The sequence below is a fragment of the Panthera pardus genome, unplaced genomic scaffold (genome assembly GCF_024362965.1).
Source record: "Panthera pardus isolate Hobbes unplaced genomic scaffold, ASM2436296v1 HiC_scaffold_13, whole genome shotgun sequence".
NCBI lineage: Eukaryota > Metazoa > Chordata > Mammalia > Carnivora > Felidae > Panthera > Panthera pardus.
The window spans coordinates 112,429,328-112,500,582 of record NW_026526688.1 but is presented as its reverse complement, the minus strand read 5'-3'; the positions used below and the strand labels follow the sequence as shown (position 1 = coordinate 112,500,582).

Genomic DNA, 71,255 nt, shown 5'->3' with positions numbered 1-71,255 from the left:
CTTTACTGTTATCATTGAATTCTGTATTTTAATAATATCAAAGATGCTATATTCTTAAAATGTAGTTTTATTTTATTTTTGAAATATTTCATTCAATACTATTTAGTGAATTTCTACCTGGTACTGAATACTGTTAGGATTGGGGACACAAACGTAAATAAGAATAAGATCCAAGTTAGTTCACAAATACTGATCCTTTTAAAACAAAATTTTCCACAATAATTTAATTATATTTATGTTTCAAATGAAAACTATGTATTTAAAAAGCTAAAGTCTTTTACTGAAAGGAGTGGCATGTCTTCCTTTTTTTTTTTTTTTTTTTTCTTTTTTCTTTTTAAATCTCTGCAAAACCATCATAGGAGCTCAAAGTTTAAAGAAAAGTTTTAGTCTTCCAACATGTAAGGCATGTTTAGAATATAAATTGTCAACTCTGGCAGCTCCAAGTCAAGTATTTACTACTATTTATTTGTATGCAGATGGGCCAGATGTTCCAAACTGCATTCCCCGAACTCTTTTCCTTAAAACACTTCTCCCCAAAAATGCCACCCTAATACTCGTGCTGTTGAGTTGATGATTTTGATCTTGTTTCTACTTAAGAATGAAGAAAAAGGATAGGTGATGAATGAATTCCTGGTAATGATCAGTGTTTTCCACACTGAATCTCTCTTTCCCACTGCACCATCTAAAATAGTGTGTTTCTACACTGTTATAATGTACTGGGTTAACCATAGGCTTTTATGAACTATAATAATGTGTCAAAGTATGTATGAAATTATATTCTAAAATATGAAGGTGTACTGATGGCATCATTTCAAATATTATCATGCAATAAATGAAAGTGTAAATATCAGAGTCACTAAGGAAGAATGATAATTGAAATAGATTATGGCTAAGGATGACACAAGTTGAGAATGGATTAATTTTTTTTGAAGTCAAACACTGTGAAAAATTCACTTTAAGCTATGACTTAAAGAACAGGAATATTGAACTTTCATAAATATTCTATATCCAATAACAATGAGATATTTTGTTTTTGGCATATAATTTATAGAGAGCTGAGAAAATAGGAATCCATTCATTCTACATTTTAGGATTAACTTCATCAAAAAATAAGTGAAATTAATTTTCTTTTTAAAGTTATATGAGGTTAGCTCCCATTATAGAAAATAAGTAAATAGCAATAAAAAATTATACTCCATATTCTGAGACATTCTGACCAAGCCATAATGTCCTTAAAACTAAACCTGCAACATAGTTTAACAGTGGCTTTAGAAATAAAAAGCCATCAGCCTTTCTGAGAGTGAAACCAAATACATTAAACTTTCAGAATTTTAAATATTTAATATTGACACATATAAATAGCCATCCAATATTAAAAGTGGATACTCCTATCATTACCGGAAATATACTTTCTTATAACTTTTCCAGATTCTAAACCCAGACCAATTCAGTTTTTCAGGAAACTGAATTTAATTGCAGCATGTGTTGAAAATGAGTGTTCTCCCTTCTCCTTAATAATAATTAAGATTACTTCATTTTACTAATGCAAGGAACACAAATTTAGACCTATTTGGAAAGAGTTGGCCCTTTGCTTTTTTATATTTTCAGTTGATAAATGTTAATCCCAGAGAATCCCCGGGACTGGTGAAGACTCATAGACTGGGGACATATTTTGTAAGAAGTGAAAAAAGCAGTCATTCCCCCTCAGTTATAAAGTGAAGAACTTAAGAACTTTAAACTACAATCTAAAAATCTTGGCATATTAACTAACATTTTGAAAGGTAAGTATTCATGTGTGAATGTTGATGTATTTATGACTACTTTGCCTTATATATTTTTCTGTTTAATCTAACTGGTAACATAATATGAAAATAATGATGGTAGAAAAATAACTTAGGAGGCTTAGCCTGGGAGAGCAATGATAAGAAAAGACCTTGAACATAAGATTTTTCTAAGACAGCAACTTACAAATGGGCTTTTACATTCTTGGGAAAGAGCTCAGAACACTGAGTCTGTGTAACATAAAAAAAAAAAAAGTTTATTTCAGACTTAAGGTTGGCATTTTAATATACATTATTCTAGTAGAAATGTGATTACTGTGTTAATACATTTGAGAAATGAAACTGTTCTTTAAGAATATTTCACCATTATGAGAATCTTCATCTTCAAAGCACAATAGATAAATCAATGTTTGTATAACATTCTTTCATGTTGTTCATAAGTATCAATCCCAATTTGTAGATGGTAAAACTGAGAAAGACTTCTTTCATAACTTCAGAGATAATTGGTAAAATATTATGGTTTTGTTTTCCACATTTCTATTCAAAAATATTGTTACATTAGACACAATTATCTAGTTAGTAAAGTATTACCGACATATTGTTTTTATAATTGTAGATATTATCATAGCAATAATTCCTAAGATATTTTTAAGGATGAGGACACTAGCTCATCTTCTGTGTAATTGTATTTTTATTTTTCAAGAAAAAATAATAATATAGCTCTGAGAGTATTAGATTAAGAATTAAGAAACCTCGGGCATTGAGGAGGGCACTCTTTGGGATGAGCACTGGGTGTTGTATGTAAGCAATGAACCACGCGAATCTACCCCAAAAACCAAGAGCACACTTTACACACTGTACGTTAGCCAATTTGACAATAAATTATGGTAAAAAAAAAAGAATTAAGAAATCTCCATTTTTCCCCCCCAACTCTGTCATCAGCAATTATAAGACTTTGTTTAGATGATTAAAAGCTTAACCCTTACATGTATGGCATGTAATGGACCCTCTAGGTGAATCTCAAACAACACACAATGAAATGACTCCCAGTGGAGAAAATGATTTATGCTTATCTAATTCTTTTTATTTTATGATATGCAAGTTGACTTTAAATCTTATAAATCATTCTAATCTCATTTAAAATGAGGCCAAAGCTGGATCTGAACTTTTTTTTTAAGTTTATTCATTTTGAGAGAGACAGAGACAGTGTGAGCAGGCGAGAGGCAGAGAGAGAGAGAGATAGAGAGAGAATCCCAAGCAGGCCCCACATGATCAGCACAGAGCCCGATTAGGGGTCCGAACTAATGAAACCATGAGATCATGACCTGAGCCCAAACCAAAAGTCACTTAACCAACCAAGCCACCTAGGTGCCCCTGGATCTGAACCTTAGTTTCAGATAATAAATCTATCCCAGGGAAGTCTTTTTTTTTTTTTTTAATCTTCACACAAAATAAGGAGAACAAGAGGTATCTTTACTCTTACATTGTCTTTCTGCTTTGTTTCTAGATGGTCATGTAATTGGGAAAACACTAATTACTTTTCACGGATCTGCAACATGCCCACTGTGTCATCTATGACAAAACTTCTGTAAGACTTTGGAGGTTCATTGAAGGGAATTACTAAAAATCTGTTATTTATTGCAGGTAACTGAACAAATGTATTTTAGATAAGGTAGGAAAGCAGGCTTCGAACCATTTTGCAAAGTTTATCCAACATTTTAGCCCAGGATTTTTCTGTACTGCATTTTTCTATAGGTGATAATCTAGCCTGTGTTTCACCTCTTCCAATGAGGAAATCATTATTTGATAATCTAGCCTGTGTTTCACCTCTTCCAATGAGGAAATCATTATTTTTTTTAGAGAATTAGAAGCACCAAAAAAAATGCTTTCATATGCTATTTAAAATCTACTGTTCTAGGGGAGCCTGGGTAGCTCAGTCGGTTAAGCATCCGACTCTGGATTTCAGCTCAGGCCGTGATCTCATCGTTCATGAGATTGAGCCCTGAGTCGGACTCCATGCTGTCAGAGTGAAGCATGCTTGGGATTCTCTCTGCCTCTCCTATGCTCATGCGCTGTCTCTAAATAGATAAATGAACATTTATAAATAAATAAATAAATAAATAAATAAATAAATAAATAAATAAAATCTACCATTTTATAATTATTAGCCTTTTGTTCCCTTTCTCCCCTTTGAAGAAACACAGTCTATGCAAGGTATATCTATTACATGTTTCCCATGCTACTGCTTTAAACACATGTACAGATGCTGTGTCATGTCTAAGTCTATTCAAGGTATCACCAGTTGTTCTCAGATCCTCTTTATGTTGTATTTTGTTCTTTGCACTATTCTGATAGTCCGTTAGTACTCTCAGGGACTTTGGAAATGTCTTTCAAGGTATGTGACTCAGACTATATACAGTATTATAAATGAATACAAGTCTAGAAATGGACTATTACCATGGTTGGTATGGAAACTTTGTTTCATTGATGAGGTCAAAAAACACGTAACATTTTTAAGCAGTCATTTCATATTACTGTCTCAAAACAAGGTTGTAGTTCACTGCATTAGTTATCTGTTGCCACATAAAAATTACCTCAAAACTTAGTGGCTGAATGGGGCCCCTGGCTGGCTCAGTTGGTGGAGCATACAACTCTCGATCTCAGGGTTGAAAGTTTAAGCCCCATTTTGAGTGTTGTAAGATTATTTAAAAATAAAACCTTAAAAAAAAAAAACAACTTAGTGGCTGAAGATAACAACATTTATTATCTTAATTTCTGTGGCTCAGGAGTTTGAGAGTAGCTTAACTGGTAGTTTTGGTGCAATGTCTCTCATGAGATTACAGTTAAAAATCTCAGGTAGGACTAAAATCCTCTGAAAATTTGGCTGGGGCTGGAGGATCTACTTGTGAGATGGCTCGCTTATATGGCAGTGAAGTTCACGAGGGCTCAGTTCCTTACCCCATGGAGCTATCTGTCCTTAGGGTCAGATGCTTGAGGGTCCTCATGACATGATGTGACATGATATCTGACTTCCCCAGAGTGAGTGATCCAAGAGAGAGCAAGGCAGAAGTTACAGTATCTTTTATGTTCTAGTCTTGAAAGCTACCTTGTCATTTTCATAATATACTAATGATTACACAGGTTAGCCCTACCCAGTATGGGAGGGGACTACACAGAGGCATGAATATCAGGAAGCAAGGATTATTTGGAGGTTATATCAGAGGCTGACTCTAGAGTCCATCTTCTATCCCCCAAAGACTAAACTCCCTCTCACAGGTAAATTATACTGTCACCTTCTCAAGTCCACCAAAAGTCTCATCCCATCATAGCATCATCTCAAAGTCTAGAATCTTGTCAACCAGGCCCAGATGTGGATGAGGCTTTCTGGGTGTGGTTCCTTGAGCATAGCTCTTTGCAAACAGTTCCTTGATCTAAAGAGCTGTGTACTAAAGAAATAAGATATCTGCCTTCCCCAGCCCCCGCCACTCCCTGCGGACACACACTCAACATACAGTAGTGAGGAAGGAATAGGATAACCACTCTAGATGTTCCTGTTCAAAGCGGGGGGAAATGAGGAATACAGGAATCACTGGTCCATAGTAATTCTGTAGTCCAGCTAGGCAAATATTAGAAGTTCCTTCACTAGAACTTATTCCTATTGCTTCCTGGGAATGATTTTCCATGACTCTTGAATCTGACCTTTAGGCTTTTGGTTCTGCCTTCTGGGTCAATTAATTTTTTTATGAAAGGTAGCCTAGGTTTGTAGCTGTGTAATTTTCTGAGTCTGGCTTCTGTCCATAGTTTTCAGGTCCAAAATCTTTTTTTTTTTTTTCCTTTTATTCTATCTGTCTTCTTTTCAGTCCAAGGTGCTGATGTTTCTAACAATTAAATACTTTTAAAATTTTTGTGAGTCTCCTATGAATCTTCCTGAGGTTTACTCCATTATCAAAAGCCACACCTGCAGATGTATTTGAGATAGCCCTTCTCTACTTAGGGTTTCTGCTGAGATTGCTGAAGGACTGACATCACTGAGATTTCTAGGGACTTAATCTAGAAGCCCTCATGTCTGACTGGATGGCTGTCTTGAGGCATAACCTTAGATCTTTCTAAGATCTTAGCAAAGAATTTTACAACCTTACCCTCAATTTTTCCACAATTGCCTGGAAGTGCCTGGACTTGATCTTTGCTCAGAAACCATTTCTTTGGGGGTGTCTGGATGGCTCAGTTGGAATAACAGTCAACCCTTGATCCCCAAGTCATGAGTTCAAGTCCCATTTTGGGTGTAGCAATTACTTAAGTAAATTAAAACAAACAAAGAAGAAGGAGAAGGAGAAGGAGAAGGAGAGGGAGAAGAAGAAGGAGAAGAAGAAGAAGAAGAAGAAGAAGAAGAAGAAGAAGAAGAAATAATTTCTTTGTTTTAGCAGTTTCCCATCTTGAGAAGCTGGCAATTTCCAAGACTAACAAGTCTTGGCTATTTTTATTATTATTATTATTATTATTATTATTATTGTTATTATTATTATTATTTTGCTTAACAGCCCTGCCTTTAGCTTTTCCCCCTCATTCCTCATATTTGACTATAAACAGCAAGAAGAAATCAAGCAGCACCTTGAACACTGTGACTGAAAATTCCTTCACTAGGTCATCCAATGTGTTAGATATATTTTCTAGTTCCCACATCACTTCAGGTGACAGTGTTACTTAACTTTCTGCCACTATATTAAAACTATCCTTGTTTTCTAGCCTTGGAAGACACATATCATCATTTCCACAAATATCCTGTTAGCTATGTAGGTTAATTTTATTCATTGTGGGAGGGGACTGCAAGAAGATGGCAATTATAGGAGCCTAGAATCATTGGGTTCATCATGAAGGCTGGCTACTGCATCCACTAAAATCTTTGATAATTTAATTTTTAGGAGTTTCTATTAAGCCAGCTTCATCCATTTGGGCATTTATTGATTAAAAAAATTTTTAACATTTATTTATTATTGAGAGATAGAGAGACACAGAGTGTGAGCGGGGGAGGGGCAGAGAGAGAGGGAGACACAGAATCCGAAGCAGGCTCCAGGCTCAGAGCTGTCAGCACAGAGCCCGGCGTGGGGCTCAAACTCACAAACTGCGAGATCATGACTTGAGCTGAAGTCGGTCGCTTAACTAACTGAGCCATCCAGGCGCCCCTACATTTATTGATTTTTTTAATCCAAAAATTACCTATATCTATCATTAAACTCCAATTGTGGTTTCAATTCTGTATTCCAACCTTTTCAGATCTTTTTTGAATTTTAATTCTGCCATATCAACAACACTCCACAGCTTTGAATTCTTGATAAGTATGATAGATTATGGAATTTTAAAGATGTAATTCACTGATAAAAATGTTACTAAGCGTGTCTCTAGGCCTATTTATATGTTCAGTTGATAAAATAAGTACACATATCTTCACCTGCACCGTTATAGAAATGACACATACATTTAATTCCTTTTCTGTCAAATATAAATAGGGGTCCATTTTTTCTTGTGCAGTATGCTAAACAGTGGGCAGCTCCAACTTCATCAGGAGTTCTAATATATTTTTTTTAAATTTTTTTTAACGTTTATTTATTTTTGAGACAGAGAGAGACAGAGCATGAATGGGGGAGGGTCAGAGAGAGGGAGACACAGAATCTGAAACAGGCTCCAGGCTCTGAGCTGTCAGCACAGAGCCCGATGCAGGGCTAGAACTCACGGACCGCGAGATCATGACCTGAGCCGAAGTCGGCCACTTAATCGACTGAGCCACCCAGGCGCCCCAGGAGTTCTAATATATTTTGAAAGATTGACCAATTAGGCAAAATCCTCAAGAAGTGAGAACTGAGGAGTACAATATTTTAAATTCTCTAGTTTGAAAACCTGAAAAATATAAGTGATTTGATAGCTTACTGTGCACAAATTATCAACCTTTGGCAAAATTATGAGGTATGATAAATTCATTATCCTTTCCTCACTAAACTCCTTAAGAACAGAAACAATGTATTTGTAATTTTTTTCTCTCACTGGACTTAGCAAAATGCTCCAAGCTCATAGATCCTTAACAAATACTTTTTAACTGGTGAATTAGTTAATAAATGATTAACAGATCATGAATTCCCCTCTCCAAAATTTCTTGGTACGCAGTTCCTCTTGCCTGTACCAACTACCCTACTGAAGTCCTCCCTCAATGTTCCAAGATGAGAATCTTTTTCAATCTCCCTCTATTCAATCAAAATTTAACTATTTTTGGTAAGGAAGAAGTTGAACTATCTAAAACATTTACGGACCTTTTGTTGTCAATGTCCGAATCCATATTAGGGCATCTAATAATGTGGATTTTCTGATACAGTTGATAAATAAATAAAAAATTTTGAGCAAGCTTTTGACTGCCTTACAACCATGATAGATGGCTATCAATTCACCTTTTCAGTAAGATCAATCTTGGTTGAATATGTCAACTGTTGAATTCTCTACCAGGAAAATCTGTTCTTCCTAATTTTGAGATTCCAAAACTGTATTTCTCACTATGTGCCTTACCATGATTCCTTTTCTTGTTCTCCTAACTTAGGAAACTGTTCTTTAAATGAATAGCATTTCCCTATTTCTGCTAATGGACTCATCATTCAGTCAATCACATAAACTCAAAAACTTTAAGTTTGTTGAATTTGTCCTTTCCCTTATCCCTCTCATCCAAAGTAGTCTTTTGGCTAGCTTTCTCAACTCTACCTTTTCCTTTATCTCTACCATACCCCAGTTTAAACCTTTTAGTTCTTCTTGCAGTGTGGGTACATATTAACTTACTAAAGCACAGCATCTATCCATTCGTTACTCTGCTCAAAAACCTCACTCCCATCTACTCAGTGCCTACACAATTAACTCCAAACTTCTGAGTCTAATTTTCAATGTCCTACACATTCTAGCTAAAATTTCGCTTTCCATGCGACAGGGATGTCCACTCTCACCATTGTTTTTTAACATAGTGTTGGAAGTGCTAGCATCAGCAATCAGACAACAAAAGGAAATCATAGGCATCAAAATTGGCAAAGATGAAGTCAAGCTTTCACTTTTTGCAGATGACATGATATTATACATGGAAAATCCGGTAGACTCCACCAAAAGTCTGGTAGAACTGATACATGAATTCAGCAAAGTTGCAGGATACAAAATGTACAGAAATCAGTTGCATTCTTATACACTAATAATGAAGCAACAGAAAGACAAATAAAGAAACTGATCCCATTCACAACTGCACCAAGAAGCATAAAATACCTAGGAATAAATCTAACCAAAGATGTAAAAGATCTGTATGCTGAAAACTATAGAAAGATTATGAAGGAAATTGAAGAAGATATAAAGAAATGGAAAAACATTCCGTGCTCAAGGATTGGAAGAATAAATATTGTCAAAATGTCAATACTACCCAAAGCTATCTACACATTCAATGCAATCCCAATCACAATTGCACCAGCATTCTTCTCGAAACTAGAACAAGCAATCCTAAAATTCATATGGAACCAAAAAGACCAAAGCAGGAGGCATCACAATCCCAGACTTTAGCATCTACTACAAAGCTGTAATCATCAAGACAGCATGGTATTGGCACAAAAACAGACACATAGACCAATGGAATAGAATAGAAACCCCAGAACTAGACCCACAAACGTATGGCCAACTCATCTTTGACAAAGCCGGAGAGAACATCCAATGGAAAAAAGACAGTCTCTTTAACAAATGGTGCTGGGAGAACTGGACAGCAACATGCAGAAGGTTGAAACTAGACCACTTTCTCACACCATTCACAAAAATAAACTCAAAATGGATAAAGGACCTGAATGTGTGACAGGAGACCATCAAAACCTTAGAGGAGAAAGCAGGAAAAGACCTCTCTGACCTCAGCCATAGCAATTTCTTACTTGACACATCCCCAAAGGCAAGGGAATTAAAATCAAAAATGAACTACTGGGACCTTATGAAGATAAAAAGCTTCTGCACAGCAAAGGAAACAACCAGCAAAACTAAAAGGCAACCAACGGAATGGGAAAAGATATTTGCAAATGACATATCGGACAAAGGGCTAGTATCCAAAATCTATGAAGAGCTCACCAAACTCCACACCTGAAAAACAAATAACCCAGTGAAGAAATGGGCAGAAAACATGAATAGACACTTCTCTAAAGAAGACATCCGGATGGCCAACAGGCACATGAAAAGGTGCTCAACGTCGCTCCTCATCAGGGAAATACCAATCAAAACCACACTCAGATATCACCTCACGCCAGTCAGGCTGGCCAAAATGAACAAATCAGGAGACTATAGATGCTGGAGAGGATGTGGAGAAACGGGAACCCTCTTGCACTGTTGGTGGGAATGCAAACTGGTGCAGCCGCTCTGGAAAACAGTGTGGAGGTTCCTCAGAAAATTAAAAATAGACCTACCCTATGACCCAGCAATAGCACTGCTAGGAATTTACCCAAGAGATACAGGAGTACTGATGCATAGGGGCACTTGTACCCCAATGTTTATAGCAGCACTCTCAACAATAGCCAAATTATGGAAAGAGTCTAAATGTCCATCAACTGATGAATGGATAAAGAAATTGTGGTTTATATACACAATGGAGTGCTACATGGCAATGAGAAAGAATGAAATATGGCCCTTTGTAGCAACATGGATGGAACTGGAGAGTGTTATGCTAAGTGAAATAAGCCATACAGAGAAAGACGGATACCATATGTTTTCACTCTTATGTGGATCCTGAGAAACTTAACAGAAACCCATGGGGGAGGGGAAGAAAAAAAAAGAGGTTAGAGTGGGAGAGAGCCAAAGAATAAGAGACTCTTAAAAACTGAGAACAGGGGTGCCTGGGCGGCTCAGTCGGTTGAGCGTCCGACTTCAGCTCCGGTCACGATCTCGCAGTCTGTGAGTTCGAGCCCCGTGTCGGGCTCTGGGCTGATGGTTCAGAGCCTGGAGCCTGCTTCCGATTCTGTGTCTCCCTCTCTCTCTGCCCCTCCCCCGTTCATGCTCTGTCTCTCTCTGTCTCAGAAACAAATAAACGTTAAAAAAAAATTAAAAAAAAAAAAAACAACTGAGAACAAACTGAGGGTTGATGGGGGGTGGGAGGGAGGAGAGGGTGGGTGATGGGTATTGAGGAGGGCACCTTTTGGGATGAGCACTGGGTGTTGTATGGAAACCAATTTGACAATAAATTTCATATATTGAAAAAAAAATTGTGGTTTATATACACAATGGAGTACTATGTGGCAATGAGAAAGAATGAAATATGGCCCTTTGTAGCAACGTGGATGGAACTGGAGAGTGTGATGCTAAGTGAAATAAGCCATACAGAGAAAGACAGATACCATATGTTTTCATTCTTATGTGGATCCTGAGAAACTTAACAGAAACCCATGGGGGAGGGGAAGGAAAAAAAAAAAGAGGTTAGAGTGGGAGAGAGCCAAAGCATAAGAGACTCTTAAAAACTGAGAACAAACTGAGGGTTAATGGGGGTGGGAGGGAGGGGAGGGTAGGTGATGGGTATTGAAGGGGGCATCTTTTGGGATGAGCACTGGGTGTTGTATGGAAACCAATTTGACAATAAATTTCATATATTAAAAAAATAAATAAAACAAAATTTAGCTTTCCAGTCTTACTTCCTTTACTTTGACACAGTAGATTATTCTGTCCACTAAACTCATCACAGATCTACCATTAAATCTCTACTGCACTTTTTCCTGTACCTGAAATGCTCTCCTTTCACTTCTGTTAAAGCTTTGCCCATCTTTCAAAACAAAAATCAAAAGATATCTCAGACATGATGCTTCAATCCTCCCAGCCAGAAGTATTCTCACTCTTTTCTGAAAGTCTCAGTTACTTTGTACCACTCCTAAGGTACCTACTGAATTCTAAGTTAGGTTTCAGTTATATGCTTACATGATTTATCTCTTCTTACATGTTTTCAGCTCCCTGAGAGCATAGGTTATATCATTCCATGTGTAGTATTTAGCAAATCTACTTTTGTTAGACGTGGTTGTTCCTGAGTTGGAACCATCATGGAATGAGCTGGTAAGTAGTATACATTGATTTGGGGTGGTGAATAGGAAAACAGTATAGTATGGTCAAGAGAAAAACCTTTAGAAATCAAATGATACCAGATTTAAACTTGGTTTTACCAGTTTCTAGGTACATGATTTGCAGCAAATCAACTAATCTCTTGGCATCTCAGTTTCTTTATCTGTAAGGTGGAAATGAATGCCGATCTCACAGATTTGTCATCATTCCCAAGGTGTTGAGTATAATGCACTTATCTTAATAAATAATTATTACCTTCCTATCTTCTATTGTGTTTGAAGAAGTGTTTGATAACTTTTTATTAAATAAATGAACTATTTAGAACACAAGAACATTATGAATTGTAATTTAAATATGCATATATATTTAATAATTAAGAAAAACATTAGAAGGGTATAGAAGACAGGATAAAAAATGGAAGAACAAAGGAAGAAATCAAGATAGTACTTTTTTTAAATGAGCAAGAAAAAGATTAATTTTTGATACAGACTTACAGTCTTAACTCTACAGAATACACTGAGAATTTCTTACAATTTTCTAATGGGAAAAACCTAATTATTTATTTTTAATTATAGTAGTTCACATCTTAAATTACATATAAAAATGTTTAATACTGTAGCTTATGGGAGGCCCAGCCAGGCTCCAGATTCTCAGCCACTGGGGAGTTTCTGTGCCAGACCACCCACTATGAAAGTGAAAAGTTGGTACCTTTGCCAGTGTGGAAATTTCTTCAGAAAAGAGCTCTAAACTGTTGTAACCATTTTCCCCCAGGAAGAACAAGGTGGGGTGAAAACACATGAGAAATTACTGGACAAGCACTAATTGTCCAAGTTTCAAAGTAATAATCAAATGTGGAATTAATGCCTTTAGCATCACAGCTCTCCCAAACTTAAGTCTGTTTATATAGATTTGGACTGACTTGTTTCAGACAGTTTCTTTGGAGAAAACAAACGTATAGGAATAAAGCTAGAGTTTCAAGGCAAGTCACACTATTTAGTTATAGTTGATTTGGGTTTTTGTTCATTTTTTATAATCTTTTTCAAAATGTCTTTAGAAACAAATCAAATAGTAGTACTGTGATACCACTTACATTTGAAATCTTGTTTTAAGTTTCTTGGGATAGCCTTTCACTATGAGAGCGAAAGAGACATCCAAATAATGGTTAAACCTGGCGGAGGTTTAGAAAGGTGAACAGAATGAGAGTCTTTGCTCATAGCTTTTTCTTTCTGGAAAAAGTAATATTTGACATCTTTTACCTTTAAAGGTATTATCTCATCTATAATTAGGAACAGTATGAAAAATCTAGTTTCTTGGACTAATGCAGAACAGATGTTTGTAAAAGTGCCTGAAATATAATAGACTTTCAATAAATATTATCGTGTTGGCAAAAAAACTTAACGTGTGTGTGTGTGTGTGTGTGTGTGTATGTGTGTGTGTGTACCCAATTCTCCTTCACCACTTCAATACTCTACAGGCAGTGTTAGCAGAGGGCACTAGAAGATGAGAGTTTTCTTCTTACACTGATGCCTCTGAGGATCCCCCAAAACCATCTTAAATCATGGTTCCTAAAGCACTTTCTTCTGCTCTCCTCAAGGAAGAAGACATTTATGGGGGTGGTAAAAGGGACACTCTACTGAAGCAAGAATTCTTTTGGCTGCAAGTAACAGAAACCCAATTTTAGACAGGCAAAACAGGAAGTAAATACTGACCTGAGTACCAAAATCTCAGGAAGGGCACGGACCTCAAGGAACAAGCAACAGGGACTCTAGACAGGCTAGACTCTCTCTCCATCCAGCTGTCATCCGTGCTTCTCTCTGAGTCAGCTTTCTGTCTTACCAGAGACAGCAACATTCTGCCCTTGAGAACCTCGCTTTTGATATCTCTTTATGAAAGGACTACTTCTTTCTAAATCCCACTTGAAAACTCCCAGAGAGGGACCAAAGGGCTGGCCTAGGTCGTATGCCTCCTCTTGTGAAGAGAGAGACCATTTCTATAATTGGCAGCCTCCACTAGAACAATACAGTTTAAGTAAAGAAAAGAGCATTTCCTCCAAAAAGAAGACACTTCTGTCTCCAGAAGGAGAGCAGTGCTGGGCAGACAAAAGAAATATTCTTAAATTATACTTTTAAAACTCAGAATCTTATTTATTAAATATGAAGTAAAATATCATTTTCAGTTGCTTCTTATTTTCTGTAAGTTTATTTTTTTGTCTCAGAGTGTCTATCTCATATTTCTTCTAACTCAAATGTTTTTCTTTTTTTTTTCTTTAAAAATTTTTTTTTAACGTTTATTTATTTTTGAGACAGAGAGAGACAGAGAATGAATGGGGGAGGGTCAGAGAGAGGGAGACACAGAATCTGAAACAGGCTCCGGGCTCTGAGCTGTCAGCACAGGGCCCCGATGCGGGGCTCGAACACACGGACCTCGAGACCGTGACCTGAGCCGAAGTCGGCGCTCAACCGACTGAGCCACCCAGGCGCCCCTCAAATGTTTTTCTTAAACAGCATCACTGAGTCCTATCCTTTCCCTCCTTCAAAGCTGTGCTTAAGATTCCCCTCCTTGGACTTCTGGTAAAATTTCGTCACATCAAGTGGTGTCTGGGTAGCTCAGTTGGTTAAGTGTCCCACTCTTGGTTTAGGCTGGGGTCATAACCTCACAGTTTGTGGGTTTGAGCCCTGCATCGGGCTCTATGCTGGCAGCATGGAGCCAACTTGAGATTCTGTCTCCCTCTTTCGCTGCCCCTCCCCCACTTGTGCTGCCTCTGTTTCTCTCAAAATAAATAAATAAACAAAAAAAATGGCAGATCAAATAGATGTATCTCTATTTTTCCCCCCAAATGCTATTAAAATGGTAGGGTGGGGGGAGAGAGAGAACCCTTAAGTGCAAAGAAGTGGGAGGACTATAAAAGATAAAAAGTGACAGAAACTTTTGGAAGATAGGAAGTCTGTATGTAGTGGATTAGTTACATATTGCAATGTAACAAATTACTCAAAATTTAACTTGTTGACACAATAAATATTTATTTCACTCAGTTTCGAGGGTCAGGGATCTCGGAGCAGCTCAGGCTTGGGGTGAAGTTAGTGACCAGGGCTGCAGTCATCTAGAGAGTTGGAGAATCCACTTCCAAGCTCACATACATGGCTGTTGGCAGGAGGCTTCAGTTTCTCACTGTAAAGAAACACTTCATGCTTGTGAAATACTAACTACAAAGAGAGGAGATGTAATAATACAATAGAGAAGCTAGCTGATGTCACCTAAACCAAATAAGCAATGTAACATCATGAAATTTTAAGCAGGCATTGTGTGCCTAAGAACACAGCATCACTTCTGTGATATTTCTGAATATCATAGAAGATATGTAATTGGAATCTAATCACAGGAAAATATCACACACACACACACACACACCCTAAACTGAAAAACATTCTACAAAGTAACTGACCTATAATCTTCAAAAGTGTTAAGTTCATGGAAGTGTGTTATATGCTTTTTTACAGGTATGTGAGCATACAGGAGGGGCACCTTGACCTAATCCAATGCTAAGATGTCAGGGAAGCCTTTTCCAGGGATATCTAAGCTGATACCTAGAGTTAGCACTGAAAGGGACAATGGAGGGTGAGGAGAGGCAAGAAAGGAGAAAGCAGGTCATAACGTATAAGACCAAGGAAAAATCATTTCATCATATGCCAACTGGTGTGTGTGTGTGTGTGTGTGTGTGTGTGTGTGTGTAAATTCTTTCTTTAATATTAGCAACAGTTTGCTCCGTTTCCTATCATATCTAAAATGTCATAGTTCAAGGGAACCTGGCTGACTCAGTCAGTAGAACATGCAACTCTTGATGTTGGGATATGAGTTCAATCCCCATATTGGAGGTAGAGATTACTTTAAAAATAATAATAATAGGGGCACCTGGGTGGCTCAGTCAGTTGAGCATCCGACTTCGTCTCAGGTCATGATCTCACGATTTGCGAATTCGAGCCCCGTGTTGGGCTCTTTGCTGACAGCTCAGAGTCTGGAGCCTATTTCACATTCTGTGTCTCCCTCTCTCTCTTTCCTTCCCCTGCTCACACTCTGTGTCAATCTCAAATATAAATAAAGAATTTTAAAAAAATTAAAAATAATAAAATGTCACACTTCAAAATAGCTTAAGAGGTTATACCTATTACTTTAGTCTGAGAAACGTGCTTTGAGACACACACAGAAGAGTAGAATAACGTTACCATTAATGGTCTCAGTTACTATAATCATCATTTTTTTTCAAACACTAATCATTTCATAAACTAGGCAACATTATTTTCATAGCACTCTTAATATATTTCCTTAATCTGTATGTCTTTTATGAATGACATTTTCTAATGACATCAACAGAAAGTGGTACAGAAGACTGAATTCTTTTACAGTGGTCATTTGTTTAGATTGGCCTGATTTGTCAGACTGTGCCTGGTTTGAGTCCTATTCTAGGCCTGGTCCTGGCCACTCACTGGCCAGGCATCCTGAATCAAGTCACTTCTGAGCATCAGTTTCCTCATCTGACAAATAAAAACATAACAGTATCTATTTTATAGGATTGTTATGAGAACTGATTGAGATAATATGTGAAAAACGCTTAGCGCAGTATGTAGCTCCTATAAATATTCAATAACTCAGATGATCTTTTGCATCACCTTATAGTTACATTTAGAAAAGATTATATATAAAATCAGGTCAAAATATAATGGAAAAAATATATTTAAAGTACTGTGAGAATAATATTGGCCCATTGTTTCTTGAGTGTATAGATCATTTTTTTAATTGATGATTAGAGTGCCTGAACCAATCAAAGGTAATTTGCCTATCACATCGTATAGTTTCCCAGTCATCTTCCCCCTTGATTTTTTGAATCTTCAGCCATCTAGTCTAGAGCGTTCTTCTAAAGAACAGCAGGGCAGGGACGTAGAGATGGTGGTTTCGAAAGCCATATAGGCACCGTAAAACTCACCTTATTGTAACTCTCTGTCATTTCAGCCTCCCCATTTATATATTTGTTTGTTCATATGTATGTTTGTTTGCTTTTTTTTAGCATAATAAGGTAAAACATTTTTTTCTTGTATGTAACAAGAATTATTAAATGCTTCATACTTGTCTCATCAAAGGTAATGACAATCTTCCTACTGTTCTGGCGAAATGTATTTATTGTTTACGATAGCAGTTGGCAAGTGGGAGTGGATAGGGTAAGTGATCTAGGGAATATTTTGCCACCAATAAATTAATCAAAAATATTGGAGATTTGTGGGGGCAACAATTAGCAGAAATAAAAATAACTGTGGTTTGTTTGGTCTATGACGTTAGTGAGAGTCTGATCGGGTTAATACTTTTTTGTTGTTCTGGGGTTGACTAACAGTTTAACTTAATTTCTCAAGTTCCTTATCATTAACTATAAAAATGAAAAAAAGAAATTTGTCTATTGTATATTGTGAAGCACTATGTTTTACTATTTATTATAAAGAGTGAAATTGTTAAGTGCGTTAAGTAATTGTGAAGATTGGAGATCATAATACCTTAACTAGTAACATGATTCTACTTCCTGACATTATAAGCTGGATACATCCGTCATCTATGTGCCCCCCTCCTCCAACCACCACATACACATCTCCTTAGTGTCTCCCTCACCACACACATTCTCCATGCTATTTATTAAGAAACATTAAAATTTTTCCAGTATCTTACAAGCCCTGACTATCATCCTAAAAATGATGAATGATTTGGTTCATTATCCTAAAAATGCTCTGATGTAATAAAAATGATAGTAGTGATGATAAAAAAAAAAAAGATCACGATGAAATTTCTACTATGGAATTCTTTCACATATCTGATTTGTTGAGAGAAAATTAGAAATGAATTAGAGTTGGGGTGCCTTGGTGGCTCGGTTGGCTAAGCGCTGACTTCAGCTCAGGTCATGATCTCATGGTTCATGAGTTCAAGCCCCACGTTGGGCTCTGTGCTGACAGCTCAGAGCCTGGAGCCTGCTTCAGATTCTGTGTCTCCCTCTCTCTCTGACCCTCTGCAGCTCACGCTCTCTCTCTCTCTCAAAAATGAACATTAAAAAAGAAAGAAATGAATTAGAAATAATCTGAGATTTAATTCATGCTATTTCTATAGATTTTAATCTTTGAACTTTAATTTTTGTGGACAAAAGTTTTAATTCTACCAATTGATCAGTAGGCATTTATTGAACATCTACTACTTAGCAAGTATTGTTCCAGGCTCCCACAAAAAGCTTAAAAGAAAATAAGTCCCAAATCTCAACTCATAGTAATACATCCCACATGGTAATTGACAAAGGAGTAATCTAGAGGTTTAAGGTATGGGAACACTAAGTGCCCAGAAATGAAATTTAAAAAGTAAAAAGGAAGAGAATTGTGAGATTTAGAATTATCCCTAAAAGAGATGTTGGAAGAAGTTACAAAGGAAAAGGAATCAAAGAAGGATGGTAATGGGACAAATCTTCTATGGAGAAAGACAACGTTCTATTAAGTTCTAATCTGAAAATGGAGGATGACAATGAAAGTGCTTTCCAACCATAAAAGTCAGGAAAATCACCAAAAAAATACTGCTGAGCCAATAACAATAGGATATAGTACAAGAAAAACAAGTACCTTTATACGGAAAGATGCAGAAAGAAACTCATGTTAGCACATAAACTCCACACCCAACTGTATCTTTGCTCTTTTAGAACACATAATTTTGAGAACGTGTCCAAGCCTACAGGTGGTGGTTTCAGGCAGAAGAGGAGCTTCCAAGTTGAGAGTAGTAAACTGAACTGAGATTTACCACCTTGCTGGTCATAATGCCAAGGGTGATGCTTCCTGGGATTAAAGGAGTGTGTTCACTGACCCTTCCAGGATATCCAGTCTTCAATGGGGCTTTGTAAAAGAATGTTCGCAGTCCCTCTGTTGCTATGAAAAGACATATTCCAATGTTGCATGTTTTACTTATTGGCCCTGACACCTTTATTGTTCATACAAGCACCCTATATTTATGAATACACATAGTTTACAAGCAGGTTATTGATTGGATAAAACAACTTTTCATATCTGGAGTTGTAAACACTACAAACAATCTAAAGCCTTGATTCAAAAGAGGAGCCAGGTAGAGGATAACCCCAAGAGCAGCCAGAATTCTGGAGAGAGCCAACTGAGGTGGAAAAGAGCAAAAGGAGAAGGAGGAAATGAGGGTGACAGGAAATAAAGAGAAGGTAAAGACAAGGGCTGTGAAGAGAGAGACATAAGCTTCTGTCCGTAAAGTTGTGTGGATAGCTCTTCCTCTCTGGTCTCTGATGAGGCATTGCATGTGAATGCAGAGTCCAGCAGAGACTTGGGGCTCCCAGGCTGCTGCAGCCACGGTGGCCTCATCTTTCCACCTCCACGGTGGCACCCCACCCAGATTCCTTTCTTGTCAAACTTGTTTCCAATCACCCAAGCCCTCTCGTCTATGACCTCTTGGTCAAACTGTCTGTTACCCAGGACACAAATAGATTGAGAGTGTCAGATAACATGGTAATTTGATGGGGGAGAAGACAGTTTGAGTGAACACTGCAATACTCTCTATCTTATCCCTTTCCCCAGCTACCTGCACCTTTAAAAGTAAATGTCCTTTTTCCACCTATGTTTCTCTGTGTCTGTAAGTCACTGTGGGCCAACTGAGTGTGACTCATCTCTCTTTTTATTTCTTTGCCTTGATGTGTTCATTCCCTCTGGGGAGCTAACTGGTAGAACAGTTGAGTCCATTCTATTTTTCTTGGAGAAGTGGGATAGCACACAGTTGGGTGATGACAATCTTGGGTTGTGTTGCTCTTTGGGAATCACATAGAATACTGTGTGCTCCGAAGGCAGAGCATTGACATTACATGAAGTGAGGAACATTCTGTAATTACATCTTACACTCAAAGTCATTTCTCCTGGAACTAATATCCCACTAATACAAATATATGGTATTCATCACATGCTTGATGCCTGCTGAGTCTCTGAAATCTTGTCCCCTGAATGTCACTGTTGTCGGTCTCTACCTCCTGCCAGAAATTCTCACAATTGCTGTACAGGCTATAAACACACTAGAGAAGAAGTAGTTTTTTAAGAAGCTAAAGCATGACCATGAGAGTAATGGCATGATGCACAGCTCACACCAAATATGCACACCACCACAGCCACTTCCTCACACCCCTAAGTACAAAGATTTGGGTGAATGCTCTCAGTAAAAATTACGCTGCTTCAATGAACAGGTTAGAGATAGACTCCAAGGTGTGGGTAAGAAGTAGGGGGTGTTACCTGTTAAAGAAATCTTTACTCAGAGGTTATTATGGGCCAGGCACCACATTTTGAGTAAAGCAGCCACTATGGATAGAAATAAACCAATCATCTTAAGAAGTACAATTACTCTGCAGGTTGATTGGCAACTCCTGAAAGCTTTCTATAACATTACAGCTTTCTCTTGCTAGCACCTAACTTTATCTCTTTTCTTGAATGGGAGAGAGGGGAATGGAGAGGTTAGACAGAGGGAGCGAGAGATACACAAACGGAATCACCTTTCTATTCAGGGATTTACCAAGCACCACGGTTGCTAATGATTCCAGGTGAGGGCATAAGAACTGAGGACGTGCGCTCTCTTGAACTCTTTCCCCGCTGTTATCTTTTCATAAATTCTGTGTATTTGACTGGGCAAGTGGGTTTAGTCAGTACTTATGTTTAAAAAAAAAAAATCAGAATCGGAAACAGGCAGGGCCCAGGCGAGGGGGGATGGGAGTGCGACCTGAGCCTGGGATTTCAGCAGGACAGCTGGCCGGGGCAAGCGCACCGGCTCAGCCTCCCGGCCAGACCCCCCCACCCCCCACCCCCGCCCCTTGCGCCGCCCACCGTGCGCCGCCCCTCGGGCTCCAACCTGGGCTTGCAGAGCTCCCGCTCCACTCTCTACCCGCCCAGCCTGCCTTTCAGGGTCCATCGGGAGCGCCAGGGCTGGCGGCCGATTCCCAGAGTCGACCGACCAGCCTGGGTTCTCGACCCTGTGGGCAGCGTCCCCTCCTAGAACCTCAGGTACTCCCACTAACTTTGCTAAGATAGGAAAGGCTGCTCCAGACCTGTATACCTCAAGTGTAAAAGGAAAGGAAATTCGCTTGCGTTAGAAAGCTTAAACATCAGGCCACTCAAGGAGAACGGCAGGTTCGATAACCCCCATTCTCCCCGCCTCCACCCACCCTCAGCCGCGGGCGGCTCAATGGTCCCTAGGAAGTGGATGCCAGAAGGGTCTGTGCATTGGGCCGGGGACGTAGCCGGGCAGCTCCAGGCGCGGAGCTCTCTATAGGTCCTCGCTCCCAGGATCGGATAGATGATTCATTTTTATATGTAACGTTTTACCCCACTCTATAGCTCCGGCTGGTTAATGTTCAACCCTAGGGCTTCGAAAGGCAGCTCTAGGGAGGCAGGCAGGAATGACCCACTCAAGGTATATGGCCGCTCGGGAATGAAGGCACAGAAGCCCAAGAGAGGGTGAGGAGAGAAGTGGTGGGGGTGCGGGAGGGGTCGCTGCTCCGGCCTGGGCCTCCTTAGGCCGCCTCTGAGACTTCAGAGCAACCAGCGGGTCCGCTGCCGAGGCGCAGCAGGCGTCCCTGAGGCGCAGCCAGGAGGCTGCGCTCTGGCTGGGCCCCGACCGCCCACGACGCCGCTGCTGGGGCCGGGAGCGGCGCGTGCGGGGGCGACGAGTGCGCGGAAGCCAGGGCGGGCACTTTGCCCCAGAAGGACCCCGGGGGCGAGTCTGTGCTGCCCCAGCGTCCGGGCTTCGACGCTCGCCAGCCTGCCGCTGCCGGTTGGGGACGCCGGAGGGAGGTGGGTGCGCGGCGGCAGTTGAGGATTAGATTCCGTTTTGTTGTCCCAGGGGACGTGCAAACACTAGTGCGGCGACACGAAAGGGATCCCCGGAGGTGCGTAGGTTGCCTTCTGGGCCGCCACTTCTCAGGGTGCCTCTGAAAATATCGTCAGGGTAATGCGAGGCAGCACGACTTGCCATCGCCCTTTTCCCCTTGTTGCAGGGCCAAAAAAAATTTAAAAAAATAAAAAAGAACATTAAGATAAAGCAGCTGTTCTGGTCAATAGAAGGCGGTAGGACACGGCTGTCCCCGATCCACAGTTCAGGCGCTTCAGTGAGGCCCAAGGCGAAGCTACCCTTGGGGGCAAGTTCAGGTAGAGCGGCGGCACCTAGGGTCCTTCTGAGAGTTGGGCCACGTGGCTCCCGCGGAATCCATGGGTCCAGAAAGTCCTGGTCAGATGTCCAGACTGCCATCCCTTGGAGCTCAGAGGTGGACCGGGCAGAGGTGGGGGGGGAGGGGTGCTGCACGGGAAAAGGAGGTTCCGAGCTGGGGAGGGGAGCTTCATGCCGTGGAGCAGCAGCCTAGAATTCCGCAGGCGGGATTTTTTTTTTTTTTTTTCTGTCAAAGAAACAAACAAGACCCTGCCTCATCAGATAAGAGTGGCTCCTAAGATTTCACGGATTTTAAGCGAGGGGTGGAGGCGCTAAGGTTAGTAGAACACTGCGAATGAACATCGCCCGAGGCCCGCAGAAGAAGGGTTTTAATTTCCTTTTTTTTTATTGGTTTGTTTGATATTATATTATTTTCTAACAAAGTGATCTGTTGTCTGTAGCCTTGGGCTCTGGCCGGCAAAGCCCCTTCCTCGGCACTGGGGATGGCCTGCAGGGTCTCTACCTCTGTCCACATCAGCGTCCCCTACCCTCCCACTACCCGGTGCCCGCACACTTCCTGGTGAAATCAGCCAGATATACTCGTCCGTAACCAAACGCAAGCAGCCGCGTTAAGTGACGACAGAGAAGGCCCCGCTAGTCCATCCCGGAGGACAGAGAAAGATACCATCAAACTTCAACTGGGTTCAGCAGCCCCACCCCGAAACCCAGAGAAGCGGAGTTGAGGGGGTTGTTGACACAAGCCGAACGGGGAAAGAGTCCAAGAAGTGGGTTGCCACTAGTCTGGGATCCACGTCACATTGCATGTGCTGCCCCACTGCCTTCTCAGCTGAGACAGTTCTAGGTCCCATCTCCCCAGAGGGACGAGGATAAAGGTTCCTGCCCAGGACCGCGTGCCAGGGGGTCCCGCGCTGCCCTGCCGCAAACTGTCGCAGAAGACAGAAAGGCCTTGCTACTTCTGGACAGAGGAAGCATTGGTCGAGAGTCCTGGGGCTCTAAGGAAACCACCCCAACTTAGCCTTGCTTAGTATATGAGGTCCCAGCATCAGCGGACCATTTTCTAAGTTGATAGAACAGGAAAAAAGCAAGGACAAAAAACTTTAGAATGGGTAAAGAAAGGAGAGAGAGAAGATGGGGGGGGGGGGAGGAGAAAGAGACAGGGCAAGGTTGGGGTGGGGGACACTTTAAACATTTTTGCAGGAAGAACAGGAGAACTAGGTCTGGAAAGATCCATCAAAGTCAGAGGGTGCAGACACACACCCGGCTCAGGGAGGACCAAATCAATGAGTCTCAACTTCTCTTAGCCCTTCAGAGAGAGGAAAAAAAAAAATGCAACCCCCCACACAACCTTCCAAAACCAAACAACTTTACCATACATCCATTAAATGGTTTTTTTTTAAATGTTTTTATAAAGAGGAATTTAGATAGTTCTTTTAGTCACTTTTTTTGGCTAGGTAACTTAAGCCTCAACTATCTCCTGTTTTCCACAATTGCCACTGAACTGTTCATACGTTGTTACAACAGAAGTAGCAATGATTTTTTAAAGGCAATTAAGTAGAATTAAATACATCTTTAATGGTATATTTTATGTTTTCCAGGCCTTCTCTAATCTTCAAACAAAATCTAATATCAACATTTACATAAAATGCATAAAATACTCAGAAGTGAATGGAGTTATGCATCCCAAACACAGTAAATTCTGGATTCTATCTTTCCAAATAGAAAGTTAACAATGAGAAGGCCTCCCTTCGTGGGGGGTGGGGGTGGGGGGATTGGGAAGCAGGATGATAAACTTTTAAGATGAGAGTAAAATGTCCCTGCTTTAGTCTGCTAAAACCTGAAAAGGAAAATTAGTTATGTATCTAAAATCAGATTTCTACTTAACCCATTATTATTTTTTAAAAATCTCTTCCTCAATTATCACTTTCTCAAGTTCAGTTAAAATGCAATTGTCAGATTAGGGACACTGGGGAAGGAAGGATAGTTTTTAAAAATTCCTTCTGAAAATCTGCTACAAGAAATTTCTCCCGTTTACTTCAAGACCTCTCCTCTCTCAATCAGCCACGTCTCTTGCTTTCCCCCTGTGCTTAGATTAACTGCTGCTTGCCGGGGGGTTTATAAATCAATCAATAGGGACTCTATATTCATAAAGGCCTCTGATCTGATTACACCCTCTCCCTTTTTTCTCCCCCTCTCTAAAAAATTTACATCGGCTAGCCTGGGACTCCCAAAGTTGCCTGCGTCGACGGAGAGCGGCGGGCGGGAGGCTGGCCAGCCCCGGCGACGGCGGCGAAGGCGCCCGTGGATTAGGATGTGGATTGCAGGACAGACCTTTGTTTGGTCACATTCGCGACGCGGGGTGGGGGTGAGGGTGGGGGGATGGGGTGGGGGTGGGGGTGAGGTTATCCTCCTTGGAGAACGCGCCAGGTTTTTATAGACTCTCCTTAAAAGAGTTCGCTGCTTTTCACAGGGTTAATTTATGGGGCTTTCGAGGAATACTGGGACTTTTAAGATGCTCTTCATTTTTTTCTCATTATTTTTTGTTGTTGTTACACTCCTAAAGGCACTCCCGGGTTTCAGCACCTCGCGGGACAGGGGTGGGGGGTGGAAGAAAGAGCAGGGCCGGGAGGCGAAGGGAGGATTTACCTACAAATCAAGACGCCTACACGGCTCAGGTTGCCCAACATTGTTTTTAAAATTAGATTTCTAACCAAGTTGCGGGCAGTAAAACTCAGATTGAGGACCTGGAAGGAAGTTGAGACAAACGTGGGGCACATACACCTTTTCCTAGGTCTCCGCCAGTCTGAATTCGCTACTAGGGGAATGAAGAGTTTGAGGCCTCAGGAATTTTAAAAGTTTAAAAACCGAGGGCAGGCGGGAGAAAGGGTTAGAGTAACAGGTGAGGGGTGGTTGTTTGGGGGAGGGGGGAGGGGAAAGCCCCGAGACCGCGAACTATCAGTGTGGGGTTCCTGCCCCAAGCACCCCCCGCCCCAGCCTCTGGGCGCGCAGAGGGCTTAGGCCTGCGAGGCCTGGGCTCCTGGGGGCCAGACCTCCGGCTCGCCATCTTTGGTCCCTAGCGGAGGCTGGTGGTGTTCATGCTATAGATTACCTTAAAGGTTCCTTTAAGCGCTTTAATACACAACTAGCTCAGAAATCATTAAGAGACCTAGAGAAGGAGAAAAAAGACCCTCACACTCACCGGTAATAAGTGTTGACATGCAGCAAAAATCGATTGAGTGGAACCGAGGTGGTGGCAGTAGCGGTGGCTGAAGGGGGGACCCGCGTGGGAGCGGGAGGGGCGAGAGGACCGACTCCACTGGCTCAGGAACTAGGCTTTTCTCACTTGAAGGGAAAAAGAGGTGCAGAAAAAGGTTGGCGGGCGAGCAGGGATGGGTGTGGGGAAGAAGGGGGGGTGAGGAGGGTAATTCTTCTTTCTGGAAGTCCAGGGAAAGGAGCTGAGGTGGGAAAAAGGGCTTCTCCTCAGTCCCGAGTCTCCGCCCCCAAGCCCGCACCACTCAAGTTGGGGATGAGACAACTCTTCCCAAACCTCGACTTCCATTTTTGTTTTTTGCAGACTGATTGATTTCCTCGAAATAGAGTTCTATTTCAGCCAGCAAACTAGGCCCAGGTCCGCCTCCTCTATCCCGCTCTCCCAAGTCACTCTTAGACCTGCAGGAGACGCAAGTCCTCCCAGCAGGTCTCGTTAGCGTTTCCAGCCCCCATCCCCAAATCCCCTCTCCCAGTCCCCTCCTCCCCCTCCCCCGTCGCCCCTCCCCCCATACCGGGCGGAGCTCGGGGAGGCCCGGACCGCTGGGCTCCGCGGCTCCAGAAGCCAAAGTCCGCCCGTGGGGACCGTTTTCCTCTCCACTGCTCTCAAGTGAACAACAAGGACGGAGGTGACCCTCGGCCAAAGGGCTTTTATCTGCCCCCCACTGCCGCGTGATCCCTCCGTAGGTTAGAGGCAGAGCTTAAAAAAGAAAGAAGAAAGAAAGTTAATGTGCATTGAGCACTGATCTTAAACCGGGGACATTATCTGCGATCTCTTTAAGTGGCAGCAGCAGTCCTATGCAGAACAAAGACTCAGTGTCCGAGGCTCAAAAGCTTATAGGTAAAGTTTCAGTTAGATAAAAGTAACCTAAGCGCAAAAACATAGGTTTTCTCGGCTCCAGAAAACTCCGGGCTACTTTTCACTCCTTGTTCCCTAGGGTTGTGTTTATCCTCACCCGCCGGGGGGAGGACGGTGACCAGAATAGCAAAGGACCTCAGGATTTACCCCTCACTCCCCTTCCCCCAGCGCCTCGGTAATGAATTCCTTCGGACTAAGTCGTATTTGCTACGATTTGTTACGAAATCGAATTTCACATTAAAAAGAAAAAAGCTGAAAACCACCAACAAAGGAAGAGCGGGTGCTTAAAAGTTCTTTGAAACACTCACACGGACCTCATTCCCCGTTTAGATGTCAGAGGATGGGAGGGAGGGCCAGGGTTGTAATTCATCTTGATTTGCTTCATTGTCCCGCAGTTTGCAAACTATAATCCTGTATAATTTCAGGAACAAGCAGGTTTAGAATTAATGGGTCAATATTATTTAAAACAAAACACGGGGAGCATGACCTTTGCCTCAACTACATATTGCTCGACAAGATTCAGGAAACTCCACTCTCACCTCTCACCCCCTGGGCTCTTCGGGAAACTAAGGGGCTGTAGTTATTAGAAATGGTCTTTGTTTCTTTTAATGTCTCCTAAGGATTTGGAAATAGAATGCAATATAACATGAAGAATCTCTCTACTTAAGCCTGAAAGATAAACGTGGAGGCCTAAATATTTTGAACTGGAGGTGTTTCCTTGTAAACTTATTATAGATGTATTCCTCTTGAGAGGAATGTATATAAACTGTACATGTATACATACACACATGCTTCTCCAGAACAATTTACCGGATGTGTAGAACCGCCCTCCCACCCCCACCAAATTTGAGAGTCATTGAAAGCTGGCATACTTTCTAAATTTCTTTCTCCTTTCTTCTTTCTCTCTTATATTATTTCCTAGCAATAATGGAATCCTCTGGGTTTAAGCCAAAGAAAAATCTGGGAGACAAGACCAGACTTTACAGGCTTTTTTTTTTCCCCCCTGGGAGTGGCTTTTCTTTTTTCTTTTTCATTTTTGATGAATGACTATAATTTATTTCTACCAAATTTAAATAAGGCCTGCTGCCTTGTGTGTTTAACTAGGCGGGCAGAGGAAAACTGGTTTGTTTAGGAAGCAACGACTGAGAGACCCTGGCCAGGTGACAGAGGAGGGCAGAAAGAATCCAGACCAATTTGTACGTAGTATATTTTACTCCCATGAAATAAAACACATTTTTTTCATATTTGCTGAAAAGTAAAACAATAATATTGTACGAAATGTTATACACAGGGTAGGTTGTACATAGCAGTTTCAGAAACATCATTGCATCCACCAGAGAAACTATTCTAAAACTGATATTCACACATTTTTATAATAATAATATGTTAGAAACATACAGTGTGGCATTTAGTATATACATTCCTTTGCTCACAAGCGAAAAATCCTAATCGCTTCTGTATAACATGCTTTATTTTAAAGCCTAACCTTTAAAAACACTGTTGTGAGAGTACTAACAACTGCTTTTTATAAAATTAATTTGACATTTCGATATATATACATCCTTTCAGTCATTTTAATGTTAACAATGCTAAACTTAAAAAATAACAAGCTTATAGTAATGTTAAAATGTCATATCCAGTCAAACATTTGTGTATGTCCTTGCAACTGTTGGAAATACTTTTAGTGAAAGATGTCAGACACTGAGGAAATTCCTTTGAAATCAAAGGAGCTCTCTTTAATTCAGTGGTTTCCTTTTCTCTTTATATCTTCTCTTTCTCTCCTTTTCTTTAGTGCCCACGACCTTCTAGCGTAATTCCCAGTCTTTCAAGGGCAGCATTGCCCCATCCGGCACGGTCCTAGGATCCCGGTGCTGTGGTTGGGGCTCACACTGGCCTGTCCACGGCGTACTGGCAAGCACTCAGGTTGGACGCCGGGTTCTGCACGCTGGCGTAGCCGAAGCTGGAGTGCTGCTTCGCTTTCAGTCTCAGGCTGGCCAGGCTCGAGTTACACGTGTCCCTGTAAACGTACGGAGGAGTCGGCGGCGCGTAAGGACAGGCGGGCGTCGGCACCGCGGAATTCAGCGACGGGCTGCTCAGGTTGTTCAAGTTATTCAGGCTGTTGAGGCTGGAGCCCGGAACGCCGGTCACGGCTGAGGGCACCATGCTGGACGACATGCTCATGGAGGAGATGGAATTGGGCGGGGAGAACATGCTCTGCGACGACAGAGGGTTGACGTTCATAGAGTTGAAGAAAGGGAAGCTCTTGGTGGACAGGGAGGCTGACGTGAGACCCTTGGCGGCCCAGTTGTTGTAGGAATAGCCCGGGTACATGTCGTCATAGGGCTGCATAAGCCCGTTGAATTGCGGCCCAAAGCCATTCTTGCACAGCTCAGCCTGCTGGTTGCGCTCCCGCTTTCTCCATTTGGCCCGGCGATTCTTGAACCAAACCTGGGGGTGGACGGCAAAGGAGCAAACAGATGCCACAGATCGGATTAGTAAAACCTTGATCACAGAAAGCACCACAGGCCACCCATGTCCAGCGCGCGCGTGCGCGCGTGCGCGCGCGCGCACGCACACACACACACACACACACACACACACACACACACACACACACCATAATTTCCCCCAACCCCCACCGTCCCGCGGGCGGGAGCTGCCTGAACCGCGTCTAAAGCGAGGGGGGCCTGGCTGGCTGAGGCCCAGGCTCTGAACTGCGCCACAAACCCCAGTCCAACGCCTGGCAGCCTGTGGACGGCTTGTTCACTAACCCAGGCCCTCCTCAGGATCCAAACTCACTTACTGTAAAATAAACGCGGGGCAGCAGGTTTTCTGCCCAACTCTTACCCTGCCACCTTGCAAACTTGCTTCCATTCCAAAGCCACAGACACAGTGGCTATGCCACAGACACAGGCACAGGACTAGTGGCTAAGAGGGCACCAGAGGCCCGCACTCTCTTGCACAGCTCCTCCCTCCAGTCTCAGACCTTCCCTGCAGCCCCCACACCACAGAACTCGTTCTCACAACTGGCGCCAGGCCGCGACCCCTATCCTCGCCTAGCAAAATAGCGAATTAAAAAGCAAAAGGCCTTCAGTCTCCTAAACTCCAAAAGCTTGGCTTGTAAATCTCTGGGAACCCAGAATGGGTCACTCTGCAACCTCCCCCTCCCTTCCTCCGCTCCTACTCATCCTCCACCCTCTCCAGTATAGGCCCCGGCTGCCAGCACTGCTCCCGCCGGGCCCAGCGGGTTTGCTTGGCTTTGCAAGCCGTCGCCTGGCCCGTCAGCCCCCACCCGGCGTCCGGTGGCCCCTACGCAACCCTTCTCTCAATCCACATCGGACCCGCCCGTCGCCGCAGACTGCGGCTTTTGTGTATTGGAGCGAGGCCTGGCCCCAGATTTCAGAGCTGACATCGGTGATGTTTCACATTACACATCTCAGCCGGGCCCAGACGCCTAATCCGCTCTTTTCCCCCCCTTTTCCCTTTCATTCTCGATTTCCTTTTTATCCTCCTTCCTCTTTGCACCCGACTGCTATAAAAAAGCACGCTTCACTCCCACTTGGCTGGACACACAGCGGGCCTGGAAGGAGGCAGCCAGAAGGAGCGACAGCCCAGCGTGGTAGAGGTGGGGGACTTGGGAGAGACTCCTGGAAAGCTGGAGGGGTGGGAGAGGTCTTTTCAGAAGGATTCCAGAGAACCCACTGATTGTGTTTTTATTTTAATTAGTTTTAATTTCTACCCTAGGCCGTGTAAACTTTGCTCAGGCAAGAAGAGTACGTGCAAGGCCCGTTCCCCTGATGCACGGGAGGGCTAATCAAAGCCTGACCTTGCTCAAAACCACGCGGCCAGAGTCAGAGCTCTAGCTCTGTGCAGTTAAACTAAAACCATCTCCAACTTCATCCCGGCTCTTATCCACCAGCAAAGCCTCATACCCTACACAAATGCAACCCAGAGAGTACCTTCCTTCCCTCTGCTTTGGGAATGCATTTTGGTCTTTATTCTTTTCATCATTATTGCCATCTTATTGTTCTTTCATCTCTGCTTTAACTGGAGGCTCTATTTTTCTATCCAGAATTGTTTTGTTTTTGTTTTTAACAGCAAAGCCTCTGGATCTTGCTATGGGTGTTTCTGCTTCCAGAATCCTAACACATTTGGAGTTTTCCACTGACCAGCATAAACCAGGATGTTGCTACCGGGTAATTTATTTAACTTCACTTTTGCCAATCCATAAAGTACAGATTTGCTACAAAGGTAAGCCCCCCCCACCTTTAAAAAATAAAACTATTATCATTGGGAAGAAGGGTGTGAATAACAATCTCCTGAGAAAGATAAATAAACCAAACCAAAAAGTCTTTCTTCTTTTTTCTTTCTAAGAGGACTAGCAGGATAGTAGTTGTGTGTCAAAATGCTTCCGTGTATCACAAAACTAAGGGATAGGGTGTGGGAGAAACCTGAATGGCCGAAAACCGAAAAGACTGTGTAAGGAGGATGAGCCGAGTAGAGAGAAAGGGCCGGGCGAGCCTGGGGGGAGAAAGTTTCCCTAGGAGGGCCAAGCCTTGCTTGTCTCCGGTGGGTTTTCCTTGTAAAAGGCGCACAGGTTGGAGCCTGTTCTCGGCTCCTGGCCTGGGAGGGATTTTATTAGCACTCTTCCGGCGACCGCAAGCCGGGAACACAATGCCCTATGCAGGGGAATGCCACGCGGCCCAGTTCCGAAAGGACTCAGGGTAGCGGGGCAGTGAGCGGGTGCCGCTCGCGGAGCCTGCGCCGGGCCTGCAACCGCTGGTCTGTAAGGGGGAGCTGTAACCTCGCGACTGGGGCTGCGGAGAGGCCTTCTGCCTGTGCGAAGGCACACCGTGCCTTTCGGGAGACTGCCTTCCACACTCCCTCCGGTTCTAAGTGGCCCGCATTTCTACAATGCCTTCCTCCCTAGCCTTCCCAGGCTCCGTGAGGGGTCCTACCCGGACTCGGGCTTCCGTAAGGTTGGTCCACACGGCGATCTCTTCGCGCGTGGACATGTCCGGGTAGCGGTTCCTCTGGAAAGTGGCCTCCAGTTCCTGCAGCTGCTGGCTGGTGAAGTGAGTGCGCTGGCGCCGTTGCCGCTTCTTCTTGGACGGGTCTTCGGGGCCCACGTCCTCATTCTTTCCCTGCTGGCTCTTATCTTTTTCTGAAAACGAAACACAGAGAGGTTCCCGTCAGCAAGTCCCACCTGCTACCCGTGAACTCCAAATGGACCGGGCTGCAGAGGCCGCGGAAGCGATGGGCTGCCAGGCAGGGGAGGAGTGTGCGAGCGGCCTCTCCGGGCCGCGGCGAGCGCTGCGACTGTGGGGCGTGCAGACGTGAGTGTGGGTGTGAGCGCCCCATCTCCTCCCCTCCCCCAGCGCCGCACGTTTTATTTACATGTTTATCTCACTGTGAAGGCACATTCATTTTTACAGCCTCTTTCAAGTATATTTATACTCTTCTGCGCAGACACACCAAATTTTTTCCGGACACCTACACGCGCGCATTTTTCAGACCCCCACAGATCTCCATGCGGTTTCAGGAGACTAGTAAAGGTAGACTTTGGGATTCGGTGACCCACCCAAGTTCCTCTACCCTTTAGAAATACCGCCTCTTCTGCGGCATCGTTTCAGAAATACTTTTCTAACAAGCGGAGCTTTTCGGGAGCGGAAAGCGGAGAGAACAGACTCTGGGTTGGGGAGTCAGGGGTGGTGGCTTCTGAACGTCTTCGAATGGAGATGCTGGGATTTTTGTGACCCAGAAAACAAACATAGGGAGGCCAGGATAGGAATAGGGCAGGGAATGGCTCGCGCAGTTCGCCCCACCCCGGCGGGGCGGTCGAGGTAGGGCGAAAGAAACTCGGGGCCAAAAGAATCCCGGCTCCGGAAGTTCTGCGGGAGGCAAACTAAACGACCACTCCCACTACGCCTCCCCCTGGAGGGGTCGACTTCCTTGCGGGCGGGAAGAGCCCAGCGGCGAGGGGCGGCTGGACCCCGGTGTCCGCGGGGCCGCGCGGCGCCTTACCTGCGGCCTCGGGGCTGGAGGTGTCAGAGATGGTGTGCACCTCCAGCCTGTGCTTGGAAGAGTCCAGGGAGCGGGTCTGACCGGGAGCCAGTACCGAAGCCATGGCCAGCGGCTGGGGATGGTGACAGGAGGAAGACGAGGAGGCGGCCAACAGCTTGGTCCCTACTGCTCTGTGCTCCAAGTGCAGCGGGCCTTTCATGCAGTTCATGGACGAAGGAGCGCGCCGCCCTACAAGTCCTGGGCTGCCGCCCGGCCGTAGCCCCGTGGCCGCCGCCGCCTGCTCCGCTTGGCACTACACGCGCAGAGTTTCCGCGCTGTGGCCGCCGCGGGCAAAGCCAGGGAGCACAATCCCTGCTGAGTCTTTTTGAACCGAGCGGCCCCCGTCTCCTTCGGAAGGCTCAAGCCTTAGGGTCCGGCGGCGGAAAGTCAGCGGGCAAACGGAGACATGGGGATGTAAGTAGGCGGGCGCAGCTCGGAGCGTCTTTGGATAGCAGGCTTCCAAGCTCCAAAGCGAAACAAGAGTGGGCAAAGACCCCTTTCTTCCCTCCCTCCCTCCCCCACGTACCCCTCCAATAAGGAAAGCTAACGGCGATCGCGCTCTGCCCGCCCCCCGCGCGGCAGCCCTGACAGCAAAGTGTCAAGAGTGACAGGGACAGGTAGCTGATATTAGATCCCCCGCAGCGGCGACAGCGGCTGCGGCAGCGACGCGGGCCTCTGGGCGCACCCTCCGTGGCACGCACACGCACACCCCCCTCGGGCCGTCGAGCTCGAGCGCGGCCTCGCAGCAGCTCAGCTCCCGGCACCCAGGCGAGCGACGGACCAGCTCTGCGGCTCCGAGCTTCCCTGTTGGCCTAACATCTTAAAACCAGAGGCGGGCTTCCTGGTGCCCAGACGTCACTTTGCCGCGGCCCTCCCAACGCTCCCCGCCTCCGCCTCCTCCCAGACCCTTCGCCCAGCGGGAGTGACGTGGCTCCGCACCAATCAGAAGGCCCCGAGCCCCGGCGGAGGGACAGCCCTGTCTGCACCTATCAGCTGTGCGGGGCTGGGCTAATACCTCACTGTGCCCACCAAGTCTACACCGGCCGGCTCCCGGGAATTCTGCTCCGGCCCAGCCGAAGAAGATCTTGCTTTTAGTTCAGGCGGGGAGGCGGAGAGATGAGGCTGGGAGTAAGAGGCTCGGGAGAAAGGAGCGGAAAGGTCCAGAGCTGAAAGGTACAAGGATCAACATGGCTCGCACCCCTTCCTTTTTGTATCTCACTACATCCATTTCCAATCGAGAGATGCCTTTTTATCCCCCTTGTGTGGAAAGGGGGTATGCTACTTAAAACCAGAAAAAATTGAAAAACAGCAACACATCACCTCTCCGATCTTAAATTTTCCAAACAGCCTGTCAAGTGAATGCTGCGCTAATCTGAAGAAGCTTTATTTTAATTGCAAAGAAGACAAAGCCCTGAGAAGGCCGGCTAATAAATTAGAAATCGAGAAGCAAATGGACCCGTCAAAAGAAAATTACCTTGACTTTAAACGAACAACTGTTTGGCGGTTCACTCTGGATTTATACAAGAATAAAAAGTCGCCTCAGATCACGTTCTCTGTAATGCTTATTAGACCCCAGACAGAAAATACACAATAGAATAGAAACCCTAACCCAGCATTTTCAAAATGCTGAAAGCTTATCCATTCTACTTAGCGTTGATTAAGACACATATCCAAGATCTTTCAAATTCCTTGTACACTGTATTAAGCTTGTCCTAACCCTAGAGAGAGCCCGCTTTAAATTCGACTCTCTTGTTTACTTTATTATCAATCAGATTCAAATCCATAAAGCCTGCAGAATCAACAACCTTGAGCTAATTATATATAAAATGTGCTTTAATGAATTTCCATACAATTAAGAATGTTGCCAAATAACCACTTTCAAGGATATTTTTTTAAGTCATTTTCTTTTCCTAGAGAACTCAAGGCTGCTGAATCTTTAAAGTCCAAGCAGGCAGAGGCAGTAGAATGGGGGCGAAGGGCAAAAGCTAGGAGAACACTCAGCTCAGAAAAACCAAAGCTTTATTTATTTATTTTTTAAAAAAGAAAAAAGAAACACCTTGGGGACATACAACTCTTTACAACACTATTTCCAAAAAAAAAAAAAAAATTAATTTCCAAAGGAATTAAAGAAATACAAACGTATCATTCAAAATAACTTTTGAAAGTCCTTTTGTCCTTTGCTTACTTAGGTCATGGGGAGAGCAGAAACTAATCTCTTCTGGGTTTCTGCATTGGTGATTGCTTTATTGTGGAGTTAGTGTTATCATCCCTGAATGTGTATTTGTTTGACATTACAGTCAATGATTTGTAACATCAGTATGAGGTATCTTCAGAAAACTCCCTCCTTGTCCTTGTTCTCCTTGTTCACAAGATTGGGAAACTTACTCAGTCTGGGGCAGAGTGGATGAGGCAGACTGCAAATTATGTTTGTAACCTATGTGTCTCTACTTTGCCGGGCTCTCTCTGCCAAACCCTATCTGCAACTCCTCCCCCATTTTAAACATGCTTGAGAGCTATCCAAAGAAGCAAATGACATTTGTTCTTCAGTTTCTACCCAGAAGTATCATCCCACTTTAAGAAAAATTTAGCTGAAAGGAGAAATTTTCTTTATAGTAAGCTTTAAAGCAGCATTTCTAGTTTTAACCTTTTATTCCAGTTCACCGCATTCCAAGCATACATACACCTGCTCAGAGCAGAACACATCCTCATGTGACAAGTCTGCATTAGCTGAGGCTCATACATCCAGCTATATTAGGTCCTGCAATCTTATCACTAAATTATACATATTACACCAGCAGCCTGTTGGTAAAGAAGGTTAAATTAATTTACATTCTGCTCATTATCTGGTGCTTAAATGACGCATTTTATCCCTGAGATTTGGCGGAGAATCTCCTCAGACCCCACAGCGTTTCACCGAAGACAATGCTCTTACATTTGTAGTGGTTTTTAATCTGATAAGACTCTAATTTGCTTAAGTCTTTTAAATAAGGGTTTTAAATGTTTCTAGCCGTTTTCTTATTGAATTTCCTCTAATTCCCCCAAGATCATAAAGTGTATGTGTAAAGTAAATATTTCCTCCCATTGCACTGCCAGCCGATGACCTATAACTAAGTCAATATGAATTCAGCTCTTTTCTGCCCAATGTGTTTACTAATCATATTCCAGTTTCTTTTTTTAAACCTCAGTATAGCTCCAGTCCCCAAAATAACACCCCCATAAAGCTTAATTTCATGAAGAGATTCCATCATATGAACAAATGATAAACTATAGTGAGTATACTTTCTTTCTTGGTATTAGTTTCTTTGAGATTCAAACCCCGGAGAGGCAATTTTTGGTGGAGGCTTTGGGTGTTTCTCACAACTCCTTACTCAGGAGAGCTGAGGAGCTCCACAGAAACATATAGATTTCTAAGCTCATCTCTCATTAAACCCACAGAATTTTGATTTAAACTCGGTGGCTCTGTTGACTAACAACTCTCATCAGGGCAGGTACACAAACGGGAAGACGTAGTCTCTAAACCAGCTTCCAAAGCGGCTGAAAAACCCCAGGGCGAGTGACAGCTCAACATAGTGCTAAAGGGTAGTAGAGGTTGGAAATGCTGGTGATCTTCAGGCAGCCTAAAAGCCTAAAAAGATGAGGAATCTTAAACTGTACCTATCCACTGCAAAGTCAAGTGGAGAATAAAGACAATTATCTGGAGATATCTGGTTAAAGTAAATAAAAAAAAAAAACATAACATAACCATGTCTATGTATCTATCTACCATCTATCTAGATAATGCACATATGAAATATATACCCCCCCCCCAACTCAGCTGAGCCAGTAAGGCATTTCTTTGCATTTTTCCAACCAGAGTTTAACTCTCTCCTAATCTCCTAATCACTTCACACATGGTGAGATCGGCTGACCCCCTTCTCAGACCCAGTTCCATGGATGGTGGGAGCACACCAACATGAAAAGTCTAGATGGAGAAAAGCAAGTGAGTAATAGGACCCCCCCCCAAAAAAAACCAAACAAAAAACAAACCCAAAAACAAAAGAAACAAACAAACAAAAAAAACCCCAAACAAACAAACAAACACTTTTCAATGAAAACAGTGGTGATGATGGTCAGCAATTTAGGAGACTTAGTCTACAAAAACTTAATCCACTTAATATTGTGGGTGCACAGATATTGGTAGTATAGATAAGGAAGGGGTTGAAAGCAATCCTATGTATTTTGCAGGTTGAGCACTACCTCTGCACCCCCCACCTCTGCACAGTCTTCTTTAACTGGTTCTAGAAATCACTATGACTTCAGCCTCCATCACAGAAATTTCCAATCCAGAGAAATATCAGGATGGTCAGTTCAGGGAAGCTGGAGGTGCTGCAAGGCCCCAATGGAGGGCAGGGGTGGGGGGAAGGGAAGCCCAGTGCGGGTTTAGGTTTTCAAGTCCGAAGACATTCAAGAATTGTCTCAGTTGGGTTTTCTTTGCTTATTCTTGCAAAGCCAGACCCTTGAGGAGGGAAATGTGTGACACGGGGTCAGGCGTGTTTTGAGCTGCTGGTATTTGCCACCGATTACCAGTCTTAAGGTCTTATTTAATTTCACACTCTTTAGTGTTAGTTGCGCAAAGCCCCTCTGGCCTTCGCGAGGAGATTGGTTGGGTTATGCTTCCAAAGTCTGGGATGCGGGGTCCAAGTATGGACTTCAATCCAACCAAGCAATCCACAACTTTTTTTGGGGGGTGGGGTGGAATCTGTCTTCAAAGCTCACCTGTAAGATCGCTCATTAGATGTCTCCCTGCGCTGGCTGTCAGGCCTTAGAGGGGTGGGAGTCTTGCTCTGGCCCAGGCCAGTTCAAGGCCGAGGCGGCCCAGACTCAGCTCAGAGCCACGTGACAGGCGTGAGTGTGTGTGCGTGCGCGTGTGGTATAAGGCGCAGAGGTCAGATGGAGACCTTGCACCCCGCTCAAGAAGTGGCCCTTCCTCCCCTCCTTCTTCTTCTGCCTGCCTTTTCTCCGCACACAAACCAATCTGGAGAGGCCCCCTTCTCTGTACCCCGTGCTCCAGGCACGTAGCGGAAGCACCCAGACATTTAAACGTTACTGTGGTTGATCCCCTCCTACCCCATTCTCTAAATGGATTTAAAAAGTGCTGGTTTGTAAAAAGGGGCAGATTGTTTTCTGAATCAAAGTCTGTGCACGTACTGAGCAGCACCTACATTCTCTGGGTGTCTGCCAACGGCACCCATATTTTAGTCTCACACTTGAGCTTCGGAGTAACTAGCTGGGGGTGCTCAGTGTCGGGGTGGGAGAGGCACCCCCACACTAGCAGGTGAAGAGAAAATCGGGGATTAGCAGAGTCAGGACTGGTGGGGGATGCTGCTGAAATCATTAAACTCACGTGCTACAATGCCTTTTCACGTTAGTTTGTTAACACAACAGGTTTATTCCGAGAACGTTTAATCCCAGAAAACTAGTAAAAGTAGAGTGGTATAAATATGTCTTAGCAAAGGCGGGGGGGGGGGGGGGGGATGAAAATGAGATAGACACTAATATCCAGGTCCAGAGAGAACTGGAAAGGTACTAACTAAAGTCACTTTTAAAAATTGGATTAAAACTCGCCTTTTTCTCTTTTCTCCATTTCTCCTCTCTAGCTCATGTCTGTTTCCCTTTTCTATTTCTCTTGCTCTCCCTTCTTTCTGTCTTCCCTCTCCCAGACATGCTGGTAGCTAACATTCAGCATTAGTTGTCATGGTGACCATAAATCACATAAATCCAAAAATACCCACCTATAATCTGAGATGAAGCTTTTATTTCCCTAGCGAAATAATATTTTAAAAGCTGTCAGCTGACAAAAAAAAAAAAAAAAAAAGGAACCCACCTCATCGTAGTAACCCAAGTAATATATTACTTCTAAAGGTTTAAATTAAAATGCCATCCTGTTAAAAACATGGTGGAAAAATTTTGGGTACTCTTCATGTCAGATCCTCACAAGGAAGTCGACTCCACTGCTCCTGATCACTATTTAACACATATACCCAATTCTGCTGCTCATTCTCCTTCCATTAATTTCTTCCCACCCCTCTCAACTATCTAAGTCTGCACAGACTCTGCCTTAGGTTGTAAAAGAAAGGAGTCTCCACCTGGATCAGAAGGAGCTCAATCCTCTGCCTGAGCCTTTTGAGGACCTTGTGTATTGGTCCTCTGTTATCAATCACTTCCCCAAATGAAAGATGGGGGCTTTGGGGAAGAAAAGGTTCTGGTCAGGATCCAAACGAGGGTGACTTCCTAGAGGAACTGAGAAGAAATGCAGAGAGGACTGGTGGGGGCAAATGGAGTAGTGGAGAACTGAGCTGGGTGACCAGATTCAGTGGTTAAGCCCAGCCTAGGAAAGGTACCTGTATTCTCCCACTTCTGCCCTTTTCTCCAGAAAAGAAACTTTGCTATTTGGAGTCCCTGGTGGGGGAGGGGGGTGGCGGCCACAGTTGGGCCTTTTGTCTTCTACCTTGGGCTTGTTGTCTTTTGCCTATCTTTGGATTACAGGGTATTCGCCTAGATGAAGAGCCATTAATTACCCATTCAGTCAATATTAGGAAGACGACAAAGCTTTTTACATAGGATTAAGAAGACATCAGATTGTTCCATTAGTATATTCCTGCTCACGAATAAGCTTTCGTTATACATTTCCTTTTCCCTCCGAGTCGCTCTAACAACTGCTGCATATATTAACAGCAGGCGGTTTGGAATAACAACCCAACCAGGCTTATGAAACTTTGAGCGCACTTGGTGTCAGTAGCAAGGAACACGACCTGTAAAAAGACTACCTCTGCGGGCGGGGATCCACAGGGAGTGACTACCTATTGCACAACTGGTACAATTTCCCCTGACGGGGAAAAAAACCCACAAAAGGCAGAGGCAGCTGCTGACAATAAGCTAGACTCGGTGGCGGGTGGAGTAGGATGGGGTGGGGAGGCAGGGGTGGTAGAAAAGAAAATGGAAATCCCTCTCCTTAACCCTGTTCCCCTCTCTCCTGGCTTCTTCCTCGGACCTCCTGCCCGTTCTGCAAGCCCCTGTCCCTTACCCCGGGCCTCACCAATGGCCCTCTACCCTTCTAAGCATCCCCTTTCTTTCTAACAACGCTCAGGCCCCAAGCACAGACGCAGGTACCACCACATCGCGTTTTGCAAGAGATGGTCTGAACCTGCTCTAGCTAGTTCCTTGTTAACATTAAAGCTGCTTCATAACGGTGAAGGGAAACCGGCTTATTTGCTTTCAGGGGGTACATTAGGAATCCACGTAGTATGTGCTCGGCAAACATTTGCTGATTGAATGAATGAAGGGTTTGCTGCCGCCAAGGCGGCGGGGGGTTACCCCGGGTTCTCTGAAGAAGACTGGGGCCAAGCTGCCACTGAGAGAGTGTGTCTCGGCTGGGGGCGCCCCAAGGGGCCTTGGGGTCCCCCTCCCAAGGGAAGGACGTCGGCACACGCCAGAGACCTTGGTGAGACTCTTTCAGCTCACCCATTTAGCCAAGGCTACTTAAAAATTAATGGCGTCTCTGGAGAAGGTACCCGCCCAAGTCTGGTCACCGAAGCTAGGCACCCCGACCGCGGGGCGGCAGCTCTGTCCGATTTCAGCCCGGAATCCAGAGCCACCGCCCCGAAACTTTAAGGGTTACAGACAAGGGAGGATCGTTCCCCCCACCCGCCTTCCTGAAGGTCAAGAGCGCTTTCTGAATTCAGCAAGCAGGCTTTTTTGGGGGGACACTCAAAGCAAGGAAGTCAAGGATCTCTGTTCTAGGGGGACGTTCTCAGCAGACCTCTGAGCCTTCTTTCTGGGTTACAGCTAAACTTGCCAACTCTTCCCGCCTCCACTTGGATGCCTAGCCAGTCCTTTTTCTACACTCTCTCAAACCCCTGGATTTAGGGGTCTCCAGCCGACCTCCTACTCCACCTGCTTCAGGGTTTGAGCCAGGCCGTGGGCCAGCCCAATGGGTATCAAGGGGACAAAGATTCGCTTGGAAAGGAACGCAAGAGTCCCAGCCTTCCAGAGGTTAACCTTGTCTACTTGGGGACTGTTTTCAGTCTTTAACGAAGACACGGTGTTTTGGAGGGGTTGAGGAGAGGGTAGTGCCAATAATAAAGTACCATGGCCCCTTTTGAAAAAAGACATGCCATTGTAAACATTTTTTTTTCTTTCTGAAAGAAAAAAAAAGCTATCAAAAAAGGGAGAAAAATCTTTCTTTTCAAAGCAGGCTGTGGCCAGGGGTTTGCATATGACATAAATTAAATTTACTTATATTTAGTAAAGGGGACTCTGGCAACCTTCCTTGGAGGCACTGTAGTTTTGCTTACTCATGTGTGACATTTTTTTTTTGTCTATTACATCCCTAAAAGCCAATAAAATCAAGATTTTCAGCATTTCTCCCTATCGCATGCCTCTCCTTAATTAATGGTATTAAACGTGTTTAGGCAGCAATTTTCCTCTTCTGTCCAAAAGGTAGAAAACAGATTGTTGCCAATGTGGAGGATCAGTGCACTAGAATAATCCGGACCTGAAAGTTAATGGGTAAGGAAACAGTCCTTCATTATTTCTAGTTCTTTATTTATCTACTAATTATCAAAAGTGGATGCCCAGTGGCAACTGTGACAGGAACAGAAAGGACTCCCCGGCTGACCACGGCTTCTTGCCCACGTTAAGAGGCTCCCATCCCATCTCTAGCTTCCCCTCGGACGGGCTCCCATGGAGACCACCTGTCCTCAGAAACCATTCCTGAGGTCTAGGAGCCCTGGGTTGGGGTGGGGATAAGAGACGTTAGGCAGCTCTCCGGCTCCCAACGCATCGGGAAACGTCAGCTTCCGCTGGGCGATTGTCAGCCCGCCCCGCGCGAAGCGAGATTGGGGAGCTCCCCTAGTCTGGCCAGACGGGAACCCGCACGAAACATTTCTCCAGGAGTCATCGCTGTTCTTGATTTTTAACCATACCCCAAACATACTCCGGTCTAATAATTTATTTTTTACGACCGATTATCAAACAGAGGAAGAATTTAACACAATCTTAATGACAGAAATCACCCGACGTTATCTCTGCACGGCCCCATTTAACCCCATGGGGTTAATCCCGGACAAGTGAGCGTTTAACTAGCCCAGCGGGAGGACACGCGATAGTGTGCAGTGCCAGGCTGCTTCGCTCCCGACCATTTTAGAAGTTTTACTTATGCAAATGATAATTTTCTCAGGTTTACCGGGAAGCACGAATGCAGGGCCTTTGTTTTCTTCTTAGCAACACGGTTTGTTTATTTGGCGGGGCGTCCCAATTCGCCCCCCTCCGGCACGCATTACATTTGTATCCTTACACTTTAATCCGGAAAGAGGGGGTTAGGGGCCGAGGGCTGTGGGGGGGCTTTATCTCCTCACACTATCAAAGGTCAACAACTTCCTAAGGCTAGGCACTTGTTATTACAGTAGCCTGGAAAACCCGGAGAATAGAACAGTTGTTAAATTTGAAATTTTCATGTATTCCAAGGGAAAGCTTGCACACGCGCGCGCGCACACACACACACACCTAAAGGGCAAGTTTCCGTTTAGCAAAGGCCTGTGCAGTGAGTTGGAGACATTCTGGCTTTTACACAAGCCTTTGAGCAGCAGGGCCCCTTGACTCGTCCACAGTGAAACCAGCTAATCAAGCAACGACACCACCAAAACCCGAGGCCTTGCAACCTGCACAACAGGTAGGTTCGCGTCGACAGGGGCGCACACTTCATTACACCCTTGGCTGCGGCGCACAGTCGCTGCCCTCAGGCTCTGCGGGGCTCTAGTCAGCTCCTCCAACTCCCGGCCAGGCGAATCTTCGCCCTACGCAAGCCTCTGGTGCATGCCCTCCGCGGCAAACCCCGCGCGCACAAGCCTGGGCGGGGCAAGGCTGAGAGAGGCCGGGGCGGAGAGCACCCTTGGTGGTGCTACACGCAGTGGGACATGGCGGGCGACAGAGGTCGCTGTTGGACTACTTTTCCACGCCAGCTAGCGGCGCAGAGGTAGGTTGGGGTGTGCGTAGGAGATGAGGCCACAGGGAGAGAGCGAAAAAGAGCAAGAGGGAGAGGTGTTGGGTCTCAGGAGTGCAGTATAATTTTGGGGAAAGGAATTAACGTCCCTGGGACGGCTGCTTCCCGTCCCACACAGGGGCCAAGTGTCTAAGTCAAGGGGCAGGCGCGCCTGTCTGGCGGCCTAGCCTCGGTGCGCTGTACCCGAAGCCCAGAGGCCCAGAGGCGGGTGACCTGCGCGCGGCCTGCGCTTCGCTCCCGGCCTTACCAGTGGCGCCGGGATGCTGCCGCGGGAAGAGCTTGCTGCTGGCCGCCTCTTTCCGGCTCTCGGGAGAGTCTGTGAACTCGACCTTTTTGATTTCGGAGTCTTTGGAGAAGAGGCATTCAACGGCCGCCGGCTGCACGCCTGGGCCGCGCGCGCCCGCCCCACAAGCGGGTAGAGAGACGCCCCGGACCGCGGTGGAAAGAAGCGAGGGTGTTGGGGGTGGGGGTAGGAGGCAGGACGAAGAAGAGAAAGAGGGACAAAGAGCAAAGACCCAGTTAGAGGAAAGGGCGGAGGTCACTCGCGTCTCCCGGACCCTCTGGCAACCCGGAGCAGGGCGGCACATTCTTTCCGCGCCTCCCAGGCTGCCAGCGGCTCCCTCAGAGGGAGGAGTAGGCCCCGGGCATCGGGACGCGGTGAGCGGCTCCCTCCCTATCCATACCCCCCAGTTCCTACCCCCGGGAGAGGCTGCCGGTGTCCCGGTTCTGATTCCCTTTCCGCCCCGGCTGGTCTCTCTGGGAAGAGCCCCTCGCCGCCGCCTCGCCAAGGGACCGGTGCCCTCCTGCCGCCCTCGCATGGTGCGGTGTCCCGTCGAGTGACCCCGGCAGAAGAAGCGCGTTCTTACCTAATTGCACACACGCCGACACTAGTTTGCGGCAGTTGGTCTCCATTCCCCGTTGTCTGCAAAATAAAAGAGAAGGAGGGTCGTGAGAAGCAGCGGGGTCTCCGAGCGTGCAGGGTTCAGTGGACGCTACCTGTAGGGCGGACAACTGCAAACTCGCTCTTAAGTGCCTACTCTGGGTTGGGTTTCGGGCGTGCTTCTCAGCCTCATCCCCACCCTAGCCCCTGGTCCAGAACAACTGAATGTTTACCAAGAGGGTGATCTCCCTCCAGAGTTGCGGTGAATGGGCGCAGGGGCTCTCGACGGATAAATCCATCATGTCCTGGGGGACTTAGGCTGTGGAACTACTCTCAAGGTGTTTATGTCAGGAGTTAAGAGCCCGTCTGAACACGGGGGCAACCTTAGCAGCTACAGAATTTGGGGGTGAGTGGAGAGGACTTTTCTGTGTAAGAGGTTGTGTGGAAGACCACCATTCAGCACAGGACTTTCGGTCAGTAGACGCTAAGTAAACATTTGTAGACTATCAGACTCAACTTGTACCTGCCCTAGACAGCGGTTTTCCTCGATTTTCTGTAATTCTGAAATGAACGGGACTCTCAAAGCTCTTGGCCTAGGGTACTCCAGGAGCGAGCTGGCTTCGGGCCTCTCATCCATCAGGAGCCACTTTTCCATATTTAGCCACACTTTTCCCTGGAGATACTCACCCGGCCATTTATTTACCCTAAACTAAGATTTAAGATCGCAGAGGAGGGAAACGAAGTGGACTGAGTGAGACAGAAGAGAACGGGGCAAAAGTCCGGAGGGTTTTCTACCCAGCGAGAACGTAGAAATAACTCTCAGAGAACGGCTGCCCCGATTCAACCCCGGCAAACCAAATCTTTTTCAAAATTCCAACCACAACGCAGCGAGCCAAGCGTTTAACGCGCGCCCCCTTTTTCCGCCACAGGCAAACCGGGAGAGGTGGGTGGCGAGAGGCTCTGTCCGGGTGGGTAGAAGAGCCGCGGCAGCTTTAAAGACAGAAGGAAAGAAAGAAGGTCTCGGGCTCCCCAGGCCCTTTGGATCTCGGTGCCTGCCTCTCTCCACGCTAACCAGGGTATGCCGGCGGCGGGAGGGCCCACTTCTCTGTGGTCCAGGGTAGAGGGGAGGAGCGGGCGTTGCCCCTTTGGCGCAAGAGCAGAGGCGGGGCAGGGAGCTGCGGGTCTGGCTCTAGTCTGGGTAGTGTTTCCCCGATCCTTGGCCTCTGCTGGAACAAGCCGAGCCCCGGGAGCCTCTGGCCAAGGTCGCCGCTTAGAGGAGGGGCTGCCCGGCGCCGCGGCGTGGGTGTCCAGGGGTTCCCCCCCACCCGCTAGCTGGGACGTGGGCGGGGGCTCTGCCGATCCTTGCAGGCCCGGGGACCCAGAAGTAGCAGTTTGGCGGCTCCAGATTTAGTGATTCTGCAGTAAAATCACAGGATTAGTCCCTGATTGAGATGTCTGTTCGTGAGATATTACAAAATTCATTATCACAGCTTTCTACTAACTCGATATGAAGTAACACAGATGGGATTTTATTAGTCCAGACTTCAAATGTTTACTTATGATAATTTCGGGGGAAATTTGCATGTCACCATCAATTCGATAATCTTTTTTTTTTTTTTTTTTTTTTTTTTTAAACATCTGAACTGGCTGCATTATTAGCGGGTAGGCGAAGCATTGCAGATGGTAACTGCAAATAGTTTTCATTTTTTTAAGAAATGAAATATACAAAAGAAAAAGATGGGGTCGCTCAATATTAAAGTCAGCCAATTATTACACATTCTCCCCCCCCCCCCCACTCCCAAGCTTCAGTGCTGAAGGCCAAACAAAGCAATACAAAACAAATCAAGAACTCTGCTCTAAGGATTGAAAAGAAGGTCAAGGCGTGTTCCTTAGCTCACTCCTAAGTGTCCTTGTGACTTGGGGATTTATTTTGCAGTCAAAATGAGCCGTGAGACCTGCATTTTTTTTTCTTCATATAATTACCAGGCCTACTGGACGAACTGAATCTAAATAACTGAGGGAGATAGTTTTTAAAAATAACCTCCAATTCCTGCCTGCTGATCCTTAAACTTGCCCTGTCAAGCAAGACAAGTCTTACTAGGCAAATTTGGCTGCAGGATTTAGGGGCCAGCCTCCACCACTAATCTCACAAATTAAGATGCGCAACTTTTCTTGATGGGAAGTTGTTCTCACCCCAAAAGTTCAAGTCCTGGTTTGAACGTATATGCCAGGCAATCTTGTTTTGCCTAATTTGACTTTTCTATTGTGAGTATGCTAAAAAGCACCACATAGTTAATGAAGCATACTGAACCACACTGGCCAAAGCAAGCAGTAAAAGCCTGAGAAATAAAACAATTTTCTTAAAAGTAATTTCTGATGATTGCCATAAGAGGAAATCGCAGGAAAAAAATACAGTTCTAATAATTCCAAATTCTTTTACATTCCCCCCCTTTCCATTTTCTGTTACCCCGTAACAAAATCTTTAGTGGAAAGTTTAAAAATAAACAGCACAAGAACATATGTTTTAAATGAACTAAATCAAGGAGATTAGCCACTAAATTAATTTGCAGTGGGTAATCGTTTAAGGAAATTAAAATACTGCTTAACACAATTCTGTATTTTACCAGTTTAAGCCTTCTTTTAAACCAATTAATATTGATGCTTTAGGAACACTTGAAGACAATATGCTCAACTTGAGGAACAAAGCACCTGAATAATTTAAGTGTAGTTTTGCTGAGGTAAAGTAAAACATTCCATAAATGAAGTAGCTATTCACATTTTAGGGACTGTTTGATTATTAAAACCTTGTACGCTTATTTTATGTTACAGTAGTAAAAATCCTCATCTATTCTGTGCTGGTGCTTTGTTTCCTTGACATAATTGGTATTTGAATTTTAGATAAATTTCTTCCAAACTTATATTAAAACCACCTTTAATTCTTACTAATGGCCTAAGAACTGCAAGGAAATCTCTGTAAGTCAGATTAGTTTTCATAAAAATATTTTAGAATATATGAATGCCTGTGTTATTTTAATTCAGAATAGTAAAAGTTTTTTTTTCCATTTAGTTTACTTTACTAAGACATAATACACACACAAAAAGGAGTAAAAATCACACTGCCCTATGGTGGCTTGATTTCTGAATTATTTAGGAAAGTAAAGTCATTGAATTGGAATGAAAAGAGAACCATATTTCTCAGATTTAGAATCATAATTTTTTTCTTACTCGACAGTTGGAAAATAGTCCTCTCCTCTCTACCCATTTAAAATGTATCTCCTGAAGTGCAAGATTGGAGTTGACTGGTGATCAATTTAAAGGATTTATAATCCGAAGTAATTGTGTAAGCTTGGCATCCAGGCCTGGTTCCCAGGTAATTCGCTTGGGCCTGAGAGGTCACTAACTGCCAGTTAAGATGGAATCTTTTTTCCAATTGGTAACAATGGGAAAGGGGCTAATCTTCCAGTAGCTGAAACTTTGTACGCTGCCCTTTATCTTGAGAATGCTAATCCTCAGCCTGAGGATTTGTCCCTGCAGTGTTGGCACCGAGATTTAAGGGAAGATACCTCGTTTTAAATGCCAGCCGTGGTCTCGCTTCCCACTCGACTTCAGCAACCCCATAGATTGTTAGTGTCTGCGACTGGGGACGAGAGGAACAGGGCTTTGCGAGGTCTGTTTGCCAACTGAGTTACTTCGGGGCGGGGGGGGGGGGGTGGGGGGAAGGCAGCCCCAAGAACCACAAATCACCTACGGTGAAGATTCTCCAAAGTGGAACAAATTTCCAAACTCGCATTATCTCACATCCCTGCGGAAAGAGACGGCCTCCACTTACCGGCTACCGGGAGAGAGCTGCTGTCTCCGCGTCCCACCGCTTCCCGGGGAGACTTCCAGCGATCCGAGGCGCAGGCTGCACCGCAAGCGCCGGAAAGCCAAGCCCGAGAGGACTGCGGGGCTCCCGAGGGTGCCAAGTTCCGAGGGAGTCCACGGGTGCGCGGCGGCCGCCGGAACCTAGCCGTCACTGGCAGTTTCTTTCTGCTCCTCTCCAGCTTTCTCTCTCGGTCTCGCACTCTCTCTCCCCTCCCTCGCTCTCATCCCTCTCTCTTCCCTCAGCTCGGTCTCCGTGTGGGGAGTGACGTGACGTCAGCAGAGATTCCACCAAACTCCACTGCACAGTGGCGGGCGGGCGGGCGGCCGAGCCCGGCTGCGCGGCGGGCGTTCAAGGAGCGAGCACAGCGTTCGGGCGAGCGCGGGGGGAGCGAGCAGGGGCGACGAGAAGCGAGGCAGGGCAGGGAGGTGAGGCCGGCAGGCCGGAGACTCGGGGGCCGGAGGAAGAGCCCGGAGAGCGAAAGAGGGTTTAGGGGACCGGGCAGGGCGCTGAGACTGGAGCAGAAGAGCAGCAGGCGCAAGCACTCCCACTGTGGATGGGAGGATAGGAGGGGAGGGTGGGATGGAGCAGAACTAGGAATCTGCGCCGAACCGGGAGCTCTAATAAATCAGAGGTGGGGTGGGGGTGGGGGTGGGGGTGGGGAGGAGACCGGAGCGTCCGGGAGACAGAAACGTACTCTTGGGGAGCAAACCAGGACGGAGAAAGAGGAAGGGCCAGGGAAAGTGGCCCAAGAAATGGAACAAAGGACTGTGTGCATGGGTTTTGTTTGGGGCGAGGCATGTAGGGTGTGAGTACGAGAGTGCCTGTATGTGACCTTCTTTCAGGCCTGCAGGGTTGAGAGACGAGTTCACAGAAACGAGAGATTGCGGAGTGGGGGTGGTGGTGATGTGAGGGACGCACTGGAGGCTGGAGAGAAAGTAGGCGGAGTGGGGGTGAGAGAGGATGACTGAGGAGTAATCTGGAAAAGTGGGGCCAGCGGGGAGGGGGGATGGTGGGGAAGAGGGCTGGGAAGGCGACAACCGAGACTAGTCAGCCGGGGAAGGCCCAGAGACTTGGCCCAGCACCGCCGGCCGGGACACCACGCCCGAGGTCAAGGCGGGTGGACCAAGCACGCTGCACCCGCTGTCCGCGCGCAGGTGGGCACGGTCGCGCACTGACCAGTGTACACGAAAGGATTGCTCTGGACGAGGTTCGGGCGTTCATAGAGTCTAGAATTTCCTCTGCTGTACCTACACTCAACAAGTTCACCCCGGGTCACGGATATCTCATTTTTTAAAATGACGAGGTTAAGGTTCCTGGCGAGCATGGTATTAAATTGCAAGGCATGGTGGTGGGGGTGGGAGGGGAAGCTACTCTCAAATTCACATTTGCTCTTAAAAATCGAAGAACACGTGAAGTTAGAGGAGTCATTTTCACTCGGAAAGTGTGTCTTACTTCTAAGCCCTGATTTTCCGATTTCTTGACTGGAGCAAGGCGTGTATTTTGGTAGCCAGCAGGGTGTTTTTGCTTCGTCCTGCCTTTGGGTGTAAGGACTATAAATATGATTCGTCTGGAAGACCAGGTGTGAAGGCTTCTGCCAGGCATACTAGACAAAGTTTGTTTTCAATTTCAAGGGCGTCCTGTTAATGTATGTTTTTGGAAAGCGTCGGAAAGCAGTCATAGGTTCCGGTTTGGTTTTCCCATCAATATTAATTTCTGCATAGGAACAAAATTCGCCCAGGCGCGCCATGAAAAAGCCCTCCCCTTTTGTCCTCAATAGAGAATAAAGTTCCTTCTAAAAGTTGTATTGCTCTTCCTCAATCAGGATACCAATTCTCTCAGTTCTAGGGAAATAAATGACTTGTTGGGAGAGCATGTGTGAAATACATACATCTTTAAAAAGCTTGGCGTTTAAAATAACCCAGGTCACCCTATAGGTGCTGGGCTTTCCCTGCATTTGGGGGCTGTCTAGAACGTGTTATGTGTTTTCTTGAATTACTCCGTGTTTTGAATTCATTTGAGTTAGCAGTAAAAACAGGCAAACAAACTTGCTCAATTTGTTTTGAGTGCTAAATCCCTTCACTTTGAAATAGCTAACAGTCGACAGATGGACTCATTTTATGGAAAGGGCTAGCCTCTTCAGCCACGAAGAAAACTGACTGAGAGATCTACATTTTAAAGTCATGTCTAACCTCTCCATAACATCCATGAAAACTCAAACTTTCTCTCTCTACCCGTTGGAGAGTCAAGACCGTTTTACTTAAAGGGAGAGAAGAGAGGAGGAACAGCTCACGTGCTGTTTTTATCTTTATTTCCCCTCTGTTCCTGAGAATTTTTATTTCTGGTTTTTGAACTCTTGCTGAATCAAGAAAATCAAATTCTTTCAACAAGTTCCACAACCGAAATCTAAAGTCACTGAAAACCAGAGAAGGTGGTCTGAGAAAGACATTTTCATCTGTATCCATCAACGATTTCTGCTGTCTCCCCACTCCCCTGAGTAATGGGTTAATGTCCTCCCCATTTTTCCTTTTCATTTTATAGAGATTAGGAGACGCTTCTAGCAGAACGACCTCCCTTCATCTGGTGGCGAAGATGAGGAATCTCATGGAAAAGTGGGAAAAGAGTGAGAAAATCAGAGACGGGAAGATTCAGAGACTTGCAGAGAGACGAAGAAAAGAGAAAGGGGCAGCTCTGGAGAGACGCGCAGATAAGCGCGTGCAACCCCCCACCCCCTTTCAAGATTCGGAGGTTTGCAAACCCGGGCTGGGATGAAGGGGCTCCGGGAAGCTCACGTTCCCCTCCCCACCCCCCCTCCTTCTGTCTGGAGTCTCGTCCGCCAGAGGCTGGTTAACCCCAGTCCCGGCCGCCTCAGACATCGCGCTGAGCTTTTGGGTCTTCGCCTCGCCCAGCGCCAGTGCAGCTGAAGTGAGCAGCTGGTGGGAAATGCTAATGGCTCCTGGAGAAATAGAAGATACAGAATGATTCTCATTCCCTCCTCGAGTGTGCGGAAGGAGCTGGACATACGTTTCACGCTCCTAATCCTTCTTTTACATTTTTAGTCATACTCCTATTAAACAACTAATTAATGCTCAGAACCACTAGGGAATACATTAGGCATGCAGCGGAGAGGCAGGGTGCTGGGGGGCTACAAACCACCGAGCTGATTTAAGACACGGATTTCAGGTTTTTCCCTCGTCAGAGCAGAAATGAAAGAGTGGGCCGTGGCGATTGTATTTAGATTCCGATTACTTCAAATTAGAAGGGGGTGGAGGGAGCGTCCGAGCAAAGCAAGCAATTCCCTGCCCGGCAGATGTAAACAAGATTGTAGCATCAAAGGTACCAGCTCCTTAAGGGCCAGATCGCCTGGGCCGGGAGCCGGGGGTGGGGAGACACTGACCTTATGTATCTGTGAATTTCAAGGATGTTACACTTTTACGTAAACAACTCCGGTGGATCTCCCGGTGATCCCCAGTGAGAGTCACTGTTCTAGAATATCTCAATTTTTTGTTGTCCTCCGGAACAATACCCCCTTTTTACTTTTCCAAACATTTAAACTATATCTAAAGGTAATAACCTTCCAGTAAGCCAACGCACTACATAATTTCTCACAGCCGTTTTTTCTGTCTTTTTTGGTCATCTAATTTAATGGTGGGAGGACACAGGGAATTAAACATATGCGTCCCCTCCCCCCCACCCCCAAATCAGCATAAGAAGAGTGGTGTTGGCTAAATGGATTCGTAGAATTTTTAGTGAGATTCTGAATTATACCCCTCCCTCTAGTATTTTCAGACGGGTGACAACTGTTAGAACAAAAATCAAAGCATAGGGAGGACAGACAATTTTGTGAGCAAAGCGGGCAAAACCGAGGACAAATTTAGGATGACCTCCGCCAACTCACTCTCACCCAAGAGTCAGGATTTGGGAAAGGTACAGTATTATTTTAGAGCCCGCCCTGACGGGGTGCGTGCTATCATTTACTTTCTTCACTTTGGATTATGATCTCAACCCAGGCAAGCAATTTCCCCAGCTCCTTATCTGACAACAAGCGAGTATGTAAATACCAATGGCTAGAGATGTTTAACTGCCTCAAACGTTATTGATTTGTTGGCGGTTTTAGAATTTCCCTCCCCAGTCCAGGTCCGGTTTCGGAATTGTCCATTCGGGCGCTTTGATCCATACCCCCGATGCTACAATACAATAATTGTTTTTGGTTTTTTTTTTTTTTTTTTTAAGGAATTAAGATGAACCAATTGATTTGCATATAAATTAAAATTACTATGCGTTGCCTATTCCTGTGTTTTATAATCATTTCGAAATTAGTACTTAACCACTCGAGCTAAAAGAATATATAAATGTCTGTATTGACTCACTAATGAATTACCTAATTAAAACGTCCCGGGGATGCTGGGCTCTGGAAAGATTGTTAAACCGAGACATATTAGGGAAGGGATGAATATTGGAAGGGTAACAGACCAGTGTCTGGAACTCAGAACAGAGTTTCCGGTGATTGCAAGCGTTAATTTTGGAGCATTGGTTCTTTCCTGTGGGTAATGATTTTGTGCTTGCTTGTAAATAAATGAGTTAGAAGGAGCGCTCTGGTGGCCGCGGTCACTCAGGCCCTTTGCTCTGGCAGAGACTGTTCAGCCCTAACCCAGCAGTGCTAAATCCTGGGAGAAGCTGGGCCAGCCCCGGAGGTGTGTGGACCCGCTGGCCGCCTGGCCAGTCTTCCCCTCTCCTCCTGCCTAGCGGACCGGCTGGCCAGCTGCGGCAGCGCGCTCTCAGCGCGCTCGGAGAGCTGGAAATACAGCCGACATTTAATAGATATGCTAACTGAGCACTTACCTTCGTCCTGAGAATAAGAATAAAAGGTAGCTCTTCTTAAGAGAGGCGGTGCAAAGGCACGCTAGGAGTTCAGAAAAGGCTGGCGGCGGGAAATCTGTAGCCTGGGGGCTCGCCAACAACCCCTTTCATTTCAAGCACTTATTGATTTGCTGTTGTCATCTTTGGCGACGCAGAAGGACACTTGAAAGAATTTCTGATGGGGCTCTGATCTGAGAAAGGAGGTGACCTGCCCAGGCTCTCACCAAATTCTTAATTACCACATCAACTGCTTTTTTTTTTTTTTTTTTTTTTATCCCCCCACCCCCACCTCCTTCCCCCTTGGCAACTGAGTTTGCTTCTTCTTAACTTTTTAATTATTCAGAAACTTCCTTACCTTTCATTGGTTTCCCTTTTGCAGCAGTTTTCCATCCGCGTCTCTCCCCACCACCTTTCCTGTGGTAGGGTCTGTGTATTGATCCTTCTGACCTTTGGCACATCTGGGCCTTCCAAAATCTCTCAATCTTTTCAAATTTGAGGATGGAAGACTCCACCCTCTCCACAACGTGCACACACTCAGAGTTAGGAAGACTAACACAGACTGCCCTCCAACTCAGGGGTCTAACAGATGTTCCCTTTTCAGTTGTCTCTTGAAATCTGAAATGCCTGCCTGATTTTAACTCGGATACCCCTCTCTCGCCCATTCCTTTTCCAAATCAGTTGGAACATGTGTGCAAATGTGCCCACAGCATCTCCACCTACATTCTTTACCAAACTGGGAATAAAGAGGAAGGAACTAATGCAGTAGATTGGGATAGAGATTGCATCAGGAATCAGAACCCCCAATTTCAGGATTCCTCAGTCCGCTCTGGCCATCTTCTGCACTGAATCATTTCAAGTGGGAGGCCCACAGGGACCAAAACAGGTAAGGCCACAGTAAAACACAGAATCGTTTCAGGATTATTTCATTCAAATGCAAGTGATGACTCGGAGTTTTATTTATGACCGTATGGTTTTAGTACATGCAGAATTGGACAGGAAAGGGTATGTCAACATGGTTATTGGTGTTGGGGAGGATAATAAATACCTTGGGATCATCAGTGAGAAAAAGACCCCCAAAGTCTACAATGGTTTTACTTCATTTATAATAGGAATTGAGACACAAACGGCTTTATATATTTTATGTAGTTTGACTAATCTGAATTTCCATCAAAAGTAGCTACACGGAATTTCTTTTAATTTCTGATAGCAATTTCGGAAAGTAAAGCCATCGAGAGACACCCTGAACTGGGTAAAGCCTTTGGGTTGACTGCTTTTGTAAGTTCAGGAGTATAGTATTATTTTTGTTTTAGATAATCTGCGAGGGTTTGCAAGTCTTTAACAGACTTCACTTAACAGACATCATTGTTTGAGTCTACATTCATTATAGGAAAAGTCCAGTTACTGTGCTGATTTTAAAATGGCCTTTCTGCTGGCATAATCTTGGTTTTCAAATAAAAATTTTTAGTTTAATTTATAGACCTCCCGGTTTTCACTTCAGAACTTCCATTTCGATTGTTACGACAAATAATTTGTAGTACTCTATGTATTCCCTTTACCTTTCAGGGAAGTGCGTTGGGTTTCATCATTACCACTGCCATAAACAACAAACTCTAAAAGCTAAGCTCTTTCCTGTAGAATAATCGGTACTTGAAATGCTTTATTCAACACCATCCTATAGATCTACCTGGTAAACTTCCTTGGAATTTCTAGCAAGAGTTTGCAGCAACTGGACCACCTCTCTCACAGAAAATATTCTCTCTGATGGGCTCTCATTTCTGGAGGAATGGATTTTAGAGCAATGGAGGAGGATGGGGACCTTGGAAGTTGCAGCTGGAACAAGCCAGAATTCAGTGAAGTGACTGATGCAGGGCTCAGATCTCCCATCCTGCATTTCTCTTTAATTGGAGCACTGACACCCCCCTCCCCCCACCCCAAACACACACACACACAGTGGGATCCTGAAGCACTTGATGTGTACGTGGATTGTCCCCTTGTAGTCTTCACCATGTGGTTTTATAGAAGGTCTCTGGTTCCATGGTGTTTTTTAGTTGTAGCTCTCCTACTTATCATAATCTCAGTGTTTAGGTTTTGGTGTCCGGAGGTGAAAGCTGCTGTGTTCATAAGCTGTGACATACAGAAGAGCTGGGACAAGTGAGGACTCATCACAACTCAAATTCAGATGTGTTTCAATGGCTCTGGCTGCGTAAAAAGTCTGGCAGTCCTTCCAGCTCCCCCAGCTTTCTACTCTAAACTTTGTATGGACCATGAGAGAAAGCCTCTGGCTAATGAGGTATGCCGAAGTCTGGGTTGAAGAAATAATAGCATTTGTATTGAGAACAAAGTGACCACAAAGTGTAGACAGTATGGGTCTACGTTAGTGATAACGATAATAACTAATATTTATGGGCTGCTTAGTTTATTCAGCAATTATGCCAAGCAGTTTTGTATTGATCATCACATTCATTCCTTACAACAACATTATGAGGTAGGCAACTGTCATTTTACAAATGCGGGGGCAGTGAGGTTTGGAGTGATTATGTCGTGGGCCCGAGGTCATCTAGCTTCTAACCACTGGTGTGCAGAATGAGTGGGAAATTACTTTAGATCACATAGGTGGTAAGTAGCAGAGTCGGAATTTGAATCTAGATGTGTCTACCTCCAAATATTAACTAGTGCACTGAACTGGTGGTGACCATAACTACAGGGTTAGAATCCTCTGGAGAAAGAAATATAGAATGTCCATGTGGAAGATTTGAAAAAAAACGAGAGGAAAATGCAGAGATAAGAAAAGCAAATATATTACATGGGGGATGGAGAAAGTCAGAAATGTTTTACCTGCTAGAGAGAAGGAAAGGGAAATGATTGAATTAAAGAGAACAGAAAAACCAAGCTCTACTATTTGTCCTGGGCGGGTCATTCTAGAAAAGAGAAGGTAAATTCAGGGATCATTCTGAACAGTAGGAAAATTAATGCTCAGATTGTCAGGTTGACCTAAGCCCAGTATAAGAGCTCGGAAATCTAGTTTACAAGAACTCTTTCCTAGATACTCCCAGGGAGAATAAGATGTTGAAATTGAGGTTTGAGTAGTTTTATCTTGAAACCGAAGAGAAATGCGAGTAAGGACTGAGTGACAAGGACATCCACATTGTAAAAACATGCAAATGGAGTGAGGAGCAAAATGTAGAAAACCTGTTAGGAATCTGGTTATTGTGCTAAACCACGCTGAACTCAAAGGAGAAATGAAATTTTACCTATCTTTACCTACCTGTCTAGTTTGCACCCTCATGCCTTTGTTATTATAGTAAAGTCATTTGAAATTTTAAGGAAGATGACTTCTCGTGCTGAAGAAGAAACCCTGGGTAGATGGGTGTCAGGAGACAAAGGGGAAAGATAATGATCCCAAGGACACAGTCTGTTGGTAGCAATGCTGGACCGTATACTAGTTGTTGATGGTAGAATGTGAGCCAGGGAAGAATGCCAGGGAACCTTCTACAAGGTCCCTTTCATCACAGCAGACCAGTTACTTACTGATCCAAAAGGTTGTTCCCAATTCAAGTTTGTCTCATTGTCAAAAATGATTTAAAATTGGCTCATTTTGACCTTTTCCAGAAGGGAAAGATAAATGTAAGTTGATGTGTAGCTTCCCAATTTTATGAAGCACAGGAGAAGAAGAAATGGGAGAATCAATACAGTTTCCTGTTTTCTGGCAAAAATTCTTATTTCTTTGTGTGATGTGAGTAAGGTAGCATGAGGAGTGGTTCGTATAATGAAAAATGGTAGTTGAGTGTATTTTAAACTTTCTTTAAAAAAATTAAAAAAAATTTTTTTTTAATGTTTATTTATTTTTGAGACAGAGGGACAGAGCATGAACAGGGGAGGGTCAGAGAGAGAGGGAGACACAGAATCGGAAGCAGGCTCCAGGCTCTGCGCTGTCGACACAGAGCCTGATGTGGGGCTCGAACTCACAGACCATGAAATCATGACCTGAGCCGAAGTCGGAGGCTCAACCGACTGAGCCACCCAGCTGCCCCTAAAATTTTTTTTAACGTTTATTTATTCTTGAGAGAGAGAGAATGGCAAACTGACAGACAGAATGTGAGCAGGGGAGGAGCAGTGAGAGAGGGAGACACAGAATCTGAAGCATGCTCCAGGCTCTGAGCTGTCAGCACAGAGCCTGACACGGGGCTTGAACTCACAAACCATGAGATCATGACCTGAGCTGAAGTCGGACGCTTAACCAACTAAGCCACCCAGGCGCCCCTATTTTAAACTTTTTCTTAATGTTTATTTTTTTATTGAGAGAGAAAGAAAAAGAGAGCAGGGGAGGGGCGGAGAGAGAGAGAGGGAGAGAGAGAGAATCCCAAGCAAGCTCCGCACTGTAGGCCCAGAGCCCGATGCGGGGCTGGAATTCACAAACCTGGAGATCATGACCTGAGCTGAGATTAAGAGTTGGATGCCTAACTGACTGAGCCACCCAGGCACCCCTATTTTAAAGGGCTCTCAATCTGTGCTGTCACACAATCTCTTGAGAATTCTATGGTATTTTTGAAAGTAAAGTTTGAGGGCACACACTGTCTTATTTTCCATCTCTATCCCATGGATCTCATAGTTAGCACTTTTCTAAATGTGCAGGACAAATTAGGATCCAGGGGTGCCTGGGTGGCTCAGTTGGTTAAGCGTCAGACTTTGGCTCAAGTCCAGATCTCACGGTTCATGAGTTTGTGCCCCGTGTCGTGCTCTGTGCTGACAGCTCAGAGCCTGGAGCCTGCTTCGGATTCTGGGTCTCCCTCTCTCTCTGCCCCTCCCCTGCTCATGCTCTGTCTCTATCTCTCTCTCAAAAAAAAAAAAAAAAAAAAAAATTAAAAAAAAATTAAAAAAAGAGAAATTAGGATCAATATACAATAAGAATTGGAAAGGATCTGGAGGGTGACCCCCTCTCTCACCTTATGTTGAAATCTAGGAAGATAGTCAGTTACACTTTTCAACAAAGAGCCCCCTGAGGACCCTTCATAATTCATTCTGTATATCTTGTCTATTGACTGAACTCCCATTACTGAATAAAATGATGTCATGTCAAATAGCTCCAATTAATAGAAGGGATTTCTGGGGCGACTGGGTGGCTCAGTTGGTCAAGGGTCTGACTTTGGCTTGGGTCATGATCTCACCATTCATGAGTTCGAGTCCCTCATCGGGCTCTCTGCTGTCAGCACAGAGCCTGCATCAGATCAGATCCTCTGTCCCTCTCTCTCTCTGCCCTTCCCCAGCTCGCGCTCACTCTCAAAAAGAAAAATAAACATTAAAAAAAAATAGAGGGCATCTCTTCCAGAGTCTTTTAAATATTTCATATGTCTTTTGCCCTCAAAAAACTGTATGAAAATACCATTAGCCTCATTTAACAGATAGAAAACAGTGTCATAGAGTCTTTTAGAGTTTTTCTCTGTTATGCAGCATGACACTGTGAGAACTAAATTAAAAACTAAGTCAGAAAATTCTGTGTTCAAGGTTTTCCTAGCAGACCCATCACTTCTTGGGGCAAGTTATTATCTTTCTGTCTGAGTAAAGTCCACATTTGATTGTAACTCTATCTGTCCTTCTGTTTGTCTGCCTGTGAGTAGTTTATCTTTTAATCCATCAATTTATCTCCTTGCTAGTTTTCTAATACACCATAAGTTAACCAATGTTGATAAAATTTCACCCTTACTATGAGAGCTACTTGAGCAGATTGAGATGGTTGTCATATTTTTCAAATATTACATGTAGCTAACAGTGCTGTTGCTGTTTAAGTGCCATGATTTCATTCTTATCTTGAAATTGTACACATACCACACCTTCTGTCATGAGGGGTCAGCCTCCACTTATTAGCGCTTTTGATATTTACACTGTCTCTTGGGAGGATGTTGGATCATTTGTTTATGTCACTCTTGAAGTTGTAATAACTACCTTTTTGTTCAGACAGGTGTATTTAGTGTGTTTCCCAAGCCCAACTTCCAAGAAACTAAAATCACTGACTCACTGAAAGATGTTTAAATGTCCTGCTGGAGTAATCCTGGAACAAGTATGGTTTTCCATCATTGTCCTTATCTGAGTGTAAATATACACAAATTCACGTATGGCAACTTTTTTTTCCCACCTGAATATGTGAAAAAGTCCCTTTTCCTGCAGGCAATTTATGAATCAAAAGCAATAGGATTCTTACTTTTTAAAAATTTTTTTTTATTTTTTATGTTTGCCCTCTGTATTCTCCCCTGAAGTATCTAGTCTTTTCTCTCAAGGATGCATTTATGGAGAATATTCTGTATTCTCTTCCTTTCCCACAGGAGAGGTACTGTGAGTTGTAGGAGTTAAAACTGTATTCTTATAGCTCTTTATTCTTTTTTGCCACCGTTGACAACTCCTCCCTCTTTCCCCAAAGCATTAATGTCATTCTACTGGTTTCTGATTTGCAAAAATCAAGTAGGATCTACAAAAGTCAATAAAAATGAAAGTAATGTTTTTCATCTTGAAAGATTTATTTATTTTCTTCTTATGTGTTAGAAAGGGCACACAGATCATAGATGCTTTCCTCATTCTCCACCTTCTCCAAGTACATGGGAATGTGTTGAACAGAGAGAGAGAAAAAAAAAATCAAGAAAGGAAAAAGAATGAATGAATTAAAATGAGAACAAAAAGCAGAGTCAGGGTCTAGGATTGTGGTTCAACCAGATGATTCAGTTAATTTAGTAGGTTCACTTTGTGGTCATTTGTTAAGCCGAGTTCTGGATGATGGAAACAATATTTCTAAATCTTTAATGGGCATAAGCTGAGTTAAAAAAAAAGACTGACTGAATCTTTTAATTATATTGAAATGATCACAGAAAAATCAAAGAAGAGAGAGATGGTTATACTGATGTGCCTGGTTGGGGGAAGATGAGAGTAGGATGGTTTGCAGATTAATTTTAGGAGACTTTTTTTTTTTAAAGAATTTTTTTTAACGTTTATTTATTTTTGAGAGAGAGAGAGAGAGACAGACAGACCGAGTGTGAGTGGGAGAGGAGCAGAGAGAGGGGGAGACACAGAACCCAAAGCAGGCTCCTAGCTGTCAGCACAGAGCCTGATGCAGGGCTTGAACTCGTGAGCCAGCAGATCATGACCTGAGCTGAAGTCGGACGCTCAACTGACTGAGCCACCCAGGTGCCCCAGGAGAGTGTTTTTTGAGTCTTTTGTTTCCCACATTGAATTTAAACAGTATTGCATTTTTAAATTGAAAATTTACTTCTAACTACAGGTTAAGTTAACGTCTCACCTCCCCAGTCATTTTATTATAATCATTTGTATTGTAAGAAATTTTGTGATTTGGCTTAAATGTTGCTATCTTATATTTTTTCCTTTAAACATATCTTTTGGAGGTTTGTAAACACTGGGAAAGTACATTATTTCCAGGTCCCTCCAAGGATTATTTCACTGAAAAGCTACAAGCCAATCAGTGAGCTTATCCTGACCTCAAAGGGCTCCCAGGATTTGAAGGAAGGCAGGGGTGAGAGTTTAGTTCAGGTTCAAGGCTGTTGTCACTTTGCTTTACCACCAAACCAGCAGACCAGAGTCTCCCATAAGTAAGGGTATTTGTGAGAGTTCCTCAAAAGAGGATACATCCCAGAAGTTCCAAATTTGGGGGCCATATAGTATAGCCCATGAGGAATGAGGAGTCTGCCAGGGCAGAGGAACTTGAGCCATGATGCTGTGGTAGAAGCAGTGGGGCCCTCAAATTATCTCCTTATTACCATGTCTAAGAGTCTTTACTGCCCCCTATGAACTTATTTCTGTATTCTACTTGTTACTGGATCATTGGCTTCTGCCTACCTGGCTAGGACCTATAGATAGTGAAGGACAAAGACATATGTGGGGCTGAGGAATAGAGGGAAAACAACAAAAATAAACATTTCTTTGTGAAATGAAAAAAATTCAATTATCTCTAAAATAAGATGAATTACTGATCTGGATAAAATTCATTGATTTTAATTGATTTATTATGTCTGATTTCCTACCTCACATTATAAGCAGATATCTGAAAACTAAGAAATTGACATAAATTAGACCTTCAAAACAACTGATATTCAACGGGTCTGTGATATAATAGCCGCATTTATTTATTTATTTATTTATTTATTTTACTATTAGGTGTTAGTTGATAAACATTACTGTTGAGCTGAAAAAATATCTCACTGTTTTGGAAGTCACTGATGGTGGTTTTCATTCTTTTTTTTTCTTTTCCTTTTTTATTTTTGTTAAATGTTTATTTATTTTTGAGAGGGAAAGAAAGAGACAGAGCGTGGGTGGGGGAAGGGCACAGAGAGCGGGAGACACAGAATCAGAAGCAGGCTCCAGGTTCTGAGTTGTCAGCACAGAGCCCCACGCAGGGCTCGAATTCATCAACTGCGAGATCATGACTTGAGCTGAAGTCCAACACTTAACCGAGTCGGACGCTTAACCGACTGAGCCACCCAGGTGCCCCCATTATTATTATCAACAAGGGCTTTTGTTAAGGTTTTTATTCTTGCCAGATTTTTATTCTTTATATTTGAGTTTATACTTACTAAGACAAAGCTTATAACAAATAAGTTGTCATAAGCTAAATCAGGGCTATCCACTTAGAAGTAAAATGCCTCAACTTTATGCTGGTGCTTTGTTTCATTTGATTTTTCACCATTTTTAATTAAGAAAGAGTTTAAAACAGTCACATAATTATGAGCATATTCTCTCTGTCTATATTCTGTTTTTCACATATAGAGAAACTAATATATAAACATTCCTAGTAGGAGGTCCATGTAAAGCATTATGATTTTAGATAGGTCACCCTGTATAAATGTATGGATAAATATTTATGCACATATATACATATGCTATGTATCAACATTTCTTGTAAGTCCTATCTGCTTATAATTTTAACTACAAAAACAAATAAAAAATGAGATAAGTAATAACCAAACTGGGAAAACTCTCTGACTCATGTACAGAACTGAAATATAAATTCTTTAAATACTTCTAATTTATTTATCAAAGATATCTCATTCCTTAGTGAACTCACAAAATCCGTAAGCTCTAGCACAAAGTTTAACTGCACACTACATTTGATAGAGGATAATGCTTAAAATTTTAAAGTAACACCTTATATTTTTGCAAAGCAATCTCTGAAGTGTTGCTGAATTGTAACAGAACAAGCAATTCACTTCAGACTCTCCCTGCCTCTCCTACCCCTAATCTCCTCATTCATAGAGGTGATTTTCCTATAATAGTGATAGCCAGTTAGGATGTATTTAATAAAGGATTGACTCTTAATTTAAGTAAGAGCAAAGTCCCCATGGTAAGATTCTTAGTAAGGGTTATGAGGAAGCTTTATATTTTTTCTCCCCAAGAACACCTTGACACAGTTACACATAATTAAAAAAGTATATGGCTTTATTTGAAGCTGACTCTTCTTCGGAAGAGTGTTGGTAAGAGTTAATGAAAACCTCTTTGTCTCAGACCAATTAAAAAAAAATAAGTGACATGGTCTTAGTAGCATAAAATGACGTGTTGGGGGGCGCCTGGGTGGCTTGGTCGGTTAAGCGTCCGACTTCGGCTCAGGTCATGATCTCACGGTCCGTGGGTTCGAGCCCCGCGTCGGGCTCTGGGCTGACAGCTCAGAGCCTGGAGCCTGTTTCAGATTCTGTGTCTCCCTCTCTCTCTGCCCCTCCCCTGTTCATGCTCTGTTTCTCTCTGTCTCAAAAATAAATAAACGTTAAAAAGACAATTAAAAAAAAAATGATGTGTTGGAATATTCTTAGATGACGTCTCATGTGCTAATTCCAATTACTAGATTGTTTTTGGCCCTGGGAAGGTAAAAACTAATCCCTTTTCATTCATCTTAATGCTCTATGTCAAAAGGTCTGGCTAATTATGCCACTGTATTGAAACTGTATTGGAAATACAACAAATTTAGATTTTATGAAAAAAATGATCTCCCTCTGAATATAATGTTCCACATGAACATTAGCCGGTCTGGATTACATTCAGTATCATTTGCCACTTTCTTTTGAAATGTATTTATATGAAAAGAAACAAGAAATCTGATTTGTTGTACTCTTGAATCAGAGCTGTGGGGAAGGTTTGGACAATAAAACCTCTTCAAACAGGGGCGCCTGGTGGCTCAGTCGGTTGAGCGTCTGACTGCAGCTCAGGTCATGATCTCACAGTTCGTGAGTTCGAGCCCCGTGTCAGGCTTTGTCTGACAACATGGAGCCTGGGGCCCGCTTTGAGTTCCGTGTCTCCCTCTCTCTCTGCCCCAACCCTGTCATTCTCTCTCTCTCTCTCAAAAACAAATAAACATTAAAAAAAAAAAAAACTCATAGAATATTAACACAACACAAATTTACTTCCGAAAACATTCATCATACATCTTGATATCTTAGGTGAAGAAGTAGTCACGATAAGTAAATTTGGGGAAGGTGAACATGACAATGGAATAGACTTCTTATTCTTAAGCATATGTGCTCTCATTATTTTGTTTAAATCACAGCAGATTAGAATGAGTTTCTAGTTTTCAGCCTGACTTTGTAAGAAAGAGGGGAGTCTACGTGCACTTGCATTCAGTCCTAGCATGCAAATTCTAAAATATCTGAAGAGTCCTTTTTTAAGTCAGCAGAGGGGCCGAGTTTCACGTCCGAGGACTTTAGTAGCAGCATCTCTGCTCCTGCTCCCTGGTCTTCTGTCACCTGGTTGCCCACATCCAAATATCTTGTGGCATGCATTCCACAGTTAGAGACAAAATAATTGGAAGGCTGCCACAGGTGGCATTTTGGTTATGAATCATTTCAGTTTTATCAATAAACATCTATAAATGACAAATTCCTTGCCTGGAAGGGTTACCAATAAGAGGGAAAAGAAAAGTGCAGGGAAGCAGGTGAAAAGTGAAGTTCAAACACTTTGCAACTTTGGTTAAGATCAGATCTATTTACTCTCCCCTGGGCAGGGCAAACAGAAAGAAACGACGTGTACCAGGCAGCTGCCTTCCATACCTTCTCCACGTGGGTCTACACTATTTCCCCGTGGCATTCTTGCGGTTTTCCTATTTTCCACAAAAGCCAGACAGGTTCTGGAAGGTTAAATGACTTTTTCTTTTTCTTTTTTTTTTTTAAATTTTTTAATGTTTATTTATTTTTGAGACAGAGAGAGACATAGCATGAACGGGGGGGAGGGCCAGAGAGAGGGAGACACAGAATCTGAAAGAGGCTCCAGGCTCTGAGCTGTCAGCACAGAGCCCGAGGCGGGGCCGAACTCACGCACCGCGAGATCGTGACCTGAGCTGAAGTCGGACGCTTAACCGACTGAGCCAGCCAGGCGCCCCTTAAATGACTTTTTCAAGATCTCATAGAGTTGGCACAAATTTCAGATGGAACCAAGTCTCCAGAAACCCGTGCGCTTGCTTTTCTGGCACAGAGTCTCCCTACAGCACAGAAGAAAATCGGGTATGCCTGGTGGCAAACAAGGCCGCTTTGCTTCTTCAGATTAGTTTTGCCAAGTTTCTTCCTTCTTTCCTTTTTTTTTTTTTTTTTTCCCCCTTTTGGGTAGGATTGACTTTGTATAGAACATGGTGAGATTGGAAGAGTCCTCAAAGAACATCCCACACAACCCCTCTTTTACGGATTAGAAAACTGAGGCTCTGAGGGGCGCCTGGGTGGCGCAGTCGGTTAAGCGTCCGACTTCAGCTCAGGTCAGGATCTCGCGGTCCGTGGGTTCGAGCCCCGCGTCGGGCTCTGGGCTGATGGCTCAGAGCCTGGAGCCTGCTTCCGATTCTGTGTCTCCCTCTCTCTCTCCCCCTCCCCCGTTCATGCTCTGTCTCTCTCTGTCCCAAAAATAAATTAAAAACGTTGAAAAAAAAAATTAAAAAAAAAAAAAAAGAAAACTGAGGCTCTGAAAGCATAAATGAATCATCTAAGATCACACACCCGGCTGTCAAAATTGCTGGGACAGGTACCTATTGTTCTTTTCTGGTATGCTCTATGAGGCATCCCTATACAACCTCTCATTTTAGTATTTTCCTTGATGGGTGGGGTGGAGTGAGGTTCTAAAATAGCGTACTCCTCCATTTATGTTCCCATTTTGTTTACTTGTTCTTCTGATGGTATGTTGAATGGTAGTACCCTAAAATATATGGCTACATCCTAATCCCTGGATAATTTATTTGGGAAAAGGGTCTTTGCAGATGGAGTTAAGTTAAACGTTAAAAAAAATTTTTTTTTTAATGTTTATTTTTGACAAAGAAACGGAACACGAGCAGGGAGGGGCAGGGGGAGAGGGAGACGCAGAATCCGAAGCAGGCTCCAGGCTCTGAGCTGTCAGCACAGAGCTGATGTGGCGCTTGAACCCACGAACCGTGAAATCACGACCTGAGCCGAAGTCAGACGCTTAACCGACTGAGCCACCCAGGCGCGCCCCTTAAATTAAAAATCTTGAGATGATGAAATCATCCTGGATTATCTGGGCAGGCCTTAAATCTAATAAAGTGGTTTTATGAGAAAGGCAGAAAAAAAATCTGAGACTGAGTGAAGAGGAGAAGACCTAGAGGAGAATTTGATGTGAGGGCAATGTGAACATGGAGACAGAAATTGCAGTGGTGTGACCAGAAGCCAAGGAAGCCAAGGAATGCAGACAGCTACCAGAAGCTGGAGAAGGCAAGGAAGGATTCTCCCCTAGAGCCTCGGGAGGGAGTGCGGCCCTGCCAGCACCTTGGTTTCTGACTTCTGGCTTCTAAAAACTATGAGAGAATACATTTCTGTTTAAGCCACCCAGTTTGCGATAAATTGTTACAACAGCCGCAGGAAATTAATACAGTAGGGGGAAGAACTGATATTATAGAACTGATGTTATATAGAAATGATGTCCTATCATTCCTGACTTCACAGACTCGCAGAGGGAGTGGGTATCTGCTGGTGGCAGTGGATAGTTGAAGAGCTTCAGGGACAGATGAGTGTCCTTGTTCTGATACAGATAGGCTATAATGGCCTTCTGGAAAGTGACAGGGATTTTATAAGAAAACTCCCCCCTCAAAAGGCTTGGGAACATCAAGTCAAATCAAGTGAAGGTGTGAGAGAGGGGCAGACCATTCTCTGTTTTGTGTTGACATTCTTTCAGCCTTGGTGCCCTCGCACTGCTTCCTGGATACCTGTGAGCCCTATGAGCTCCCCAGCCTGAGAACTCTCTTTCCTTCTTCTCACCCTTATTCAACCTGCCTCATTTCCTCAGGGCTCTTTGCCTAGAGCTAACCCCCACCTTCACATGAATATATTGCCAGGAGTTTATACATCATGGTTATACCTATTTTAATCAGACTTCTTTTTCACAACTGATTTTGGATGCATTAACCCCAGCAGAGAAATCAGTGGGGATTTCATGCAGGTTCCACGCCAGCCTAAGGGGGAGACATTTTGAAGAGAGAAGAACATTCTTCCTGTCCTTCCTGTCATGTCCATCAAGGCCAGCCCAGTTCCTGAGTACCACTACGTGTAGATATTTTCTTACAGTCTCAGTTGTATTGGGAGTAGAAACCCTGAACAGAGAAGAAAAGAAGCTCTTCCATCTGGGCTGGACTGTCCATGAATTTCTAGAGGTGATATAATGTTGTTTGCCTCCTGGTAAGCTTTCTACTTGGACATGATTTCCTTTTCTCTCATTCACTTACTGAACCTCTCTGTGCCTCAGTGTCCTCATCTGTAAAATGGAGACAACAATGGCGCTTTCCTTAGAGGAAAAGCTTGTTGTGAGGATTAAATCAGGTAATCTAGGTAAAGCTTTTAGAGTAGTTCCTAGCACACAGGAAATGTTAGCTATTAGTATTTATTCCGGAGAAGTACCTACTCTCATTCCTTGTTTCTGTGAGTGTGGTCATCTGTGTGTACTCCCAACCTTTGGACCAATTCCTTGCTCCTCCTGGTGAAGCGTTTGCCTAGGGACAGCCATTACTCAAAGTTCCTTGATTGTGGGGAGCTATTCTATTAAAAGTCCTGAGCATGAGGGGAGTTGATCTCTTTCTTTTCACTTCCCACTTGGAGAAGTGGAGACAGTGACCTGGGCAAGTGTGTCAGCCTCATGGTCCCTTCAGGATGAGGCTGAACACTGAGAATGAACAAGCTCATTCAGATTCTCACAGTAACCTAAGTCCTCTAACCCAGTCGGTATGGGTAATAAAGTTGGTAATTTCACTCATTAGCTGACTCTTTTGTCTTACTTCTTATTGGTTCAGTGCTCAAGTTGAGGTCCTTCAAAAAACCCAGTGACTGTTAGTGTCCGGGAAAATCTTAGGCCAGGGTGGATGGGGTCTTGTTTGAGGGAAAACACCCCGTGTCTCAGTCGGTGCCTCAAATCCTTCCCAGCGTTTGAAGGCACAATGCAAGGCTGAAGATCCATGCTCTCCTCTTCCCGCTATTCATCCACAGAATTAACTTGTCTTGTCTTTCTAAGACTTGCTAAGTTAATCAGCAAGGGAAGAACAACTGAAGTCTCTCCTCATTTAAGCCATGCCCTCCCGTGAAAGGAGCTTTTAAAGACACACCAACAATTCCATGCTGTGGAATGAGAAAACTGTGCCGTGGAGGGATCACAAACAGAAGATTTTTATTCCTGAGCAAGCAAATGAAAATTCAGCAAACAAATCAAAGAATCAAGATAAAGACCTAAAAGATGAAATGGGAACACGAACTATATAACAATGAACATAAAACAAAATCCTCTCAACACTCTGGCAATTACTCTGGTCCTGTGGTGAGTCAGAGTGAGCAAAGTACTCCTAGAGGGAAGTGTTCATTTTTGTTGAAATATGAACATCTTGCATCTATATATTACGTTGTGCCGCACAAAGTGCCCTCACACCTGTTTCCTTGTATGATTTTTATGTGAACTCTGGTGTTTGTAGGGGATTTTCCTCCCCTTATTATAGATGGGGAAAAAGGACATTTGGGAAAGAAAAAAATTACCTGACCTATAGCTGGTCTGATGATGGATGTCTGATCCAACAATAGACAAAAGTTTTCTTTAATCACACAGCCGTTTCTGCCACTTTTGATAATGGTAGGAATGTTACTTAAGCTAATTTTTCTTTTTTAATGTCTTGGGGACTATGAAATCTGCCTTTCAAATTATGACTTTGAAAAAAAACCTTTCACTCTCTACCATTTTGGAAACACGTGAATTCTTCTACTAGTGCCTGAATTCAGAGGATTTTTCTCCATAGGTTTATAAATGGGAAATATGGATTTGCTCATTTTAATAATGATTCAGAATAAGAGGATTGTCTCTCTAGTTAAACTCAAGGGAGTAATAAAAACTGTTTTCATTGATGAGTGTATACAAGTTGAGTTGTATGACTAGGAACAGAAAAATTGAAGACCTGGAATGAGTTAGCTGTTGGTTTTATTACAGGAACAATCTTATTTTTAGGATTAACACTGGAGCTATCAGATGGGGATCAATGAAGACATTAGCATGGTACTTTAAATACAAAAGTACACGTGTTCGAGAAAGTAGTAGTCAATTTTTCTCTCGCTGGGACTTGTCCTCACTATTAGTAAATGGATGTCACCAGCAGGTTGTGCTGGAACTTCCACCTATGAAGGTATTAAGACATGTTTTCTTCACTTACTACTTGGCAAATATCCTCTGCTTGCTTGCTCCTTAGGACAAAGTTCCAGAAGATACTCTATTCTGTGGTTGTGATTGGCAATACCTGACAAGAGTTTTCTGAATCTATCTTTTTTTTTTTTTTTAGTTTATTTATTTATTTTGAGAGAGACAGAGTCAGTGCAAGTGGGGTAGGGGAAGAAGGAGAGGGAGACAGAGATTCCCAAGCAGGCTCCACACTGCCAACACAGACCCTGATGAGGGGCTTGAACTCACGAAACTGTGAGATTATGACCTGAGCTAAAACCAAGAGTCAGATGCTGAACCGACTGAGCCACCCAGGTGCCCCAACACAACTGAATCTATCTTTGGTAGAGCCTTCTGACAATCTGTCTCCCTACTTCACAGCTCTTTCATTTCTGGTTTTCTTTGTCTTAGCTTTTTGGTCTCTAGTAGGGAGTTAGGGCAACCCACTACTCTGGCTGGCTTATTGGGGGTCTTTTCTGATCTCATTCCAATAAATCCTATTTCCTAGAGCAGATTTTCCTCCCCCACCCCCTTTGTATTATGTTAAGCTAACTCTTCCAGTTGATGCCGTGGTCTGTAATTAACTCTGAGTGTTACCATTCTAGGAGATCCTGAAGCATTTCTTTCTTCCATCAGCTCAGATGAGATGCCCCCTCACCATTACCTATACTGGCCTTAAGTTTCTATTGTTAAACAGTTGTTCTTTTGCCACATTTGGGGGTGAAACAAACTGCTTATTTCCTACTGAAATGGAAGCTGCTGCTTCTTCTATATATTTTTCCCCAAGTTCACTTGTTTCCTTCTTTGGGATGCAGTCCCCTATTACTTGAATCATTTGCTTTCATTTGTGTCAGTTTTGACAGTTACCCCAATAAGATATAGGGGGATATTACCTCAATAATGGATTAGCAATCAAGGCAATTGAAACGACTATTGCACTCGTCAATACATGTAATAACTTTTTAACTGGTACATTGGGTGGAGACATCACAGTATTCTATGGAGGTCAAACAAGCAAATAGGTAGTATTAAGGAAAAAAATAAAAAATAAAGGGGAACTATTGTAAAAGTGTGATCATTTCAGAGGTTAGAGTAAATTCAGATCCTATAGAGGCACCAATTTTTTATAGAACATAGCAATTCAGGATGTTTAGTTCTTAAAAAAACAGTCTTGGGAGGTTATTTGACTATTGGGACAGAGGTGTTTAGGTGTTTTTCAATACTATTTTCCATTTCTTCTTCTTCAGTAATAGAATCTTTAAATTTTAATGGAGCAAATGCCTGCCCAGAATAAACAAGAACTCCTAGCTTTCCTTGCAGCTAGGTTTGCCATATGACTAAATTCTGGCCAACAAGATGTAAATACTAGTGATATGAAAAATTTGAAGGAAATTTTGTTAAAATAAAAGGTTGTATTCTCCCCTTTATCTTTTTTACCTTCTAGGTGTCTGGGATGCAGAAGCGATGATTGGAGATAGAACAGTTATCTTGGTCCATAAGGCAAATTAAGAAGAGAGGCCATCCTATTATAAACAAGATAGAAACAGTTTGAGTTCTTAACAACATGGGCTACATATGAGCTATATTGACATTTCCTCCTACTTGAGCTTTACCTTGGGAGAAAAATAAATTTTTCTTGTTTAAGCTGTTATTATTTTGAGAGTTCTTTCATTTGTAGCCAATCATAATATTAACTGCAGAGCTTACAAGAGTGTAGTGGGTTCAACTGTGTCCTCCAGAAACATATATCCAAGTCCTATCCCCGGTACCTATGAATGGGACCTTATTTGAAAACAGGATCTTTGTAGATATAATTAAGGATCTTGAGATGAGGTCAGCTTGGATTTTGGATGGGCTCCAAATCCAGTGATGTGTCCTTATAAGATGGAGACTTGACACACAGACTCAGAGATGAAGGCCGTGTAAAGACAGACAGAGACTGGATTTATGCTGCTACAAGCCAAGGAATGTCAGGAGCCAACAGAAGCTGGAAGGGCAGGGAAGGATTTTCCTCTAAAGCGTGCTATCACAGCGATTTTGGACTTAGGCCTCCAGAACTGTGAGAGAACACATTGCTTTTGCTGTAAGCCAACAAGTTTGTAGAATTTGTTATGACATTCCCGGAAAGGTATTATAAAGGATCACACTTATTATTATTTTTTTAATGAACAAATAGAAGATTCATCTAAGTCATAAAATGATAATTTAAACACACACCTGGTGACTTGTTCTCAGGCACCATATTTATGGAAGGAAGACTTGGAAAAAGTCATTAAAACCATTAATCTGTCATTTCAAAAAAAATCCATTTGCTCCCAGAGTATATTTATCTTGCTGAGATTCTTCATAGGACCGATCCTATTAGCATATCAGAAATCCATTGTGCTTATATGTAGGTATACATTTTTCTTTGAAGATTTATCAACTGGCTAGTGTTCATCAATGAAAATCAACATTTTGCTTAAATGTTACTGCCTTTCCTGGCAAATGGATGAAGTGTTTCTCCTCAGGAGGAACCCAGGTTCTATAATTAACAAAGAGAGCAAATAGGTTTGGCAATAAAAGAGGGTCATTACAAACACCATTTATCAATTTTGCAGAATAGCAAGCACTGTATTAAAAATCAGTTATTGAAAGACACAGAACTGCTGAGTATTGATGTGAACTCATCTATTACTAGTATGAATGAACCTTAGGTGATAGTAGTGTGTGTGTGTGTGTGTGTGTGTGTGTGTGTGCATGCACGTACATATGTGTGATTTACAAGTATGTGCTTTATTTTCATAAACACTATGTTACATTATTCCACTAACTACAGACTCACTACTTTGTGAGCATTTGACTCTACAATGTCTCCTGGCAGGTTAAGGAGAAGCACTTAGTCTCCTTAACTGAGGTGAATTGGATCTTGTCACTCTCCCTCACCTCCTTTCCCCATTTCTAAATACCTGAAAGCTTCCTATTGTACTTTGAGTATACTAAATATTTCTTTTTTTAAAAAGTTATTTATATGTTTCTGAGGGAGAGAGAGAAAACAGAGGAAGAGCAGAGAGAGAGGGAGACAGAGAATTCCAAACAAGATCTGTGCTGACAGCACAGAGATGGACATGGGCTTGAGCTCACAAACCGGGAGATCATGACCTGAGCCCAAATCAAGAAGTATTGCTTAACCAACTGAGCCACCCAGTCCCCCCTACTACATATTTCTTCTTTTTTTTAATGTTTTTATTTATTTTTGAGAGAGAGAGAGAGAGAGAGAGCGCACAAGTGGGGTGGGCCAAAGAGAGAAGGAGACATAGAATCTGAAGCAGGCTCCAGGCTCTGAGCTGTCAGCACAGAGACTGAAACAGGGCTCGAACTCAGGACACTGAGAGCATGACCTGAGTTGAAGCTGGATGCTTAACTGACTGAGCCACCAAGGTGCCTCTCTACTACATATTTCTTAACACAACTGGAGTCCCTAATGACGCAGACCTCTCAGCTTAGCCCCCTCTCCCACTTCACATTGTCTCAGCCACAGCTCCTTTTTTTAGTTCCCTGACTCTCTGCCTGGGCACATTTGCACATGCCGTTCCCTCTGTCTGGAGCACTCTTTCTCCAGCTCCTTGTCTGGTAAACTCTCATTTATCCCTCAAATCTCAGCTTACATGTATTGTCCCCAGACAGGCTTTTACTTCATGGCACTT

General features: G+C 43.8%; 1 protein-coding gene and 2 long non-coding RNA genes across 9 annotated transcripts; 1 reads left to right on the top strand and 2 right to left on the bottom strand.

Moving 5' to 3' along the window:
- Positions 1-14,855: 14,855 nt before the first annotated feature.
- LOC109248188 (uncharacterized) lies at positions 14,856-26,177 on the bottom strand. Of its 2 annotated transcripts, XR_002071951.2 has the most exons (3): positions 25,868-26,177; positions 25,285-25,427; positions 14,856-15,029 (listed from the first exon to the last, which is right to left on the bottom strand). It is a non-coding gene; the product is annotated as an uncharacterized LOC109248188 (long non-coding RNA). The 2 variants fall into 2 exon arrangements; XR_008421719.1 differs by lacking the exon at positions 25,868-26,177 and having other exon boundaries at positions 25,285-25,626.
- Positions 26,178-27,400: 1,223 nt separating this feature from the next.
- PITX2 (paired like homeodomain 2) lies at positions 27,401-48,076 on the bottom strand. Of its 6 annotated transcripts, none has more exons than XM_019417662.2 (5): positions 47,023-48,076; positions 43,180-43,235; positions 42,561-42,698; positions 31,170-31,375; positions 27,401-28,659 (listed from the first exon to the last, which is right to left on the bottom strand). In XM_019417662.2, the coding sequence occupies exons 2-5, from the start codon at positions 43,223-43,225 to the stop codon at positions 28,096-28,098; spliced, it is 954 nt and encodes a 317-aa protein (XP_019273207.1). In that variant the 5' UTR covers positions 43,226-43,235; positions 47,023-48,076; the 3' UTR covers positions 27,401-28,095. The 6 variants fall into 6 exon arrangements, with proteins under 6 accessions (XP_019273207.1, XP_019273200.1, XP_019273218.1 ...); XM_019417655.2 differs by lacking the exon at positions 47,023-48,076 and adding an exon at positions 43,881-44,503; XM_019417673.2 differs by lacking the exon at positions 47,023-48,076 and adding an exon at positions 43,427-43,443.
- Positions 48,077-48,100: 24 nt separating this feature from the next.
- On the top strand, positions 48,101-55,830 carry LOC128776571 (uncharacterized). Its single transcript, XR_008421718.1, has 4 exons — positions 48,101-48,212; positions 49,597-49,803; positions 52,594-52,798; positions 53,594-55,830. It is a non-coding gene; the product is annotated as an uncharacterized LOC128776571 (long non-coding RNA).
- Positions 55,831-71,255: the final 15,425 nt, after the last annotated feature.

What these genes read in the sequence shown, in the direction of transcription:
- PITX2 (XM_019417651.2), bottom strand. Translation starts at nt 32,443, where the DNA reads ATGAACTGCATGAAAGGCCCGCTGCACTTGGAGCACAGAGCAGTAGGG. An exon ending in CTCCAGCCCCGAGGCCGCAG is followed by an intron (nt 31,376 to 32,235) that starts GTAAGGCGCCGC and finishes TTTCGTTTTCAG; the next exon opens with AAAAAGATAAGAGCCAGCAG. An exon ending in TTACGGAAGCCCGAGTCCGG is followed by an intron (nt 28,660 to 31,169) that starts GTAGGACCCCTC and finishes GTCCACCCCCAG; the next exon opens with GTTTGGTTCAAGAATCGCCG.